General features: G+C 36.3%; 1 protein-coding gene across 11 annotated transcripts; it reads right to left on the bottom strand.

Moving 5' to 3' along the window:
- Positions 1-934: 934 nt before the first annotated feature.
- On the bottom strand, positions 935-29,504 carry ZNF711 (zinc finger protein 711). 11 transcript variants are annotated; one of them, XM_025275996.2, is made up of 10 exons: positions 29,331-29,504; positions 27,480-27,607; positions 25,926-26,662; positions 19,311-19,853; positions 13,288-13,443; positions 12,294-12,431; positions 9,702-9,836; positions 5,864-5,911; positions 4,151-4,294; positions 935-3,582 (listed from the first exon to the last, which is right to left on the bottom strand). In XM_025275996.2, the coding sequence occupies exons 3-10, from the start codon at positions 26,002-26,004 to the stop codon at positions 2,405-2,407; spliced, it is 2,421 nt and encodes an 806-aa protein (XP_025131781.1). In that variant the 5' UTR covers positions 26,005-26,662; positions 27,480-27,607; positions 29,331-29,504; the 3' UTR covers positions 935-2,404. The 11 variants fall into 11 exon arrangements, with proteins under 11 accessions (XP_025131781.1, XP_044792512.1, XP_006065082.1 ...); XM_044936577.1 differs by lacking the exon at positions 9,702-9,836 and having other exon boundaries at positions 19,311-19,730; positions 25,926-26,030; positions 26,406-26,662; positions 29,331-29,494; XM_006065020.3 differs by lacking the exon at positions 9,702-9,836 and having other exon boundaries at positions 25,926-26,030; positions 26,401-26,662; positions 29,331-29,492.
- Between the last annotated feature and the right edge of the window lie 31,444 nt (positions 29,505-60,948).

Raw genomic sequence — 60,948 nt, 5'->3', positions numbered from 1 at the left:
CTCCAATGACTTCTTATTTCAAATTCTCACAGGTCTCATCAATTATCAGTTCCTTTCACCATGATGCAGCCAAAGCTTGTACCATCTCAGGTTGTCTGTATTTGCATGTATGTTTCTCTGCCTTGAATGCTCTTGCACAAGATCTTCACATCACTGGTTTTTTCTTGGCACTCAAGTCTCAGCTCAAATGCCAAGTCCTCAGTATGGATTTCCTTATTATACTCACTCGTAGTTGTTTAAGCAAAGCTGCCAAATTGTACCAAAATTACACTGGGGGCTTTGTCTAACACCTCACTATTTCTATGGTGGTTAACACATTGGCAGCTTGATAGAAATGCACAATAGTAGACCCCAGCCCACACCTATAGAATTAGAATATGTATTTTAACACTATCCCTAGACAAACTCTATAAACATTAAAGTTTAAAGCATTGGTCTAACATGTAATGGCTTTTTCTCTTAGTGATCATTAAAGAATAATTAACCCAACTGACAAAGAGTCTTAAGCAACAGTGCTATATATCTAGGTACGTGAATTCTACTGAACATTGACTACTGTGTTCATTTGCAGAATTTTTCCCAAAGCCTTGATTTAATGAAGTATATTGGCCTATGGTAAACATAATTAGATTCATTTTTCAGGATCATGTTACTTAAGCAGGCCAAGAATTTTTAGTTTTCCCTATAATACTAAGTCTCAAGTCTTAAGATGAGCAACTTTAAAGCATTCCATCATGGTTTTAACAAAAAAATTTGAGGAATAATCATGCTATAGCCATCATAACTTTAAATTCCTAGCTCATGTTGTTAATGCACAAAATTGTATAAAACATTAAATTGCAGACAAAAAATGCCTAAGAACAATTTCAAGTAAAAAGTCTTTTAAGAATGGACATTATAACACAACTTTAAATAAACTCATAAAGCCTTTAAGTGCAATAAATGCTTTTTATTGTATGCTCATTTCAATGAGTAACATTTAGAAATAATAATCCCACATTAACAGTGACAATCTTATCTTACAGCGTGTACATCATTTACAACCACATGACACACAACTTTAGATTTTCCAAATTTAATATTCTGAATTAAGAAAGATAAAAAATTTATTCTCAAGGAACTGATTCTTACCTGGTGCAAAAACAGAAAGGTGAACATTATTTAAAACACAAAGCCACAATATAGCATGAAGTAAAATTACATTTTAATTATGCTGAACAGCTGAGTGTAAACATGAAGCAACTAAAACTTAAAAGTACACATCATATGCATTACATTTATGAACAGGATTTTCATTAAATTTCCCTAAACCAGCTTTTTATATTAAGCGCCATGTTGATTTGCAGCATGCTAACATAAAGTGTTGTTGAAAGGATGCATATTTTATACACTGTAAACTGAATATCCACCTCTAAGCTCTATTGGCAGCATAGTTTTTTGTTAAATACTGCATAAATACTGCCTCACATTGAAAATGTATGTTAATAATATGGTATATAGATTTTAAAAATCAAAATTTTCAATAATGGCATAAAATTGCACCTTTAAACATTAGAGCAAGTAAGACTGGAATAATCATACTTGCTATGACTGTCCTAAAAAAACTAAATATTTAAGAAAACTGTGTTCTCTCAATTTAATCTTAGTATCATTAAGAAATATAGTGCTAGCTTTGTTTGCAACATTACTGTTGCATGCATTTTAGAAAGCCACATTTGACTCAAATATACTTTTGTCATATATACCATACTGAATATCAATCAACTTGAACATCAGAAAAAAGGGGAACTTTAATATTTAGACTTCAGTACAGATGCTGTATTTTAAACATCCTATCCTGTAATAAAACCTTAGTAGCTCTGAAATCCTTCTAAATAGTATTGAATTAATCTAACCTGTTTTCCAGTGAAATTTCTTTCAATGAATACACAAAACTTTTGCCATTTCTGGAATTCAATTTCCAGGTACCATATAAAGATTCAGTGACTAAGTGACTGATGGATGATTGCATTTTATTTTTCCACCCCATTTATAAAACTGCATAAAAGTGAGGCTTGTTTGCCTTAATTAGATATGATCTTTGCAGAAAGATTTGTCTCTTGTATGATCAGCCAAATAAAGTGGTTGTCTTTGCTCTTCCCCTCGGTAGTTGAATTATGTTTATACCATTAAATAGACAATAAGGTTTTCTGCAACCATTCTATGGTGCTCCTTAAATTCTTTTAAGTAATTTCAAAGGGCTGAGATCCCCTCTCAATTCAAATACTTTAAGATCTTTAATAAAAAGAATGTAAATTTATAATTTAATATCAAGCTATGTAACCAGGTGAAACAGTTTGTGAAATTATCTTCCCATGTAGCATGTCATAGTTTCTAAATAGCTTCTTTCTTTATATTGATCTTATTATATAAGAGCCTCCTTGTGGTGCCTCATAATATGCTGATTTTTTTCTGATGGTCGTCGGAATCCCTTCTTGCAGAATTCACACCTGTGTGGATAGTCTTTTGTATGTATTGATATCACATGTCGTTTAAAGCCAGATGCATCTGTGGTGCTGTATTCACAATACTCACATTGGTAAATCTTCCTTCCACTGTGAGTCTTCATATGCTTTTTGAGCTCATTTTGTTGTCTGAACCCTCTTTTGCACCTTTTACACTTCAATGACTGATCCTTAGTATGAACTGAAAGGATATGACCACTAAGAATAAATGGATCTGATGTTTTAAAGTCACAGTGCCTACACTGATGAATCTTCCTACCCTTATGGATATCACTATGCTTTTTGAGCTCAGAAGGGCGATGGAAACCTTTATCACAGACCTCACATTTGTGAGGAAAATCCTTAGTGTGGACAGATATAATGTGCCGCTTAAGGTCACTTGAGTTGGTGCTCTTATGGTCACAATGAGGACACTGGTGTGTCTTATGTCCTTGAAACAAATCCAGATGGCGTTGAAGTTCTCTCTCATCACCAAATGCTTGGGGGCAATGCTCACATTTATATGGTAAATTGTTACCATGCTTAGACTTAATGTGAGTTTTCAAATTTGATTGATCTGCACACCTGAAGATACAATACTGACACTGATATGGCTTCTCACCAGTATGGGTTCTCATATGTTTCTTGAGTTCAGAAGGATGTCGAAAGCCCTTCCCACACTCAACACAAACATGAGGAAAATTCTTGCTGTGAACAGCCAGTAAATGTCGGTTTAACAGTCCTTGTTCCGCAGTTTCATAGTCACAGTATTTGCACTTGTGCATCTTCGGCTCCTTGTCTCTTAATATAAGTTTATTTGAACTCAGTGGACTTGCTTCTCTGTATCTTCGTGTGTATTCTGTAAATTCATGGGTTTTGTCAACTTTGTTTATAAGCTTATGGCTTTCTAAATGGTTATGGAAACTCACTTTCTTGTTAGTTGTAAAGTCACAATCTGTACACTGATATTTTTTTCTCATCAAATGATCAGGATGATTCTTCATGTGTCTTTTCAAGAATCCTCGGGATTTAAACTTTTTTGTGCAAATATGGCAAGGATACACTGTCAGGGGTTGTCCATCAGGGCCTATTATAACAGCTATATTAAAAAAAAAAAAAATGGAAGTTGTAACATTTGGCCAGACTGTTTTAAAAGGGTTTTACAACAAATGCAGCAAAATTAGCTGACATTCACAATGTGAGAACTATACTAGTGGAATAAAACCCTGTAAGACAAGATGTTGATTAAAAGCAATTTATAATAAAGTAAAGCTCCAGGAGTTAGTGATGGACAGAGAAGCCTGGTGTGCTGCAGTCCATGGTGTCGCAAAGTCAGACGTGACTGAGCGAATGAACTGAGCACACTAAAATATAACAAGCAGCACTCTACTATAGACCATTCATCTGCCAAAATGCTATATCACATGCACTTTGTAACAACCTGAAAATTCTCTTTTAAAAAACATCATCTGGGTAAAAAGCAAACAAGCACAGTTAAGTAACAGTAAAACATTTTTTAAAAAACCCATAGACTTAGATCAAACACAAGTATATGAAAGTAGGACTAACTACACTACAAACAACTGACTTATATTCTCAGGTTACAAAAAATACTACTGCATTTCAAGTAATTATAATATTCGTAAAGCAATGTATTAGTATTTTACCTGTTTGCCACTGCCTCGTTTCTCCCCTTCTCCTCTTCTTGGTTTTTTGTTTAAGTACTTTATTTGTATTAATGCTATCACAAATTTGAAGGTATTGTGCTGCTGTACTACTTCTGTTTTCTAATGTTGAGTCTAAAGTATTTCCTGAAAAAAAATCAATACACCATTAAACTATATATATTTATACTCTTTCCATTTTGATTAGATGAATTACTAGAGAAAACTTGGCATTCAGTTGCCACTGAAGTGCTAAATTTCATAAAGTACACTCATCTCTCAAGTGAATATGCAAAAATATGATACCGTATGAAATTAAAATATCCAGTTTATTCATCCTAAAGGAAAAAACTGATCAGGTAAATGAAACGTAAGAAACTGAATTTTATGACCATGAACAAAATCTTGACATCAGCTCAATTTTCTCACCAATGAAGGCTGATGAAATTAAAGAGATTTAGCAAAGAATTAATTTATACATGTCAGATAACCAATACAATCATGGTAACTGTGTAATACATGACAAACAACAACTTCTTGTATTTATGCTTCAAAATGGTTTACTTAATGCTAAAAGTAGTAAGATTGATTTTTTAAGAGTTAAGATAAATGTGACAGGCAATTTACCAAAATTTCAATGGAATCAATGTATACAAAATACTTAATATCAGTTCTCACAATCTCTTGTGTTATGCAATTTAGTTTAAAAACGTAGCCCAAGAAACTGTTTAGCTTAAATGCTATGATATGTATGTCTCTCATTAATTCACCTGAAATCTATATTTAAATTTAGAGAGTGAAAAACCTCCTAAGGTTAGAAACAAGATAGTCAGATACTTTATTCTCCCTGTGTAAGAAAATAAAAAGAATTATCAAGCATGGAATAAAAAACACTATATGAAGTATATTAAAACTAAAAAATACTTAAGCTGACACATGAGTTTTATGTAACATCTATATAAATCTACTGGCTGCACAGAAATTAAGAAAATAGTTCCATCCCAAGGAGAACATTAACAAGTGGTTGATATCATGGACAATTTTTACTTTCATGTCAGAAAAATTTCTATTTTATAATTTTTTCCATAGTAACCTTTTATGGCCCATGAAGTAAGTGGCCTGACATTTGTACCTTGAAAAAGAAATTTTTTTTTTTACTTTTTGGCCACATCATGTTGCATGTGGGAACTCAGTTCGCCAGTCAGGGATCAAACCTGCACCCCTGCAGTGGACACATGGAGTCTTAACCAGTGCACCTCAAGGGAAATCCTGAGGTAAATCTAAAATGAACTGCATTCACAGAATAACACACATTATGTCTCTAAATAAAATTCCTTAAAGAAATAAACTCTTTTTTTTTAATTTTATTTTATTTTTAAACCTGAAACACTGTATTAGTTTTGCCAAACATCAAAACGAATCCACCACAGGTATACATGTGCTCCCCATCCTGAACCCTCCTCCCTCCTCCCTCCCCACACCATCCCTCTGGGTCGTCCCAGTGCACCAGCCCCAAGCATCCAGTATCGTGCATTGAACCTGGACTGGCAACTCGTTTCATACATGATATTACACATGTTTCAATGCCATTCTCCGATATGACTAGGCAAATAAGAGTCTAATGGGTCTGTACACACAAACTAATAACTCTTTATCTACCAAGTAGTATACAAAACCAGCTACTTAACTTACATCTCACATATAATGCTCTCTCACCTGATGACTGACAATCTTCATACCTTCGAGAAACTCTTCTTTCATCTCCTTAAAAAAAAAAGAAAAATTAAAAACTGAGTATAACAATTATCAATGGATCACATCTACAAAATCTTACATCAATCACCATTCCTTGGATTAAACTTTTTGTTGTTGAGGTCTTCCACTCCCATAGATTAGATAATTTCACACACTGAAAGTAAGGGCTGCTTTGAGCATTCTTGGAACTACTAACTTACAGGAAAACCTTACTTTCTATATAAAACCTGAGTAGACATTCTATGAGGCCATCATCACCCTGATACCAAAACCAGACAAAGATACCACAAAAAAAAAAAGAAAATTACAGGCCAGTCACTGATGATGGGCTTCCCTGGTAGCTCAGCTGGTAAAAAATCCACCTGCAATGCAGGAGACCCCAGTCTGATTCCTGGGCTGGGAACATCCCCTGGAGAAGGGATAGGCTACCCACTCCAGTGTTCTTGGGCTTCCCTGGTGGCTTAGATGGTAAAGAATCTTCCTGCAATGTGGGAGACCTCAGTTCAATCCCTGGGTAGGGAAGATGCCCTGGAAGAGGGCATGGCAACATACTCCAGTATTCTTGCCTGGAGAATCCCCATGGCAGAGGAGCCTGGTGGGTACAATCCAAGGGTTTGCAAAGAGTCAGACACAACTGAGTGACTAAGCATGTCACTGATGAACATAGATGCAAAAATCCTCAACAAAATTCTAACAATCAGAATCCAAAAACATTTTAAAAGGATCATACATCACGATCAAGTGGGCTTGATCCCAGGGATGCAAGGATTCTTCAATATACCCAAATTAATGTGATATATATTATTAATAAATTGAAAGATAAAATCATATAATCATCTCTCAATAGATACAGAGAAAGCTTTTCACAAAAATCATCACCCATTTATGATAAAAACCCTCTAGAAAGTAGGTAAAGAAGGATCACACCTCAACATGATAAAGGCCATACATGACAAACCCACAGCAAATATTAATCTCAGCGGTGAAAAACTGAAAGCATTTCCTCTAAGACCAGGAACAAGACAAGGGTGCCTACTCTTGCCACTATTATTCAACATAGTTTTGGACGACCTAGCCACAGCAACCAGAGAAGAAAAAGAAATAAAAGGAATCTAGATTGGAAAAGAAGTAAAACTCTCACTGCTTGCTGATGACATGATATTATACATAGAAAACCCTAAAGATGTCACCAGAAAATACTAGAATTAACCAATGAATATAATAAAGTTGCAGGATATAAAATACACAAAAATCCCTTGTATTCCTATGTACTAATAATGAAAAATCAGGAGAAATTAATGAAACAAGCCCATTCACCACTACAACAAAAAGAATAAAATACTTAGAAACAGATCTGCCTAAAGAGACAAAAGACCTGTATGCAGAAAACTATTAATCGAAGATGACACAAACAGATGGAGAGATACAATGTGAAAATGATTATATTACCCTAAGTAATCTACAGATTCAATGTAATCCCTATCAAACTACCAATATATTTTTCACAAAACCAGAACAAACAATTTCACAATTTGCATGGAAGCACAAAAGACCCCAAATAGCCAAAGCAATATTGAAAAAGAAAAACAGCTGGAGGAATCAACCTTCCTGACTTCAGACTATACTACAAACCTACAGTCATCAAGATAGTATGGTACTGGCACAAAAACAGAAATATAGACCAATGGAACAAGATAGAAAGTCCAGAGATAAACCCATGCACGTATGGGCACCTTGTCTTTGACAAAGGAGGCAAGAATATTCAATGGAGAAAGGATAGTGTCTTTAATAAGTGGTGCTGGGAAAACCGGACAGCTACTTGGAATGAAACTACAATATTTCCTAACACCACACACAAAAATAAACTCAAAACGGATTAAAGACTTAAAAGGTAAGGCAAGAAACTATAAAACTCTTAGAGGAAAACATAGCAAGTACACTCTCGAATATAAATCACAGCAAGATCCTCTGTGATCTACCTCCAAGAGTAATGGAAATAAAAACAAAAATAAACAAATGGGACCTAATTAAACTTAAAAGCTCTTGCACCACAAATAAAACAATAAACAAGATGAAAAGACAACCCTCAGAATAAGAGAAAATAATTTTAAATGAAACAACTGACAAAGGATTAATCTCCAAAGTGTATAAACAGCACATATAGCTCAATACTAGAAAAATGATCAATCAAAAAATGGGCAGAAGATCTAAACAGACACTTCTCCAAAGAAGACATATAGATGGCCAACAAACACATGAAAAGATGTTCAGCATCACTATTATAGAAATTCAAATCAAAACTACAGTAAGTGTATCACCTCACACCAGTCAGAGTGGGCATCATCAAAAAATCCACAAACAAATGCTGGAGAGGATGTGGGGAAAAGGGAACTCTCTTGCACTGTTGGTGGGAATGTAAGCTGATACAGCCACTATGGAGAACAGTATGGAGATTCCTTTAAAAACTAGGAATAAAACTATCATGTGACCCAGCAATCCCACAGTTCAGAAAGACACAAGTACCCTCAATGTTTGCAACAGCAGTATTTACAATAGCTAGGACATGGAAGCAACCTAGATGCCCATCGACAGATGAATCGATAAAGAAGATGTGGTACATATATACAATGGAATATCACTCAGCCTTAAAAAGAAATGAATTTGAGTCACTTCTAGTGAGGTGGATGAACCTAGAGCCTGTTACACAGAGTGAAGTAAGTCAGAAAGAGAAAAATAAATACAGTATATTCATACATATATATGGAATCTAGAAAAATGGTATTGATAAACCTATTAACAGGGAAGGAATGGAGACACGGACTAGAAAATGAACTTGTGGACACAGTGGGAGAAGGAAAGAGTGGGATGAACAGAGAAAGTAGCCTCGACATATATATACTGCCATGTGTAAAAGAGATAGCTGGTGAGAAGTTGCTATATAACACAGGGAACCAACCCTGGTACTCTGTGATTACCTAGAGGAGTGGGGTCGGGGGATGGGAGGGAGAAGAGGAAGGTGATATATGTATAATTATGACTGATTTGCTTTGTTGTATGGCAGAAACCAACACAATATTGTATAACAATTTTCCTCCAAATAAAAAGTAAATTAAAAGAAATGGGAGCTGTTCTTACTATGCAAATGAAAACACGACTCCTTGATTTATAATTAAATTATATTTAATTTAAATAAAAGAGTAGATATTTCTGCAGAATACCCTCAAACTTGAAGATGCTCAACAAATGACTGCTGAATGAATGAAACTGTGAAAAAATCAAGATAAATTAATGCATTTGAACAATAAAATTTTTCAAAATAAAGAATATATCTGGGCCATCCTGAAAATTAAGTAGGAATGAGATCAAATAGAAAGGGAAAAAATAACTTGATTAATTTACCTTTCATCATATACTTCCTAGAAGAGCACACCTGGATTTCTGTTCCTTTTCAAACCCCAATATCTTATTATTTGTGGTGTTAGTACAAAAGAGGAGGGACCAATTTTCAAAGGACATTCCTATTTAAGAAAAATTAAACTTTCAAGCTTCTCACTTATACAGGTAGGATATAAAATAAACCCTACTGAAAAAATTACATTAAGCAAAGTTCATTTTAAATAACACAAGATATGTGGTATAAAAATCATGGAAGTAACTTGAGATGAATCAGCCCACAGCAAAACATTTTATAGTATTAGCCAACTCATGGGGGGCATTAGCATAGCATATATAATGACCTAAAGGCTAATCAAATATATGTTATGTACTTATCAGGTTAAAAAAAATGACAGTGCCCAACCACATACCACAGCCCAGACAATAGGGACAATTGTTTTATTAACATCGAAATCCTCAAGTTGAGTCTCAGGGAAAATTCCTTCCTCTTCCCCTACAATGACTTCCATGTATACTTCATCTGCTATTTTGGCACAACCTAAATTTTAGAAATAATTGCTTGCTTATAACCCCAAATATTTACTAAGTGGGTAAAAATTTCCAAATGATTATCTTTTAAGATTTCAATCTGGTAAATTTAAAAATTATATTAGGCATTTGGGAGGCTATTGCCAACAGGAGACAATAAATCATCAAAATTCTTATCCTCCTCTTAGAACCTAATCCTATGAAAATGACTTTCAATTTATATAAAACATGTGTGCTTAAAATATACTGGCTGATTTTACAGTCCATTGGGCATTACAAATTTATAAGAACTGTATTCCATAATTCTGGTTGATAATTCTTTGGAACTCAGAAGCATTTCCCATAGAATCAATTATGAGAAAGCGGTCCATGCTATCCTACATATTGTAACTTAAATGCAGTACTGTACAGGCAATGAAAAAATTGTCAAAAATACTAGTAACTGAAGAATTAAAAATTAAAGAAATTAAAACTATATATATACATAGTTCACCCCACTTCAGTACTCTTGCCTGGAAAATCCCATGGATGGAGGAGCCTAGTAGGCTGCAGTCCATGGGGTCGCTAAGAGTCAGACACGACTGAGCGACTTCACTTTCACTTTTCACTTTCATGCATTGGAGAAGGAAATGGCAACCCACTCCAGTGTTCTTGCCTGGAGAATCCCAGGGACGGGGGAGCCTGGTGGGCTGCCGTCTCTGGGGTCGCACAGAGTCGGACACGACTGAAGTGACTTAGCAGCAGCATATACATAGTTATAATATAAAATGCTGATGCTCAAGGCTATGTGGACACCCGTTAAGAGGCAGGATTTTCAGAGACCTTACTGAAGACAAAAACATTAAGTTAGACATTTTAAAATATATAGTTAGTATAAAAGAATTTAAACCTAGAGGGTCAATATGTTTATTTTATGTGAAATAATCCACTTAGATTTAATCTGTTAAACAGAAAACTGGCTTGAATTCATGCTTTTCCTTAATTCACACAGTGGTATTTTCTACTCATTTGAAAAATGTGGAAAAAATATGGGAGAAAAGTATCCCTCTCCTAGGTTTCCTTTCTTTCAATTAACCAGAAAGAGACATTAGTCTAAATTTTGCACATCCCCGTGGAATTCTGGCATCAGCTAACCTAAGCTTCGGTCTCCCATCTTCCAGTGTGCCCCTTCTTACTGACCAATGAGTAAAAAAGAAGTAAAGAATTTAGAGATCAAGTAGAAATTCTTTTTCTAATAAAGTCCTCTAGACTCATTTGTTTTTGACATTTTCAGCTGTGGTATATTATTCATGTTTGGGATTGGAATTCAGTTCCCTATGAATTCTAGAGAAGGAAATTTGAGGAGTGGGAATCATAGTACAGGATAGGTAAAGCTAAGTATTGTCAAGGTAATGCACTCAAGGGGAGGCTTTTGCTCTACTACTACTACTACTGAGTTGCTTCAGTTGTGTCCAACTCTGTGCGACCCCATGGACTGCAGCCTACCAGGCTTCTCCATCCATGGGATTCTCCAGGCAAGAACACTGGAGTGGGTTGCTATTTCCTTCTCCAATGCATCAAAGTGGAAAGTGAAAGTGAAGTCGCTCAGTTGTGTCCGACTCTTAGCGACCCCATGGACTGCAGCCTACCAAGTAGTTTTTGTTTCAGCATGGCAAGAAGACAGAAAAAGCCTTAGGAAAGGGCTGCATTCCTATACTGAGGTGAGGAGAAAGTAGGAAGAAAGTAAAATGTCTTTATAAGGAAATGTGGACTATGGTAGGAAAGGGAATGTCAGGAGCTTTTTTCACCCTGTGTGGTACTCAGCTCCAAGAAACCTTAAGCAGCAACTACTCGGAGATAATCAACAGCACAATAAGTAAAAATCCTGGTGGCTTGACTTGGAAGACTACTTACTCAGCCAATGCCTCAGTAGCAGAAGGAAACAACCAGTTAGCCCTTCCACTGCTAAACTCAGAAAGAGGTCAACAGTGCTCACTGCCATGTGCAAAGAACACTGGCAGCAGAGTTAGGCAGACATGAATTCAAATCCTACGTTCCTCATTTAATATTAGATGACCGTGGGCAATTGCTTAACTTCCTTGAGCATCTTCTGCTTCCATTAAACAGGGATAATACCACCTATCTCAGAAATAAGTTATAAGAATTAAATGAGATAATATATGCAACATATGCAATACACACAAAGTAGATTCTCAGTAATTACCTATGTATTTGTGAGCTCTAGTAAAGTCAGGAACCATATGTTGCTGATCTCTGTATCCCAAGTATCTGAGACACAATATGTTTGCTCACTTGAACAATACACATATGCGTGAATAGTCAAAAGGACCCTTCCCTCTTAATTATAGCAAAGGGTCAAACTTATTGATATTTGCTACTATGTAGTGCTTAAATCTGAGATTGGTTTTTTTAGAAACGAATGCATGATGTCTATGGATGAGTCACTACAGTGCCATTTTTTTCTTACTGATATCATCTTCTTCTTGAGAAGAATCTTTAACTGCCATGTAAACCATCTTCTCCCGCTGCATTCGGCTCTGGTCAAGCACTCCAGCTACAGAATGTCCATTGGTGTACTCACTCTCTGTGACAATTTCTGTTCCACCTTAAAAGTTAAAACATGTATCAAAATCAGTAAGCATCATGGAATAATTTCCTCCCAGGTGGCTCTAGTGGTAAAGAATCTGCCTGCCAATGTAGGAGACCCAGGTTCGATCCCTGGATTTGGAAGATCCCCTAGAGAAGGCAATGGCAACCTACTCAAGTATTCTTGCCTAGAAAATCCCATGGACAGAGGAGCCTGGTGGGCTATAGTCCCTGGGGTCACAAAGAGTCAGACATGACTGAGCACACTTTATATTATAAGGAAGATATATTATTTTCCTTTAGAAAAATACTCCCCCTATATATTCTAAGTGTCAAGAAAATTATTATATAAATTTCACTTTAAATTATCAGTCATTACTAAGAAATAACAACATATGTGCAAAGCACTTTGTCTTTTACATGTATTTATCCATTTAATCCTCGCAATAGTATTATTATAAGGTAGTTACTACCATTATGACCATTTTATGGATGGGGAAACTGACATAGAAGGAGGTGAAGTAATTCACCGAAGGCCACTTAAATGGTAGAACTAGGATTAAAATCCAAGCAGTCTGCCTCTAGACTACCCTTAAATACTCACAATTTCCTATTCTAAACCAAACTCCCTCCACTCATGTTTTGAAATCTCAACTGGAATCTTCTACATGTTTGAAAGAATCTAAGAATGATTTGTTCTGTACCATATTTATATACAATTATATATATATATTACATATATATATAATTTTAAAATATTCCACCCCCAAAGAAACCTATTAAAAAGTTGCACGTTGAAGGCAGTATTAGAATAGTTTCCAGAAAAGAAAAGTTCTAATTCCTAACCATTATAGCAATAAATTTAGTATTTATACCTATTTCAACATCATCTTCAGCCTCGGCCTTAAATATATACACTTTTATTACTTCTGAACCAAATCCATCTTCTTTAACATCTTCTTGTGAACCATCACTGCTGATTTTTAATGGTGTGTTCCCCATATGCTCTAATTTTTCCCCAACATCATCTACTGTAAAATATAAAGAGGAAACTATTTCAGCCAAAAAGTACCAGTGACATTTAGTGGGTGTTAAGCATTAATATTAGTGCAATGTGAAATAATGTGTTAACAACTTACCCACTGTATTCAATTAATAACCTATTATGCAACCATTAAAAGTGGTATAGTTCATGAAAAAATAATTCAAGACAGATACACTACATGATCATAATCATATAAAAATCTAGTCACAGATTTCAATTTATATATATGTAATATTCTTGTATTTCAGCTTTAATTAAAATGATTTGTGAAAAAATTAAATAATCTTCCATCATGTTCAACATTTTAAGCTAAATCCTAACAGCAAAATTAATACCAAAAATTAGAACATAAAATATATAGTACTCATAAAATAAGCTGACATAAACAAGTTTCCAAATTAAGTAGCAGCCTGTCTAAACCAATTAGCATATGAAATCTAGTATCTAAAAAAGAGAAAACACCTGAATTATCTTATAAAAAGGGCTTTTTAGAAATCATAAAAATAAAACCTTAGTAAAAACTTTTAACTCCTGTTGAGTCAATGGAAGACAACTTCAAATCAGAAACTGTGTATTCTTCTAGACTTAACCGTTGTATGCTTTGCTTCAAAATCATCATAAAAGCAACAATAATTACTTACACTTAAAGTATACTTAAAATTTTTGATTTTTTAAGAATAGTGTTTAGTTTGAAGTAAATATTGTGCACAAACAATGCAATGAATATATTATATTTACAGAGTTTGTTCTTTGGACATAAATATTAAACAATACATTCCCCAAAATATTAACGTCATATGCCTACCATTTTTTTATTTCAATGTTTGTTCTGTCCCTATAAAAACTGAAATGTAATCTAAGTTGATAATCTGCTCCTCCCTATTATATGTATCATAGTATCACATATGAAATAAAAAATCATGAAGTCTTGACTACATCTAAACAATTCCAGAACTACTGAAAACAGTGACATTTAAAAGTTTTTAACTCAGTACTCTTAAAAATATGTATTTCAGTTAAGATCTATATGGGTCAAAGTCTAGCCTTTACCTCAGTTTCAAACTCGATATGCGCAAATTCAAAACTATTCTTTTGGTCTTTCACAATGGCGAAAAACAACACATTTCAGAAATTCTTCCTAATGTAAAGCTACTCTAACTTTGTGACTAAATATAAATGATTCCACAATATTTAAGAGTTCAGATAGTTTACTGTCTATGAAAGAGAGCACCTAAATAATCAAAATAAATAGAAAAAATTTTTTCATTTCATCATAGACCCTAATTCTATTACCACTTTTTTGGTAAACATTTTTTTTTTGACAATGGGGCAGCTTAAAATGAAAGAAAAAAGATGAAGAATCTGATATTATTGGTTTAACAATCTCTCTTTTAAAATATGTTGAATAAAACAATGAGATCTTTAAAAAAAATTACAAGAGTCAAGTAATAAGTCTTCAGAAAAAAAAAGTACTTTCTCATTCTTAGAAATAAAAACATAGAATACTAAAAATTTTAAAAGTGTCCAAAATATGAATTTCTTAGGTTGGAATAATTTACAGTAAATTAATGAAAAAAAAAAGTCTCATGTGATAAATACTATTTTATACACTTTAGTGGTTTAAAGTGACCATAGTTCTTCCTACAATCAACTGAATTAAAACTGTAATTCACAAAATTAAAGCTCATGAATGAAATAAGACATTTGTCTGGTCACTTCTCAATAGATCTGTACCATAATTTCACTTTAAATATTGAAATTACTGTTGCTATTCTGATTCCATTCATACCTTTCCTTAATGTTCACAGTTTAATGTGTACCTTATTTTCTACTTAGATTCCTCAGAATGAACAATTTTGAAATGTACTGAGTAAACTTGTTCTGTATTTTATGTTCATAGAAGATGATAAAGTTATTAGATATGTTAGTGTACAGTTTTAGTTTTAGAGATAAACTACCAACTTCAAGATTTATTCTATATTCTTCATTACAGAAAGTACAAAGTTAACAAAGACTTAACAGGCAATCAACAGGCTTTAGAGATAGATTCTAAGTCTTTTCTTAATACAGATAATACTCAAAATACCTAAAATTCAAGCTTAAACTTTTTGTTATAAGGTTTACAACATTCAAGTCCCACAGTGTTGTTTCTCAATCTACATGTCATCCCAGCTAGTAATAAGTGGGTAATATTTTACACAACACAGAATTCTACTGGTGCTAAATATAACATTAAAATAGTAAGGTGCATTATTTACCAGCCCCCACAAACTGTGGTATCATTCAACATTCTTCTATAGACCATTGGTACAATTTGATTAAAATTTCATTTTAGTAAAATGTATGATATAATATTCCTTTAAAAAACTAAGTAGGCTTTTTAGTGTACCCCTTTCTTGTTACATCTACCAAAAAATTAATATGGTGAAAATGATATTATCAGTATAGAGTATAGCTGACTCTTGAACAATGCAGGGTTTAGGGGCACTGAGGCTATACACAGTTGAAAATTATATATACCTTTGGAGTTGGCCCTCCATATCTGTAGTTCTGCATTTGCAGACTCAATCAACCTCAAATTATGTAATACTATAGTATATATTTATTGAAAAGAATCCTTGTATTAGCGGACCCACACAGTTCAAACCTGTGTTGTTAAAGGGTCAACTATATACTGATGTACCACAGGGATGGGATAAGGCAATATATAACGGATCAGAAGGCAATGGCAACCCACTCCAGTACTCTTGCCTGGAAAATCCCACGGACTGAGAAGCCTGGTAGGCTACAGTCCACGGGGTCACAAAGAGTAGGACACGACTGAGTGACTTCACTTCATTACACAATGATGAAACAAACAAAAATGAATAATAATTAAATTAAAAAGGTATTCTACTCCTATGTGTATATATCCAAGAGATCTAAAATCTATGTGCACAAAATCTTATACATGAATGTTCAGGGCAGCATTATTCACAACAGCACAAAAGTGGAAACAACCCAAATGTCTATTAACCAATGAACTGATAAAATATATATCCATATAATGAAATATATGGATATAGTCATCAATATATAGGAATGAAGGACTGACCCATGGTACAACATGGATGATCTTTGAAAGCATTATACTAAGTAAAAGGAGTCACACACAAAAGGCCATATATTATACCATTACATTTACATAAAATGTTGAAAACAGCAAATCTATAGAGACAGAAACTGGATTAGTGGTTGCCTGAAGGGTGAGTGGACTAGGGGAGTGACTGCTCAACGGCATGAGGATTTCTTTTTGGGGTAAGAAAAAGTTCTAAAATTGATTATGGTGATACAATTAATTCTGTGAATATATGAAAAATAACTGATGAACATCTCAAATGAGTGAATTGTATGGCATGTGAATATCTCAATAAAATTGTTATATTAAAAAATACAAAGGTATTAACTTTTCCCTTTTATCCCTGAAATTGGTGAGGTTTCATGATATCTCTCATAATGACCATACCAATATATTTTTCTTTACACAAAACTATTTTCCTGAAAGAAATAAAAACTGATTTTATAGATAAAAAACAACTTTGAATGCATTATATTGGTTGATTATTTAAAGGACTCTCCTTTCTCCAATTAAGTTTTTCATAAAGGAAATCATCACCCACAAGTGTCTTATGGGTGTTAGGTATTTTTTAAAGAAAAGAACACCTGGGACAACTTTAGACAGATACAGTTATCCTATATTAATTTCCAAGTTACTTAGCACAAGTGGAATAGCCTAACTATCTGTTAAGATAAAGAAATTGTGACATTTGGTCTGAAAGTGGAAAAAACTTAAGATGTACCTCAGAGACTGAGAGAAGACAAACTCCCTACCACTAAAACCCAGCTGCTGAGATGAGATTTCCTTATAGGGATTCAGGAACAAGATAAAAGTCTGTTTTAAGTTCTCAATTTTATCTCTTAGAGCAGTTGAAGATATCTTGGAAAAAAGCCAGAGAACTTTTAAAATTAACATTGAGGCCTCTCAAGGCAATTTATTCTTGAACTTCTGAAGATTTAATGGTCAACAAAGCCCAAGAGTTGTAAAAACATGAATTAAAGATTAAGGGATGAAGAAAAAAAAGGACAGACTAAATCAAACTAGAGTAAAATAAAATAAATGAAAATGGTAAGATAGAGTAATTAGTCCCAATTTGAATATTCTAACCATTACAAAAAAAGGATCTGGGTGGTGAGAAAATAAACGATATAAAACATTTCATTTTGGTATATCCTATTTTCTACAATAAAAATTATTTAAGTTTAAAAGGTATTTATTTAAAAATTGTTAGTTTCTTTACTAATGATTAAGGAGGTAATTAATCTCCAGTCTGAATTCCCCTAAAATGACCCCACAGCAGTTCCAGTATTATTTGAGTAACACAATGTTCCTTACAGTTATCAGTCTATTAGACTAGAAGGACAGAAGTCTTTTGCACTTGACACATATGGTAACATCAAGATAAATATTTTAAATTAAAATAATCTAGAAAGTTAAACTTTTGCAGAATCAAATCACAGAAGATATGTTGAGATATGACTATTCACAATACATATAACATCTAAATTTTAGACCACTTTAATACCAAAGAGTTTAATTTGACAAGTATCCTTTTAAAGGCATACTGAATTTGTTTTGGTACAGAAAGACTTTCGACTTCTGCCACACCGTTTTAGAAAACCATAATCACAGTTTTGCTTTAAAAAAAAAAATGTCAGGTTAAGATGTAAATATGGAGCTGCTTTAGTTGAAAAAGAATAATAACATTTGCACAGTCTTTTAGTGGCTTAAATTATTCGCTTCAAAACAATATAAATATTCACTTTGAAGTGCTTATAGAGGAAAAAAGTTAACACATCAGACTTCAGAATCATATTTACAAATTAAATATAATTTGCTTTTAGTTTTAAATTCACTGATACACATACATAACATACAATCATTTTATATACACATACACATATTCTACCTGTTAATTCACTTCTCAATCAACCATTTTTTATTTTAAAAAAGAAAAGAACAAAAATCCTCCCTTGAAAAGTGAAATCGTCATCTAATCTTTACTCCTTCTAGCATGATGCCTTCAAATTTTATAAGGAATAGATCCACTTCTTCCTCAAGCTCCACCAATAACTTATCATAAGATTTCTATTACTGCTGCTATTCAGGCAAACCTACCACTTGAAATGAGAACAAGATACTTCTATCTTCTTCATTCAGGTAGAATGTCTTAAGAACATCATAAAGTCAGTCTGATATAAATTTGTTTTAAGTATTTTGCATAGACTATACACACACATAAACAGATAACAGAAAATAAACACAGGCAGAACTGTAGAATACAATCTGAGTTGATTATTTACTTTTCAAGTATTTAATTAGAAAAACTAATTACACATTTCTTAACATGTTATGCTTAAATTCCTAAGCAAAACTGAAATGCCAACTCCACTATCTGTCAAGTTAAAGAGAAAGCGGTGGTTGCATACAATTACCCATTTTGAAATACATATATTTACCATTAAAATTTTGTGTCATTTAATGTTCTTTTTGAACCTTCCAAATTCATATTTTTATTCTAAGATATTAATAAATTGCATTAGTTTACTCCATTGTAGGTATGAATTTTCAGAGTAAATTAAAAACATGAGCAAATTCAAAAAACCATCTGAACAACACAGCTTAGAAAAAAATTATTTTTCAAAAAGATTACCCCCATGACTTTTATTGAACAGATCTCCCATCCCAGAAAACCTGTTCATGTTATACATAAATAAATTTCTACCAAGTAATTATAGAACTTAAATGTCACTTACAAGATATCATTAAGTAGTCTTCAGAAGTGCTCTTGACATCATCATCATCATCATCTTCAGTTTTAATAGTAACTGTAGAACCAGGAACACCACCAGCTGCTTGAATCACAGTTTCTGTATCTGAATTAGTTACAAGAACCTCCTCTGAAACCATTGTGGGAGAGTCAACTCCTGAAACACAATCTTGGACCACATGTTCCAAGTGTCCATCAGGACCAGTAACAAGATCAGCCACAAAAACCTGCTCAGGTACTCTAACAGTTTCTGTAATTAGCTCAGACGTCAAGATGTGATCACCATCATCTTCCTCTAAATCTTCTTCAATAGCAACATCAGCCTCAAGTACAGCTTCAGGAACAATTACACCTTCTGTTACTACATCAGTCTCGGTGATGATATCAGGCCCATGGACAACTTCAGCTGCAAGGCCATGATCAAGAGTTATCCCACCATCTGTGACAACATCAGAAACTAATACAGCTTCAGGAACTGAAACAACAATATGGTCTCCATCGATATGCGCAGTACCAGTCATTCCAGCAACTACAATACAAATTATCCAAAGAAAGTAATCTTATTAATTAAAAGTATTTATATATCAGATGACATAAAATAGTTTTTAAATTAGAAATAGTCCTGGGAAAATTAGTATTTTAAAGAACCACTGATAATTAACTGCCGTAAAAACCCCCACCAACCAGGAACTGAGGGGGAAGTGAAAGAAAATAATGTTAGTAAAATCTAAGTTAAAACCTTAAAAATAATATACTTTATTTTGAAGTAAAACAAAAAAGCCACAGTGAGATACTGAACAGCTAAAAAAAAAGAAATAAATAACACCACAGGTTGGTGAGGATGCAGAGAAACTGAATCTCTCATATGTAATGGTAGCAGCCACTCGAAAATCATTTGGCACTTTCTTACAAAAAACATGTACTTACCAATACAACCTAACAATTGCACTCTGCAGCATTTCTCCCATAGTTACTAAAATATGTTTACACAAAAAAAAAATACATGAATATCCATAACAATGCATAGTAGATATTATTTCTAGTAGCAAAAGAAAAATACAACTCAAATGTTTACAGCATGCAAATGATTGGTTAAGCCATCTTTGGCACATCCTCACTATGGAGTACTACTCAGCAATAAAAAAGGAACAAACTATTGATACATAAACAACCTGAATCAACTGCCAGAAAATTGTGCTGAGTGAAAAAATTCAATTACAACATACAATATACTGCATAATGTATAAATGGAGCCATTTATATAACATTCTCAAAATTCTAAAAGCATAGAGGTGGAGTATAGATAGCAGTTGCCAAGGATGGGGGTGTATGTGAATATTTTGGTATAGCACATACACGGTGATGGACATCATAAATACATGCTCACTGTGTATCTTCACTGTGGTGGTGTCTATACAAATCTATGCTATGCTATGCTAAGTCATTTCAGTCATGTCCGACTCTGTGTGACCCCATAGACGGTAGCCCACCAGGCTGCCTCGTCCCGGGATTCTCCAGGCAAGAACACTGGAGTGGGTTGCCATTTCCTTCTCCAATGCATGAAAGGGAAAAGTGTAAGTAAAGTCGCTCAGTCGTGTCCGACTCTTAGTGACCCCATGGACTGTAGCCTACCAGGCTCCTCCGTCCATGGGATTTTCCAGGCAAGAGTACTGGAGTGGGGTGCCATTGCCTTCTCCGATACAAATTTATATATGGAACAAAACTGCACAGACCAATATACACTCACACACACACAAGTGGTGAAAACTGAATGAGGTCTGTAGTCTAGATAACAGTAATGCACCAATGTTAATTTCCTGTTTTTAATATTGTACTAAGATGTTACCATTGCAGAAACATGAGTAAACCGTTTATAGGACCCTATAGGCTATTTTTTCTATTTCCTGTGAGTCTAGCATTTCAAAAAGTTAAAGTTAAACTAAAAAGGACACAAAACCATGAAAGGTTGCTAATATGTTAAATTGAGTTAATAAAATATGACAGCTTAATACATTTGACAATACGTATTATAAACATGAAAAGAAGTTCAGAGACTTCTTTATTTTAAAAATGGAAAGCATCTTTTAACATCTGATTTGGGGAGAAGAAAACAACTCATTTTAGATAAAGATTTGGTTTATTTAAAAAAAAACACACAAATAGACTCTGAATTGTTTTAAATTCTAAACTAGTAAATTGTAGGAATAAAGCTTTAAATAACATTTATCTTGAGCAGCATGGTAAACGCCAACTCCTACCCTCTTGTAAATATTATAAGAGTGTAAAATTCCTTCACGAGTAATTCTGTTACATTCTGCCTCTCTGAAGTGATGCAGTAAACAAATAGTTTATGGACCAAGTTATAAGAAAATTACCTACAAGAATCCAGTACAAAGCCTTTTCTACATAATGATCACTTTCTATACAGTAATAATCTGAAAGAGTGCAATTTGTTACATGGTTCACTACTATTAACCAATTCATTATGGAAGTTTGCTGGTAAATTAGGATGGAGACCAGTGAACACATTAAAAAATAAGGTGAGAAGGGAAAGTTACCTTTCAACCCTTCTGAAGTTTTCTCACTATTCTCAAATTTTCACCGAAACCACATTACCCAAAAGGACACAGCCTCAACCTTGAAAATTAGTAGACAAAGGGAGTGTGTATAGAATAAGAACTTTCTACTCACTTTTTACTCCACTGGTCATTTTTGTAGACAGGGAGACGGTGAGGGTTCAAATTTAGTATTCAACCAGACTGAAAATGTGGTTTTTAGCAAGGAAAAATTAAATGCTAAGCCTATAAAATTCACAGTATTGAAATTCTATGTATATGAATAACAACATTAATACTGTATAAATTTTTTTCATAAATTAGACTTAAAGTGTGGGAAATTCCATTTATTTAAGAACACAGCTAGAAAATAGTTTGTTTCCTAAAGGTAGACAGTAAAGAAGGATGGAGGGACAGAATAATGCTAGTGCTGGCTTGGGTTCAGATTAACTTGTTTGGGAGGATTCTAATAAGATGGAATAAGTGCTTTTCAGTTTACCTAGTTTTTACTCTAGCAGGAACTTACATGTTAAAATAAATCAGATCTAAATCAAAAAAATCTAAACATGCTTGTTTACCCTGAACTAAATAATTTAAGAATCTTAGACCAAGAATTGATGAGTTCCCACAGGGTACTGGCAGAAACTCAGACCATGATCCAAAATGCTTTTCATTAAATTTTGCTCTTTCCTCTTATCAACTCATTTGAAATTCCACTGAATTTCCAGACAAAGTTATTTATTTTAGCTACACATTAGCTATATTTATTATTGAATACTATGCACCAAGCAACTTAGTATTTTACATATAATATCTCATTTAAGCCTCAGAACTATGAAATAAGGGGAGTGTTATTATCTCCACTTTAAACACAAACAAACTACAGTCTAGAGAGATTAAATAAGCTTGCCCAAGGTTCAAGCTGGGAACTGAATGCATTTTTTTTACTCTAGACTGGCTTTTTTGACTTGCCTAAATGAGGAAAACAGAATCTTTTACTTACTCTAGAGACTGATTTTTAAGAAATTTATAGGGCTAATCAAGTGAGTCACTACTAAAGGAATAGATTGAAAGAGAAAGAACAAAAAGACCTACCATATAGTGACTTATTTAAAATTCAAGGCATTTAGTAAGTAGCATTAAAAGGCATTAAAATTTTATCTCGCTAGGTAGCAAACTATAAACAATATGAAAAAAAAATCTTTTTTTTTTAAATTTTATTTTATTTTTAAACTTTACATAATTGTATTAGTTTTGCCAAATATCAATTTTTTTAAAGTGTGAAATCAATTAGATGACCTGATAACAGTAAGAAACAAGTCATTATTCCAAGCATTTCCCTTCTTACTAAAGTTGCTTAAATTAAATGTGAATAGCTGAATTTCACCAGAAAACATAATATTTGGTATTTTGGGGGTTTGTCTTGGGCCACCACATACCACTATTTTGCTACTAAGTCTCAAAGCAATATGGGCTTCCTAGGTGGCTAGGTAGTAATGAATCCACATTTGATCCCTGTGTCGGGAAGATTCCCTCAAGAAGGAAAGGGCAACCTACTCCAGTATTCTTGCTTGGTAAGTCCCATGGACAGAGGAGCCTGGTGGTCTACAGTCCATGAGGTCACAGAGTTGGACACAACTAAGCAACTGAATACACATGCACACGCACGCTCAAAGCAGTATGGACTTTTTTTAGCAATAAAATCTTAAACAATTAGATTCAACAGCACAGATTCCAAGGACAACTATTATACTGAGACATGCACAAGTTATCACATAAAGCATACTATTGTAAAATTTAAAGTATCCTTGAAAAGAAACTGGTCCAATAAATTTCTGAATTAAATCAATAGTTCAGACTCAATATAGTAGCCATTTCATACCAACCAAAAACAGAGAATTTAGAGATCCTATACCACAGTGTGTTTACTTAGCTAGCTCTATCTATGTATGCTACACTCATGTTTCACAAGTATCATTAATTTCTGGGTTTGTAGATATCTAAGTTTTTAAGCTAGCAGAAATTTAAAGAGAATGTATCTAATTTCTAATCAAATTTTAGAATTTGGAAACCCTAGTATTAGATATAAGGGATTAATTAAGCCTCAAGACAGACAGGAGGAACAATGCAAAGAGAGCTAAGAGGAACACCAAGTAAAAATTCACCAGCACCAGACATTTTTCCAATCTTTGAAAGGAATCAAGCTTTGCTTGCTAATGGGCAACTTCTTCAGGAGTGCAGATGGGAGGGATTTCTGGCACTGTATCAGATGCCATAGGGTAAGTAATATTTTGTATAAAATGGACAAAATACTGTATTTCTTCCATAAAAAATCTTATTTTGCATCATTTATTTTCAGATTCCAGATATAAAAGATGTCATATAATATTTCTCCTTCTCTGTCTGACTTCAGTCACAGAGACTCACACACTTAAGAGAATGAACTTATGGCTGCTGAGGGGGGAAGGATGTGGGCAAGGCGTAGTTGAGGAGTTTGGAATGGACATATACGCACTGCTGGATTTAAAATGGATAACCAACAAGGACCTACTGTAAAGCACATGGAACTCTGCCCATTTGGCAGCATGGATGGGAGGGGAGTTTGGGGGAGAATGGAAACATGTATATGTATGGCTGATTCTCTTTGCTGTTCCCCTGAAACTATCACAACATTGTTAATTGGCTACACCCCAAAACAAAAAGTTTAAAAAATACCTTATTTTTAAAAGGTAAAAAGTTAAGCTTATTATACTTAATATATACTTAAAATATATATATATATATACACACACACTGAAATATATATATTTCAGTATATAAAATAATATATACTGAAAATTATTATAAACTTATTATACTGAATTTCAAGTGTTCCATAATTTGAAAAGCTTATCTCTTGCAAGGTATTCACAAAATTCTTTTTAAAATCTCTTACACCTCAGTCTTTTGCCTTCTTCTAGAGTTTATTCCCATACTTTTTCCACCTAAAATCACTTCTAGGTCATCTATAATCAAACAACTCACTTCTGACTCTTCAAGCAGAGTAAATCCATGATTCCTTTTTGTGTCATCAATTAACTACAACTCCCACCATATTAAATCTGGAAAGGACATGTAATGTTATCTAGCCCAACCCACTCATAAAAGTGAATTAAGTAATTTGCCTAAGTTTACATAGATAATTAATAAGACTGCCAAGACTAGAATCTAGTTCTGAGTCTCATTACAGTGGGCTTTACAACATGAGACAAAATAACATATTCAACCATATTATCTAAAAATAGTATAGCCTTTTCTTAAATGAGCAAAGTATCCTCTTTGTAGTCTCCCATTTCTAATTGTATCTTTAACATTCCACAATATCTCATGTTTCTGTTTACATTTTATCCCAATTTACCATTTGTCTCTTCTACTCTCACTTTGATCTTTTGTGTAATTCTTACCACTCTATCACTGCCACTTATACTTCAGATACCTCTCTCTTCTATCATTCAGACTGACCTTGCCCAAATTCAGATTATTTGCTGTTAAGGGTGTCTTATCATTTTCATCAAAATGACTACTGTTAAGAGGCCGCTGAAAAATCTGGTCACAAAAATAGGGATTTTTTTTTTTTTTTTCAAGAAAAGAAAAAGGTAATGCTATCAGTGAGAACTTTCTAAGTATATGGCATCAGAATATAATTAATCATCTAGTGCAAGATATTCCTCTATCACTATATAAGCATCTAACTTCTTTGAAATGATGAAAGTACTTCCATTTCCAGCTTTATTAACAATGCAACTTAAAATGTATTTTATATTTTAACATTTTCTAACATTTCCAAAGATGTATTACCACTATATTCCAAGTTTCCTTACTTCAATCTACCCACAAAATTATAAGAATGATTTTAACTAGACTACTGACACATAGATTTACTTAAATAAGCCCTACAAATGTATTTTCCTGGCAAAGGAACAAGTTTTCATTGTAATTCTCCCCTTCCCCAATAGAGTTTTGATATTTAGTTACAAATAAAAAATACAACAAAGAAAATGCTTTACCAAAATCCTGCATAATCATGGTATGGGCCATTCTAGAGTCTGATGTGTGCAATCCAAGACTTCCACCACCTGGATCCATACTTAGTTAAGTTCATTCACAAATCTCTGTAAAAGAAGTGTTTTTTTTTAAAATAGTTTAAATGCATTTAGGTCAAAGTCAATTGTTTTGAGAAAAATGCAATTGAAAATGTGCCTCTCAACCAGGTGTGCAAATCTCATTACAAAGGAAAACAAAGCAAACAAACAAAAGAAACCTTGTTTTATGCTTTATGTGACAACCATAAATAAAAGAAGGGTCAGTGGAAGTAAACCAAAGATAATGGAGAAGAAGCACAAAGGGTGATGAGCAACAGGGAAGTGATAGACACAAGCAAAAGAACAAAATTGTAGTATTGAGGTTCCAGTTAAAATATAGGTTATTAAATAGGAAGAAAAAGAACAAGATGACAACAGACAATAGTTGGGGTATTTATACATTACTAGAGGACTCAGGTGTCTAGTATTAGTGCATTTCATCCAGTGGCTCTCATCCATTTCTTCCAGACCCAGCTCAGCCCTGCAGCGTAGCTCTGCAGATAAACTTGTGTTTCACCTCTGGCTCCCGGGGTTCTACTTATAATGAAAAATGTTCTATCCCAGTTTCCCTGGAGTTCTTTGAGCCAGTAAGGACTTCTTGCCTTACTCTACTACAATCTCTTGGCTCACAGTTTTGAGGACTCATGAAACATGACTGCTTCCTAAATGTAGTAGAGATAAGATCAATCACATACAAACATTTAGCAAATTGGTTCTTTCAGAATAGCTTTTACTTGTAAATTTTTTCATTAATAATTAATAAAGCTATACTAGCCTCATGCTAGTTTTGGAAGCAAGGGCTCAACCTATTTCATTTCAAATGACTTATACTATATTTAAGATCAACAGATAGTATGGAACCTAAAATTAGATTCTGTTACTTAATGTTATTTCTTAAAACTATATGTATGCTTTACTCTCAGATACAAGCTTCTAAGCAAATCAACCAAAAAATCTGTAAATTTTATAGAATATTTTCCTCATTTTTAGTTTGGCCTAATCTATTCTTAAGTACAGGAGATCACTAAGATTTTTTTTTTCCTTGCCTCAAAGTTCTATAGGTGTACAGAAGGCAGGAAAAGTCTCACAGAGTAATCTTTATCAACATTTGAGTCATGTATCTCAAAATCCTACAGCAGTTAGGTGACATCTCTGTATATTACAATGATTCAAACAAAATTACTTTATGTGTGAGCACATTCTGAGCTGTATTTTTGTTATCTTTTTTAAACACCACATTGTTTTCTGCCTTCAAAATGAAGTCAAGAGAGTTCACAAACTACCTGGGTCTTCAGAGAGAGAAATTAAAATGCCATAATTACTTATTTCCAACATTTAAAACAGTGTACTATTTTAAATTTAATTAGAATAAATGCTTTATCACATAACCAACAGAACAATTACAAATGCCTTTAAAATGTTTTAAACAGTTAATTTTGCTTAATTATTAAATAAAACATGAAGTAATTTGTTAATCACCTTAATATGAGTATCCTGAAGAAACTGTAGATTTTCTTACATATTGTAAAATAAAATCTGCAGCATTTTGTTTTTGTTATTTTTCCTTCTGAACTACGTTATTTTCTTTGGAAGAACGTTCTTTTTACCTATTGTAAAAATACATTCACAATTAGATACCTTAAAACATTTTAAACTGAATCTCTGACACAACTTGAGAATTTTTCTTTACACTTTAATGTACAGGGTGAGATTGGGAAGGGTTCATATGCTCAAAACTGTTAACCTAAAAAGCAACCAAAGGGATTCCAACAGAAATAACTACCTACAACGTTACTTCACTTAGAATCCAACCATCTGATTAAGCCAAAATCTTTCCTAAAGCATATTTTAAAAATCACTAGCAACATTTTATTTTGGAAAGTAAAAGAGAACCAACCAAGGGCAAGCTTTATTCTTGCCAAATCCATAGGAAAAAAATCTGCACTAGTGTTCAATGAAGTGTAAAAATTTTAACACAGTGCAACTCTTACAGGAATTATCACACTGTAAGAATATCAAATAAACTGGACCACCTTTTTCCCCATATAGAAAGTTTCAATAAGATCAATAAAGAATGGGGTATGAGAACAGCAGTGTGTTAAGGATTCAGTAGCCAGGCTTCTCAGTATTCTGAAGAGCATATTTCACATCCTTATTGAATGGAGGTAACCACCAAATACTCTTCAAGAAAACATCTTTCCCTTAGTTTATGTGGAGCAGAAATCACAGAACAAAAATCAAAACAAAAACAAACAAACCCCCCCCCCCCCAACACACACACATTTTACTCTCATTCGTCTTCTCTGAACAGATTATTCAGGGCCTAGCTTCTAGATGATGTAAATAGGGTGAGGGACAGGAGAAAAATCCTAAGGCGGCAGAACAAGAGAATGTGAAAGTAGTATAAGCAGAGATAGGAGACAAAGGAGCCCTGGCAAGTAGCAGTATTGCAGCTTTGGACGCAACCCTCTTCCCGCATCAGTCTCCCTTTCCCACGACCACGCCAAGTTTCAATCATTCTGAGCAGAACGCACACACGTGCCCTCCCATACATTACCCATCTCCCTGGATCTTTAACCAAATGAGAACCTTCGCAGTGGAAAGGCAGAAAGCGAAGAGACAAGAATACCCTTTCCCCTCCTCCCTCACTTGGTGCAGCAGTCGCCACGATACTACCCACGCCGTGCTGCCCAACCCCTCACCATCCTGCTCCCTTTGCCCCGCTACACAGGAGACGGCGGCAGGGAACCAAAATGGTGGTGTTTTAGCAAAGGCGACAGTTGCCGCACACGGCCCCCACCCCCACCGCAGGCTCTGACGGCTCCCTAGCCCCTAAAATGCCCGATTCGGTGCCACCCTCTCGCAAACGCCGTTATCCCTCGCGCTTTCCAAGGTTACCAACCGCTGCTGGCGGGGACGGGGGCGGGAGCGAGATGGGGGAAGTGCAGCTGAGAGGAATGGGGGGGGTGGGTAGTGTCGCCGAGAGAAAATGCCAGGGGGCCGCCGCATTCTTCACCGTTTTGTTTTCCGCCATTTTCCCGTCACCCTAAACCACCGACGGCCTCCACGACGGCTCTAGCCCCCGCGGGCTGTGGCCTCGCGGAAAAACAGGGCAGCTGAAGGAGAAGTAATTCTCTCAATTCCCCCAGCCACCCGCTGCTGAGGAGAAACACTGTCTGCCCGAGGGGAGGGAACGCTTAGGGACTAGACGCCACTTCCATTGTTCCCGTCGCCCTACACAACGCGCTGGGTGTGAGCCTCTCCTCAACCGAGCGACACTGAGAGCAGCCGACCCAAGTCCCTGTACTCTCTCCTCAGGAGTCTCCTTACCTGCCGCCGCCGCCGCCAGTTGGATTCTGACCGCGCTCCGGATTTCTGCGGGGGGCGGCAGCTGTGGATCAGCGAGCTCCTCACATTCGGGTTTCCGAGGTTCCGCAGCTCGAGCCAATCACAAGCTACTCTGCGTCTGGGAGGCGCGCCGCCTAGTCCTCTTTTATACCGCGCCTGACTTGCTGAGGTTGCATTACGTCACGCTCCCCTTGCTGCAGGGTAGGGGGCCGCGGGGGGGAGCGCGCACGCGCGCGCGATCGATCGAGAAGCCCGCGCTGGGTTTCTGCCCGGAGACCCCGCGGAGTTGCGAGTCCAGGCTGCAGCGCGGGGCGAGTCTCAGTGCGCAAGCCTGGATCTTGGCGCGACCCTGAGGTGTTTCCGTGGGGAGATGTTTTGTTTTCCAGGGTTTCTAAAGGAGAGGAAGAGGGAGAGGTGGGGAAATCAATATGCGAATGGCCATCCACTGAACCTCTCGTAGATGTTGAATAAGGTTTAAAAAAAACCAGTCCTACCCTCGAGGATTTGACCAGTTAGGTTGACCTGAGTGATAAGAAGTATGCTTCCCCGAAATGAAACCCTTATGTATTTTGCAGTTTCCCTCCTTTATTCTTTTTATATTTCCTCGTGAAGTCGCTCAGTCGTGTCAGACTCTTTGTGACCCCATGGACTGTAGCCCACCAGGCTCTTCCATCCATGGAATTTTCTAGGCAAGAGTACTGGAGTGGGTTGCCATTTCCTTCTCTTATATTTCCTAGTGGTAGACAATTCGATCTAGAAAGTAAAGGGAAAAAAAGCATAGAAAGGAAGGGTAGACAAGGGACCAAAATGAAGTGAATACTAAATATCTCTTGATTGTGTCACTTTCAGCTTGTGTCTGAACAAAATGGGAGAACGGTGAGAAATTCAGTGGTAACGGGTGGATAAAAAAGTGATGCGATGTGACTAAAAAGATTGCATTTGCAAAGGGCCTTATGTTCTGAAAATTTAGCTTTGGTATCTTGAGCATTTGGAGTGAGTATGGACTGCAAGGAGATCCAACCAGTCCATTCTGAAGGAGATCAGCCCTGGGATTTCTTTGGAAGGAATGATGCTAAAGCTGAAACTCCAGCACTTTGGCCACCTCATGCGAAGAGTTGACTCATTGGAAAAGACTCTGATGCTGGGAGGGATTGGGGGCAAGAGGAGAAGGGGACGACAGAGGATGAGATGGCTGGATGGCATCACTGACTCGATGGACGTGAGTCTCAGTGAACTCCGGGAGTTGCTGATGGACAGGGAGGCCTGGCGTGCTGCGATTCATGGGGTCGCAAAGAGTCGGACACGACTGAGCAACTGATCTGATCTGATCTGATCTGAACAGTGTTTAAGGTGGGAAAGGATACGCTCCTTTAAAAAGAGAAAGAGAAGGTAACACTACATTTGCCTAAATAGTTTGAATATTTTTACAAACAAAACATGTTATTTTTCTCGGTCAGCTAGATAATTTCTCCAGGTCTCTATAACCTGATATACAATTAAAGGTTTTGAGAAACGTAAAGGAGACACAGCATGAAAGCCCTGGCACAGAATCTGGGCTATAGCAGACGGGGAGTACACAAACTGTCTACTTGCAGAGCCAAGTAATAAGTATTTTAGGCTTTGAGGATTATAAGGTCTCTGTCAAGTATTCAAGTCTGCAACTGTAGCCCCAAAGCAGCCATACACAGTATGTACACAAATGAGCATGGCTGTGTTCCCATTGAACTTTATTTATGGCACTGACATTTGAATTTGGTCATTTTAAAGTGTCTTGAAAAATTATTATTCTTTGAATTTTTAAAAACTATTTAAAAATGTAAAAAACAGTCTTAATATCAATCCACTAAAAATACAGGCAGCCATCCAGATTTGCTCTGTGCACGGTAGTTTGTTGACCCTGTAGGTGTTGTTTACTTTTATTTTCCCTCATAGATAAAGTTATTTTTTATGAGTATGTTCCCATAGGTGATGTGTTTCTATATTGGGTTCCCTGGTAAATACTATTTGAAAGATCTTCTCCCAGTGACAATTCTAATAGGACATGGAAGAATCTGAGAAAGATGTGGGGGGTTTTTACATCAATAACCTTTGCAAACAGTAACTTGTAGTAGATAATTTTTAAAACCTGAAGATCATTCTTGCTCCTCCTTCTTCCTCCAAGTATCTCTTCCATCAAAATGTCCTGAGACTTCTACTTCCTTAATATCTGTGTAGTTCATCCTGGTTATTATTTTTTTTTTTTCCATTCCTGATCTCATTACCTTGTTCGGGTTCACATCCCTTCTTACCTGGATTACTGTAACACCTTCTTAACTTGTTCATCTTTTTCATTTGCTCATCAAATCCTGAAATCAGAAATAACCAAATCAGAAAAAAATATCTCAGATTAAGCCTCCCAACTCCATTTTTCACTTCAGTTGATACCCTCAACAAATAGGACTCTGCAATAGCCTCCTAACTCATTTCAGAAATCGGCTACAAGTCTTGGCTAAAAGTCATATATTTTACTGTGTAGAATCTACATCACCACGGAGATCACTTGCATAACAAAACAAAAAACCTGATATCTCACTCCCCTGCTTAAAATTGCTATAAAATTCCCACTAGAAGTCAAGGATGACTTTCAAGCAAGCAGAGAAGGAGACTTGTAAGACTCCCAGCTGGGCAACAATGTTGAAGACCATGTAAGTTATGTCTTTTAGCTTTTTGGTCAATATTTATTTGAAGGGTAAATTAAATGCTATGTTACAGATGGCTGTTTGTGCTATTATTTTAAATAAGTGCTACTTTTATATTCATGCTTCAGCTTTTTACTGTTTCACATTAACCAATAATATTCATTAGGTACTATAACGGAGAAGGCAATGGCAACCCACTCCAGCACTCTTGCCTGGAAAATCCCATGGGTGGAGGAGCCTGGTAGGCTGCAGTCCATGCGGTCGCTGGGAGTCGGACACAACTGAGCGACTTCACTTTCACTTTTCACTTTCACGCATTGGAGAAGGAAATGGCAACCCACTCCAGTACTCTTGCCTGGAGAATCCCAGGGAAGGGGGAGTCTGATGGGCTGCCATCTCTGGGGTCGCACAGAGTCAGACACGACTGAAGTGACTTAGCAGCAGCAGGTACTATAAATACTTTGTAGCTTACTTTGTTTTATAATTTGCTCACTTCACTCCCTCTACTTTCTTTGGTAGCCATGGCCAACTAATAGTGTTTTGCTATGGTACATTTAGAAACTACGTGTTCTGTTTCTTCTTTCTCATGTGCTTCTGGAATCACAGTTTGTCATCAGATATATTTCCTTTAACCTCAACTTGTTCTATGAAAACTATTAGTCTTCTTGCTTTATCTGGCACCTGACCATCTCCCAAGGAAATAATCTAAAATAAATTAACATGAGCATATTCAGGATCATCTAGAAGACCACTTTGTAAATGAACACTGTCATACATCATCAACACTCACATTTGTATTTGTATTTACAGGCACATCAACGCCAGACAGTACCACTTTAGTTGTTTCGGGTTTGATATGCAATGAACAAATCAGACCTTGTAAACTATGTGGTCAGGTCCTATACCAGGTATGTGGTACATAATACAATTTCTTGGTAGTCAGAATAAAGTGCTAGGGGAGGTGAGTCATCCCACAGCATACAATAAGATAAGCTATGCTCAATATGCCATTGCAGAGTCATATTCCTGTTATGGAATGTAATTTAGTTTCAGCACAACAATCTAATGCATAACATTAAATTAATGCTGTTAATTTATTAGTTTTGTTGTTTATCATTTTGGTTTTATAATTGTATCAGGACTGTTAGCTTAAGAAATTTATTTATACAGAGCTCTACTATTATTTATGTTTAAGTAACCTTATAATGGGGCTTCCCTGGTGGCTCAGTGGTAAAAGATCCACCTGCAATGCAGGAAACACAGATTCAATCCCTGGGTCAGGAAGATCCCCTGGAGAAGGGAATGGTAACCCACTCCAGTATTCTTGCCTGGGAAATCCCATGGACAGAGGAGCCTGACAGGCCACAGTCCATTGGGTCAATCAGTCCAAAAGAGTCAAACATGGCTTAGCAACTAAACAAAAACATTATAATAAAACCAGCTTAAATCAACATTAGCTACAAATATTTTCCTTTAGTCTATGATAAAAATTGCAAAGACTCAGACACGACTGAGCACACATGATAAAAATATACAAAATGATGCACAAAATCTCTAAATACTATGCTACAGAAAAAGTATCAAGACTTCTTGAGGGTAATAGCTAATTCCAGATTTGAAAGGAAATAAATAAGATGAAACTGTGTTATATTGTTGTGTCAGTGAGCAAGAAAGCCATCAAAGACTAATGGGATCATGTCAAAAATACATGAGCATCAAATAATGATAACTGCATGATTACTAAGTGACTGAAACATGTAAAATATGTAAAAACTGATGAGTTTATTAAAGATACTGAAAGAGAAATAGAGAGATCACCCTCCCAACCCTCATCAAAGAAAAAAACATCTCATTTGATACCATTTGAAGTAAATAAAACATCAAGCCCTTATTCTGACAATTAACAAAAGAAAGGAACTCAGTATTTTATTCTGTTTTGCCTATACAGACTATTTCAGTACAACCAAATAACTCTAGGTTGATGAGGGAAAGTTCTTTTTCATAAGAAATATAATAAATATAGAATAAACATAGAAATAAATGTAGAAAATCACCATTTTACAACCCTTAGAGAAGTCACAGATCCAGGTAGTAATCATCAGTGGGTGAAATATTAGATGAAAGACTGGATGGAAAACTATAAATTAGTTCAGGTTGTCATCACCTGAACCCTCTAATCAGTTTCTCCCCATCCTGTTTGGCATTTGACATTATCACTGTTTTTTTTTTTATAATTTTTATTTATTTATTTTTGGTTGTGCTGGGTCTTCGTTGCTGCATGGGCTTTTCTCTAGTTGCCATGTGCAGGCTTCTCATTGCGGTGGCTTCTCTTGTCGTGGAGCACGTGCTCTGGAGTATACAGGGTTCAGTAGTTGCAGCTCCTGGGCTCTATCTAGAGCACAGGCTCAATAGTTGTGGCACACGGGCTTAACTGTGCCACACGGACTTAGGCTCTACAGCATGTGGGATCTTCCATAATCAGGGATAGAACCCATGTCTCCTGTATTGGCAGGTGGATTCTTTACCACTGAACCACCAGGAAAGTCCATCACTGTTTTTTATTTCAGCTTGTCTAATAGATGTGTAGTGATATCTCATTGCAGTGTTAATTTGAATTTGTCTGATAGCTAATATTGCTAAATATCTTTCATATGCTCATTTGCCATAATCTCTATGGTGAAGTGTCTTTTCAAGTTCTTTACCCATCTTTTCATGTGGTTGAGTTTCATATTTTTCAAAATATATATATTTGTGGATACAAGTCCTTTATCAGATATGTGATTTGCAGATATTTTCTATCCATTGTCACCTGGTCTTTTCTTTTTCTTTCCACGTCTTTGGCAGAGCAAAAAATTTTTAATTTTTTATCAATTTATCAATATTTTCTTATATCAGTTCAGTTCAGTTTAGTCACTCAGTCGTGACCGACTCTTTGCGACCCCATGAATCGCAGCACGCCAGGCCTCCCTGTCCATCACCAACTCCCGGAGTTCACTGAGACTCACGTCCATCGAGTCAGTGATGCCATCCAGCCATCTCATCCTCTGTCGTCCCCTTCTCCTCTTGCCCCCAATCCCTCCCAGCATCAGAGTCTTTTCCAATGAGTCAACTCTTCGCGTGAGGTGGCCAAAGTACTGGAGTTTCAGCTTCAGCATCATTCCTTCCAAAGAACACCCAGGACTGATCTCCTTTAGAATGGACTGGTTGGATCTCCTTGCAGTCCAAGGGACTCTCAAGAGTCTTCTCCAACACCACAGTTCAAAAGCATCAACTCTTTGGTGCTCAGAGATTGTGTTTTAGTTTGGATTCTAAGAATTCTTTGCCTTGTTTCAGCTCACAGACATTTTCTCCTATTTTTTTTTCCCAGAAGTTTCATTGTTTTGGGCTTTAAATTTACATCTATGATCTATTCTGGGTTAGTCTTTGGATAAAGTGTGAGATGTAACTCATTCATTTTTATGCATATTGACAACCAAAGATTCCAACAACATTTGTTAAAAAGTCTATCCTTTCTCCAAAGAGATTTTGCACATTTGTAAAAATCAAATGGCCATATTTATGTAGGTTCATATCTGTTCTATTTATTAGGTTCCATAGATCTGTATCTTTTTCTTTACCAATACCACACTGATCTGATTACTTTGGCTTTTTTAATATTTCCTAAAATTGGGTAGTGTAATTTTCCCAACTTTGTTTTTCTTTTTCAAAATGGCATTAGATATTCTCCTTTCTTATATTTTTTTCTCCTTTATTTTAACATTAACTTTTATATATCTATAAAAAATTCTGCTGGGATTTTGATTGGTATTTTGTGAATCTATAGACATCTGAGGAAAACTGACATCTTTATTGCGTTGATTCTGCTAATTCATATAACTCAGTATGTTCATTTATTTACATCTTCTTGGGTTATTTCATCAGCATTTTGTATTTTTCAGAATTCAGCTTCTGTACATGTCTTATTAGATATATACCTTGTTAGATGTATACCTAAGTCCTTTGGAGGAACTGTTGTGTCTTCTAAAATTTGATTTCCAATTGTTCTTTGTATTTAGCTTTAAACTCTTTGATTATAATGTGACCAGAATTGGATTTTTTGGGTTTGTTCTGTTTGGGGTCCACTCAGCTTCTTTTTATTTGTATATTTATGTCAGATAATTGGGCACATTTGGAACATTTTCAGTCATTATTTCTTTGAATACTCTTTCAGCACCATCATTTTTTTCTTGTCCTTTTGAGACTTTCATTATATAAAGTTTAGACACTTTGTGCTGTCCTACAGGTCCCTAAGGCTTCATTCATTTTTTTTTTCCAATCTTTTTTCTTTTTGTTAAAATTGGATAATTTCTATTAGTCTAACTTCAAGTTCACTAACTCCTTACTCTGTCATCTCTATTCTGCTATTAAATCCAGAAACTGAAATTTTGTGGGTTTGTAATTGTTTTGGTTATCATCTTTTTCAGTTCAGTTCAGTTTTTCAGTTCAAAAATTCCCATTTGGTTTTTCTTTGTATATTATATTTCTTTGAGAGTGAAAGTATTGGTTGTTCAATCATGTCAGACTCTTTGCAATCCCATGGACTATAGCCCACCAGGCTCCTCTGTCTATGGAATTCTCCAGACAAGGATACTGGATTGGGTAGCCATTCCCTTCTCCAGGAGATCTTCCTGACCCAGGAATCAAGCTCAGGTCTCCTGCATTGCAGGCAGATTCCTTACTGTCTGAGCCATCAGGCTCAATATGTACCATATGAACTATAAATATTTATGATTTATGAACCATAACAATTTTACTCAAGGTCTCTAAAAGATAGATCTTTTAAAAATATGTCTACATTTCCCCAATTAAAAGATTAATAATAATTCCTTATTAGCATTAAGTATGGATTTCCCTGGTGGCTCAGTGGTAAAAAAAAAATTTTGCCTACAAAAAGAGACATGAGTTCAGCCCCTGGGTTGGGAAGATCCCCAGGAGGAGGGCCTAGTAACCCGCTCCAGTATTCTTGCTGGGAACATCCCATGGACAGAGAAGCCTGGCAAACTATGGTCTACGGAGTCATAAAGAGCACACAACTGAGCAATTGAACAAATGCACACATGTGCATTAAGTATCCAGTCAGTATCCAATATTTCCCATTTGCCCTTTAGCAATGTTTGCTTGAAACAAGATATAAAGAAGCACCATGAAATGCAACTGACCAATGTGTGTCTTAAGTCCCTTTAATCTATAGAATCTCTTTCCATCTGTTTTCCTTAATTTGTTGATCAACTGAATTATTTGTCTTACAGAGTCCCCCACAGTCTAGGTTTTCTGTTTGTATCCTCTTGGTGACTTTTAACATGTTCTTCTATTCTCTGTAACTTGCATTCTAGAGGCTTAATGAGGCGTGGGTTCAAGTTATTGCAAGAATATTTCATAGATGGCATTGTGTACTACCATCTGGAGACACATACGTCTAGATGTCTCTCTTGTTAAGATGTTAGCAGCAATTGATGAATTTTTCTTAGATCTATGAATTCATTAAAGCTTGCTAGAATTAGCTGGGATACATCTAAAATAAGAAGCTTCCCCTCACTCCTGATAAAATTACACTAATATACAGTTGGAAGTTTTATTTTTATTGCTTTGGTTTTCTCAGGGAAATAGGAAGGAATGTCATCAGCTATTGTGAGGAAAGAGGAGATATTTGGAGATTTGAGGAGGAGAAGGTATTAAGTAGACATCTAGGAAAATGAGAACATGATTGGACTAATGAAATCATACTAAGAGCACAGATGAGGTTCCTGATCAGGAATGTGGTATAAGACTAATAGATGTGGTTGTGTGCTTTTACTCAAGCAACCTGAAGCTTCATGGGTTTAGGTAGAAGTAGATAGTTCAGTTCAGTTAAGTTCAGTTGCTCAGTCATGTCTGACTCTTTGTGACCCCATGAATCGCAGCACGCCAGGCCTCCCTGTCCATCACCAACTCCTGGAGTTCACTCAAACTCATGTCCATCGAGTCAGTGATGCCATCCAGCCATCTCATCCTCTGTCATCCCCTTCTCCTCCTGCCCCCCATCAGGGTCTTTTCCAATGAGTCAACTCTTCTCATGAGGTGGCCAAAGTACTGGAGTTTCAGCTTCAGCATCAGTCCTTCCAGTGAATACCCAGGACTGATCTCCTTTAGGATGGACTGGTTGGATTTCCTTGCAGTCTCTCAAGAGTCTTCTCCAACACCACAGTTTAAAAGCATCAATTCTTTGGCTCTCAGCTTTCTTCCCAGTCCAACTCTCACATCCATTCATGACCACTGGAAAAACCATAGCCTTGATTAGATGGACCTTTGTTGGCAAAGTAATATCTCTGCCTTTCAATATGCTATCTAGGTTGGTCATAAGTTTCCTTCCAAGGAGTAAGCATCTTTTAATTTCATAAAGAACTAGATTTAACCAGGATTGAGTTTTGGAGTATGAGTTCTAGCAAGAAAAGGACAAGAATATTGAGGGTATGTACATGGGAATGATTATAATAAACTGTGGAATTTGAACTAGGTAAAGGGGAAAGTGAGGGCATGAGAATGATGAGGAATAATGAAAAGCTGATAGGATCAAAGGAGTGTACATTCTATAACAGTTGAATTTAAAGAAGTCAAGGAGCTATAAAGAAGAGTGTGCAAGAGGGATAGGAAGTTTTGATCAGATAATGGAAAGCTAAAAAATGAGATTATGAAGAGAGTAATGAATGACTCTGGCTAAGGAAAGACTATGGGAGTAAGTTGCTGAGGTGGAGCAAGGGACATGATCCCTGGAAGAGAGGAGGTCAAGGGGAAAGAGGCCAAAGGATTGGAAAATTCATTAATATAGATATTGACATCATTAAGCATAATGACAGTTAGTGGGCCAGAAGCTAAACTCCTCATGGAAGGAGTGGTATAACTCAATAAGTAGAGGTAGTAAAATATAAACTCCATATGGGCAAGGATTTTTGTCTATATTTTTTATCACTGTATCCTCAGGTCTTAGGATACTACCTGGAACATAGTAGGGTGCTCAATAAGTTAATATTATATGAATTAATAAGCAAATGAATGAATGAATTGGAATTCAAAGTCGAGGAGCTTTTAGGGAAGAGAGAGTAAATGTGTTGTAAATAGAACATCTCACCCACTTCTAGGAACATTGATATGGGGAATATGGAAAAGGAAATAGCACCACTTGATAGGATTTTAGGCAAAGCAGTGTCTTCGTGGGAGAACTAGAGTCCCTAGATCAAGAAAGTGAAAGGAGTAAGGCAAATGCTAACAAGTATGAATGGGGAAATTAACAGTAACACAATAATTGTGGGAGATTTTAATATCACACTCATACCTATGGATAGGTCAAACAAACAGAAAATTAGCAAGGAAATACAAACTTTAAATGATAAAATGGACTTGTTAGACCTAATTGATATCTAAATTACATTTCACCCCAAAACAATGAATTTCACCTTTTTCTCAAGTGCACATGGAACATTCTCCAGAACAGATCACATCCTGGGCCATAAATGTAGCCTTGATAAATTTTTAAAAATTGAAATCATTTCAAGCATCTTTTCTGATCACAATGCAGTAAGATTAGATGTCAACTACAGGAGAAAACTATTAAAAAAACAAACATATGGAGGCTAAACAACACACTTCTGAATAACCAACAAATCACAGAAGAAATCAAAATATGCATAGAAACAAGTGAAAATGAAAACACAACAATCCAAAACCTATGAGATTCAGTAAAAGCAGTTCTTTTACTGGAGGTTCATAGCAATACAAGATTACCTCAAGAAACAAGAGAAATCAAATAAATAACCTAACTTTACACCTAAAGCAACTAGAAAAAGAGAAATTAAGAACCCCAGAGTTAGTAGAAGGAAAGAAATCATAAAAATTAGGGCAGAAATAAATGAAAAAGAAACAAAGGAGACTATAGCAAAAATCATTAAAATTAAAAGCTTGTTCTTTGGGAAAATAAATAAAACAGACAAACCATTAGCCAGACTCATCAAGAAAAAACGGGAGAAAAATCAAATCGACAAAATTAGAAATGAAAATGGAGAAATCACAACAGACAACACAAATACAAAGGATCACAAGAGACTACTCTCAGCAACTATATGCCAATAAACTGGACAACTTGAAAAAAATGGACAAATTCTTAGAAAAGTGTAACTTTCCAAAACTGAACCACAAAGAAATAGAAAATCTTAACAGACCCATCACAAGCACAGATATTGAAACTGTAATAAAAATATTCTAACAAACAAAAGCCCAGGACCAGATGGCTTCACAGGTGAATTCTACCAAAAATTTAGAGAAGAGCTAACACCTATCCTACTCAAATGCTTCCAGAAAATTGCAGAGGATGGTAAACTGTCCAACTCATTCTATGAGGCCACCATCACCCTAATACTGAAACCAGACAAAGATGCCCCCCCCCAAAAAAAAAGAGAAAACTACAGGCCAATACCACTGATGAACATAGATGCAAAAATCCTCAACAAAATTATAGCAAACAGAATCCAACAACATATTAAAAAGATTATACATCATGACCAAGTGGGCTTTATCCCAGGGATGCAAGAATTCTTCAATATTTGCAAATCAATGTGATACACTACATTAACAAATTGAAAGGTAAAACCCATATGATTATCTCAGTAGATGCAGAGAAAGCCTTTGACAAAATTCAACATTCATTTATGATAAAAAGCCCTACATAAAGCAGGCATAGAGGGAACGTACTTCAACATGATAAAAACCATATATAATAAACCCACAGCAAACATTATCCTCAATGGTGAAACATTGAAAGCATTTCCCCTTAAGTCAGGAACAAGACAAGGGTGCCCACTTTCACCACTACTATTCAACATTGTTTTGGAAGTTTCAGCCACAGCAATCAGAAAAGAAAAATAAATAAAAGGAATCCAGTTTGGAAAAGACGTAAAACTCTCACTGTTTGCAGATGGCATGATCCTCTACATAGAAAATCCTGAATACACCACCAGAAAATTACTAGAGCTAATCAATGAATATAATAAATTTTCAGGTTATAAAATTAACATACAGAAATCTCGTGCATTCTTATACACTAACAATGAGAAAACAGAAAGAGAAATTAAGGAAACAATTCCATTCACCATTGCAATGAAAAGAATAAAATACTTAGGAATAAATCTACCTAAAGAAACAAAATACCTATATATAGAATACTATAGAACACTGATGAAAGAAATCAAAGATGATGCAAATAGATGGAGAAGTATACCATGTTTATGGATTGGAAGAAACAATATATTGAAAATGAGTATACTACCCCAAACAATCTAGATTCAATGCAATCCTTATCAAGCTACCAACGGTATTTTTCACAGAACTAGAACAAATAATTTCACAGCTTGTATGGAAATAAAAAACAAAACAAACAAACAAAAAAACCTCGAATAGCCAAAGCTATCTTGAGAAAGAAGAATGGAACTGGAGGAATCAACCTGCCTGACTTCAGTCTATGCTATAAAGTTACTGTCATCAAGACAGTATGGTACTGGCACAAAGACAGAAATATAGATCAATGGAACAAAATAGAAAGCCCAGAGACAAATCCATGCACCTATGGACACCTTAGCTTTGACAAAGGAAGCAAGAATATACTATGGAGAAAAGACAATCTCTTTCACAAGTGGTGCTGGGAAAACTGGTCAACCACTTGTAAAAGGATGAAACTAGAACACTTTCTAACACCATACACAAAAATAAACTCAAAATGGATTAAATATCTGAATGTAAGGCCAGAAACTATGAAACTCCTAGAGAAAAATATAAGCAAAACACTGTCTGACATAAATCACTACAGGATCCTCTATGACCCACCTCCCAGAGTAATGGAAATAAAAGCAAAAATAAACAAATGGGACCTAATTAAACTTGAAAGCTTTTGCACAACGAAGGAAACTATAAGCAAAGTGAAAAGACAACCTTCAAAATGGGAGAAAATAATAGCAACTGACAAAGAATGAATCTTAAAAATATACAAGCAGCTCAGGTAGCTCAATTCCAGAAAAATTAATGACCCAATCAAAAAACAGCCCAAAGAACTAAACAGACATTTCTCCAAAGAAGACATACAGATGGCTAACAAACACATGAAAAGATGCTCAACATCACTCATTATCAGAGAAATGCAAATAAAAACCACAGTGTGGTACCCTCTCACACTGGTCAGAATGGCTGCTATCCAAAAGTCTACAAACAATAAATGCTGGAGAGGGTGTGGCAAAAAGGGAACCTTCTTACACTGTTGGTGGGAATGCAAACTAATACAGCCATTCTGGAGAACAGTGTGGAGGTTCCTTAAAAAACTGGAAATAGAACTGCCATACGACCTAGCAATCCTACTGCTGGTCATACACACCGAGGAAACCAGAATGGAAAGAGACACATGTACCCCAATGTTCATTGCAGCACTGTTTACAATAGCTAGGACATGAAAGCAACCTAGATGTCCATTGGCAGACGAATGGATAAGAAAGCTATGGTACCCATACAGAATGGGCTATTACTCAGCTATTAAAAGGAATGTATTTGAATCTATTCTAAAGAGGTGGATGAAACTGGAGCCTAATATACAGAGTGAAGTAAGTCAGAAAGAAAAATACCAATACAATATATTAGCACATATATATGGAATTTAGAAAGATGGTAATTAACTATGACCCTATATGCGAGACAGCAGAAGAGACACAGAGATAAAAAACAGTCTTTTGGACTCTGTGGGAGAAGGTGAGAGTGGGATGATTTGAGAGAATAGCACTGAAACATGTGTATTACAAGGAGAAGGCAATGGCACCCCACTCCAGTACTCTTGCCTGGAAAATCCCATGGGCGGAGGAGCCTGGTAGGCTGCAGTCCTTGGGGTGGCTAAGAGTCGAACACGACTGAGCGACTTCACTTTCACTTTTCACTTTCATGCATTGGAGAAGGAAATGGCAACCCACTCCAGTGTTCTTGCCTGGAGAATCCCAGGAATGGGGGAGCCTGGTGGGCTGCCGTCTATGGGGTTGCACAGAGTCGGACATGACTGAAGCGACTTAGCAGCAGCAGCATGTGTATTACAATTTGTTAAATAGATTGCCAGTCCAGGTTTGATGCATGAGACAAGGTGCTCAAGGCTAGTGCACTGGGAGGACGCTGAGGGATGGGATGGTGAGGGAAGTGGGAGGGGAGTTCAGGATGGGGCACGCATGTACACCCATGGCTGATTCATGTCAATGTATGGCAAAAGCCAGTACAATATTGTAAAGTAATTAGCCTCCAATTAAAATATATAATTTTTTAAGAAACATATATATTGTGAAAATACCTATAACCATATGAATGTGAAAAAAATTAAGCTACCTATGTGGAAAGGACAAAAAAACTTGCAGAAAATTTAATAGAATATACAGATAATTTATTAGAATTTATAAGTTCATGTATAAAGATTGGTGTTTAAAAGTAAGTTTAAAATTCAAGTGCATCCTCTAAAAATAAATGTAGCTAATGTAATTTAAATGAATAACTTTTAGAATTTTTAAAAAAGTAATAGACCCATAGGAAGAATCTGATAAAAACTGTGTGGCTGATACTGATGATTATTTAATGAAATGTTGAACACCAGTCTCAACATTTTAAGATCTTAAATTATGTGCCTAAGGACCTGGACACATATTCTAGCTTAGAATAGAAATATTTAATATCAAGAGTGAAAAATATTTCCAAATTTTTAGTGGCATTGAAATCAAATTTCCAACTTGGTTGTATCACCTGGCACACTGATTCTAAAATTCATTTAGAGCAGGGGGTCTCAACTTTGGTACTATTGACATTTGAAGCCAGTTTAGCCTTTATTGTGGGATGCCATTCTGTGCATTGTTAGATATTTAGCAGCATCTCTGGTGTGTGTCCTCAAGTTATCTTTCATGTCAATCAAACTTGTCTGGAGACATCAACAAACATCCCACTGTGAGCAAAATCACCCCTAACTGAGAATCATTGACCTAGGGGAATGAAAATATCCAAGATTGTTTTGAAAAAAATATAGAGGGCTTTCTCTACCAGATTTTAGGTTATAATGTTAAACTTTAGAGGTTAGGAATGTATATTTGAAAAAAAAAAAAAAAAAGAAGTAAAATGAATACTCAGAAAAGAAGTTGAGAATATAGGTAGTTTTTCTGGTAATGGATTGTAAGCTTCAGTAGACAACGTAGAAAAAGTTCAGGAGGTTGTGAGGAGTGGAGAAAAGGGGTCAAAATATAATCTGCAAAGTTATATGCAGATTAGAGACTTGGGATTTCTGGATTTCTTTAGGTGACTGAAGTAAACAGAGATAAAGGGTATAAAGAGACGGTCCTAATGACATAAAAGCAGATAATGATTGTGATGTTGTGAGTGTTGGGGGTGAGGAAGAGATGGGAATCCTGCAAGGAACACAGAGAGATATGGGGGCAAATTCTTTATTTATGTAATGGAAAGATGGAGACCAGAGTAAGGGGTATGGCTCCCTCCTAACTCCTGGAGAACAAGGAGTGCTAGGATTCACTTTCAGTTCTTATGTATCATAGTGTTGAATTCCAGGGATCCCTTTTGACTACTTGCAAAAGGAAAAGTGATATTTCTTGCATATGCTGTTTATGCTTCAGCCATACTTCTTTTACTTGCTGCTCCTCAGTCTGGTATGCTTTTTCAGATTTCGTTGCTTTCTATAAAAGTCTCTATTCCTGGTGTATTCTCTAAAATTTCCCCACCTAACTGGAGTGCTCCTACTCATTTTTCAAGACTCAGTTTAGGCATCTATTTTAATACAAAGTCTTCCTTTATCCCTCGCATTTGAGGCAGTTTTAAGTACTTCCTCCCATTGTGTTCCTTAGCATTCTATAAATATACCATCATAACATTAAACTTTTATTGATATTTTATTAGGATGGTGTAGATTCACTTGTAGTTTTAACACATAACACAGAAGTTTTCCCCAATGGTAACATCTTGCAAAATTATAATACAGTATAGCAACCAGGATGTTGTCATTAGTATAGGTCATCTATCTTTTTCAGATTTCCCCAGTTTTATCTGTATTTGTGTGTGTGTATTTAGTTCTGTGCAGTATTATCATATGTGTAGGTTCTTGTATCCACCACCACAGTCAAGACACAGAATAATTCCTTTACCACAAGGATCCCTCTTGTTGCTCTTTTATAGCCACAGCCCTCTATTCTACCTCCTGCAACCCAACTCCTGACAACCATGGATATGCTCTCTATTTCTAAAATGTTGTCATTTCAAAAATGTAATTAAAATGGAATCATACAGTTTGGGACCTTTTGGGATTCACGTTTTCACACACAATTCTTTGGAGATCCATCCAGGTTGTTGCATGTTTCAGTAACTCATTCCTTTTTATTGTGGCACATGGACTTCTCTCTAGTCATGGTATGGGCTCCAGAGCACATGCACTCTTTAGTTAATGGTGCCCAGCCATAGTTGCCCTGCAGCAGTTGGGATCCCTGACCAGGGATTGAACCCACTTCCCCTGCATTGGAAGGTGGATTCTTAAGCCAAGAACTGGACCTCCATGGAAGCCCCAAGAATATATTCTTTTACTCTCAGCCTGAATACATAGTTTTCCAGTGTTAACAGGGATAATATCACAAGGTTAATGTGACAGATCTGATTATCTGTTCAGTTAAGTCTCTAGGCATTGAAATACTAGTCTACAAATACTGCAGCTACCAAGGGAGCTCCTCAATATCAGTAATGAGTTCACCAATGAGAGTTAGTATTGTTTCAAGGAGCCTTATGCAAGAAGGTAATTTAATATATAGTATCATTGTTGTTTGGTCAGTAAATTGTGTCTGACTCTTTGCGACCCCATGGACTACAGCCTCCTAGGCTCCTCCGTCTATGACATTTCCCAGGCAAGAATACAGGAATGGGTTGTCATTTCCTTCTCCAGGGGATCTTCCCGACCCTGGGATTGAACCTGCATCTCCTGAATTGGCAGGCGAATTCTTTACCACTGAGCCACCAGGGAAGCCCCATATAGTATCATACTTCATTTTAATTATATGATTCAAAAACAGATAATATACACGTATTATAGCTGGTGTCAAATGGATGTACCTAATCAGATACTAAACTATTAAAATTTGGAGTCCCCATCAGAAATCTTAACATATTCTCCAGTCCTGTGTTTGGAAAGTAAACAAGCTATTGCCAGATGTCAGCTTTCTTAAAAGGAAAACAATTCTGTGAATTGCAGGCTTCTGACTAACACAGATTTTGATTCTCATCTGTGGACTGTAATTGGACCTTTGTCTTACTTAACACAGAAGGGAAATCCTAATAAGTTTATTGGGACTTCAGGGCTTCAAAGAACTTTTTGAAAAGACAAAATATGCTCTTATTTCTTTACTAATGTTGAAAGTTCCAGTCTTTTCAAATCCATTCATAATGGCCTACCACAAGATTGGATGCAGCTTTAAGAACATGAAAATACAGAGCATCTTGTAATATATTTAAATAGAATGTTATTGCTAAAAGAAAGGAAATTGTTTTCTTACTAGAAATAAGATAATATTGCAGGATTTAATTTTTAAGTAGGAATTTTCCTTTTGAACTCATCCCCAGTCCCTGGCAAAGATATTTGCTACGATGCCCTTTACCTGGAATTATCCTTTCCCCTGCTCCTGTATGCCATTACTTCAGACAATCACTCCTACTTTCATGTCTATAGATTCAAGTCTGCATATATGTTGCAAACTGTTTCGAGTGACCCTGGGCAAGAGGTATGTAGGAAATTCCTCCTGAAAATGTGTTTGGCTCAGTATCAAGTGTCTCTTTTGTTGCTGACGCCCTGTGTATATCACTCAGATCCCTTAAATAGATAGCAGCTTTTTGCGGCCCTGATATTTTTGGTCTAGGATTTTTGTTCCCCAGTCAGCAAGCCTGGGTTTCTGATCTCTGCTAATTGTTCTCTTAGATATAATCCACTTTCTGGACTTTATTTTGGTTTGTCCTGCAGGATTTGGATGATGCAACTTAATGTCTGGAAGTGAACTGAGAGGCCATCTAATCTAACTTCATTTTATAGAGGGGTAAACTACTCGGCCTCTTTTTTTTTTCCTCTCTGGCCCTGTTATATCTGTCTTTTTCTCTTGGTCTTAGATGACCTCCTTGAAATCTCTTCTGGCTTACTCAAAGTATTATCGCTCTTACAGTCTAATAAAATCCCCAGCCAGATACTCTCCCAATCTTTTCAAGTCTCTGAATTACAAGTGTCATAACACAAACTTTGTGGGCAAGGACATGAGATAATTCTTAAGATAAAATATTTTTATTGTGATAATATCTCAACCACATGATATGAAGGCATGAACCTTGAATATGTAGTACCCAGACCAATCATAACTAAATATACAATGCATTCAAACATCTACTAAGATAGGAGCTTAACAGTGGAATAAAAATTTTAAAATTCCTATGAAACTGTTAAAAATACCAAAGGGATGAATATTCCTTTAGAAAATAGAATGAATAACTTTGTATACAAGGTCATAAAGTTGTAGACATTTCAAGGATAGCTAAGCTATTGAGTATAACTTAAAAATAATATTTTCTAGAGACTTTTAGTTAGAAAAGTAATGTAAAATGGACTCTTTTATTCCATAAGAATTCAGTAAAAAAATATTCTGTCCTAACTGAGGAGAACATATTCATAGGGGTACTTAACTTTCTTACATTGCTATTTGTGTTATTTTTTGTCTCTTTTAGTCATGAAGAACAAAAGATATAAGGACTTTTAATTGTTGCTTCAGTGTCAGAAAGGCAAACCAAAATCATCCTTGTGCCTAGCAGGAAGCAATTAAAGAGCAAATTGCTTCTGTCACTGTGAGGTAGATGTAGGAGTCAAAAAAACAGACCTGAATATAATTTCATAATTCAGGCAATCCCGGTGGTATATACTAAGGGAATAAACAGAATTGGAAAGAGTAAAGTTTATATATGTGTGTGTATGTTTGTATAAAAAGTTTGGCAAAATCAGCTAAGGAAGGTATAATCTAGGATATATCAAAATTTGAAATGTGATATTTGTTCCTTAAAGTGCCAAGAGCATAAAACATAAGCCATTAGTTCAATGTCCCATAACTAATAAGTGGAGAGGCTAAGATTTTAATGAAGAGGCTGACTACAAAGTTGTCTAGGCTGTTAATCATTGTGCTATATTATCTGTAATATATAAACCATGCCTTTAATTATCCTGGGTCTTTTCCTGCTCTAACTCTAGCACTTGCAGTAGAAGCTTCTGACAATTTGGGAATGTGTCAATGCATACAGACAAATCTCTAACTGCACAGATGATGTTTTTATGCCAGACTTTTCATGAAGAGATCAGATATTTTTTTGCTGAGAACTATAGGAGTCAGCTAGAATTTATTCTTATGTGGTATTAAACACCTACAGGGTATACTTCTACAAGACTTTCAGGTTGACTAAAGAAGGCTTTCAACAACCTGAAGACTATTGATATTCAGGACTATGTGGCATATGATACAAAACATTCAGCCTCTCAGAAACTCTTTCAGGACCAGCCTCTAAATTAGGCTGTGGCCATATCTTCCACAGAAGAAGTGTCTGTGTGCCAGGGACTTACTTCTGATTAGGTTATCAAGGTAGAGGAAACTAAATGTTTTGTTCTGTTTCTGTTCTTAGTCACTCAGTCGTGTCTGACTTTTTGAGACCCCATGGACTGTAGCCCACCAACTATATGTTTGAAGGCCCTCAAAGAGAACCCAAAAGTCAGTGAGATCAAAGCAGAGAGTCTTCTGGAATGTGGTGTGTGAAGAAACTGGGAAGAATATAAGTCAGTTGGTACAGACTTTGGAGTCAGCTTGCTTGTGTTTGAATCCCAGCTCTGATACTAATGATGTGGTCTGGGCAAATTACTAAACTACTTGAAGAGAGTTGGTGATGGACAGGAAAGCCTGGAGTGCTACAGTCCATGGGGTTGCAAAGAGTCAGACATGACTGAGCGACTGAACTGACTCACTCAATTTCCTTATTTGTAAAATTGGATTTTTTTTAACTTAAATTTATTTATTTTAATTAGAGGCTAATTACTTTACAATATTGTATTGGTTTTGCCATACATCAACATGAATCCGCCACAGGTGTACACATGTTCCCAATCTTGAACCCCCCTCCCACCTCCCTGCCCATACCATCCCTCTGGGTCATCCCAGTGCACCAGCCCCAAGCATCCTGTATCCTGCATCGAACCTGGACTGGCGATTCGTTTCTTATATGATATTATACATGTTTCAATGCCATTCTCCCAAATCATCCCACCCTCTCCCTCTCCAACAGAGTCCAAAATACTGTTCTATACATCGGTGTCTCTTTTGCTGTCTCACATACAGGGTTATCATTACCATCTTTCTAAATTCCATATATGTGTGTTAGTATACTGTATTGGTGTTTTTATTTCTGGCTTACTTCACTCTGTATAATAGGCTCCAAAGATCACCTACCTCATAGGGACTTTATGAGGACTCTATAAAAATGCATATAAAGCAGTTTTCACTTACATAATAAGTATTCTATAAATATTAAACACTAACACATACTTGATAGATACAGATGTAGATAGATAAATAGGTAGATAGAAAGACAGACAGAGAGACCCTAGATCTTAGAGTCTTGGAGAGCCTTGAAAACTACGATAAGAATTTGAATACTCTTTGTTCTAGGGTAATTGAAAGATATTGAATGTTTTTAAGAAGAAAAGTAACAACATTACTTTGTATTTTTATTGAAATATAGATGAAGTAAAATATGTTGATTTCAGGTGTATTACGTAATGGTTTCATGTTTGCATATATTATCACCATGATAAGTCTAATAATCATTTGTCTCCATACAAAGTTTTTACAATACTTTTGACAGTATTCCTTATGCTGCATATTATATCCTGGCGTCTTATGTATTATATAACTGGAGGTTTGTACCTCTTAATCTTCTTCAACTATTTCACCTACCTCCATCCCCCACCCTTCTGGCAACCACCCATTTCTGTGTATCTATTAGTCTATTTTCACTTTGTTTATTTGTTTTGGTTTTTAAATTCTACATATCCATTGGATCATGGAGTATTTGTCTTTTTCTGTCTGACTTATCTCACTTAGCATAATACCCTCTAGATCCATCCATATTGTTGCAATTGACAAGATTTCATTTTATATTTGGCTGAGTAACATTCCATTGTGTATTGCAATATGTATACACACACACAGTATCACATTTCTCTATTCATTTCTCTATCAATGAATACTTAGGTTTATCCCAATCTTTTCTATTATGAATAGTGGATAATGTGGCAGTGAATATTGGAGTGAATATATCTTTGCAAGATGTTTTTGTTTTTTTTTTGTCATGAATATCCAGAGGTGAAATTGCTTGATCACATAGCAGTTCTATTTTTATTTTTTTGAGGAATATCCATACTGTTTTCCATAATGGCTTCACTGATTTTCAATTTCACCAACAGTGTATGAGTGTTCCCTTTCTTCACAGCCTTGCCAACACTTGTTATTTGTTGTCTTTTGGATGACAGGCATTATGACAGATGTAAGTTTTAATTAGAAGAAACGAATCGCCAGTCCAGGTTCGATGCAGGATACAGATCTAATTAAAACTTCTCATTATAGTTTCCGTTTGCATTTCTCTAATATTAATTTTTCTTTCTGATAGTTTCTTGTTAGTGTGCAGAATTGCAACGAATTTCTGTACATTAATTTTGTGTCCTGTAACTACTGAATTCATTTATTAATTCTAGTATATTTTATGGTATTTTTAGGACTTTCTATATATGATACCATGTCATTTATGAAAAGTGACAGTTTTTCTTCTTCCTTTCTGATTTGGATTCTTTTTATTTATTTATTTATTTATTTATTGTTTGGTTACTATGGCTAGGACTACCAATGCAATGTTGAGTAAAAATGGCAAGAGTGGGCATCCTTGCTTCGTTTCTGATGTTAGAGGAAATGCTTTCACCTTTTTACCCTTGAGTATGTTAACTGCGGGTTTTTCATATATGACATTTATTATATTGAGGTATGTGCCCTCTATACTCACTTCGTTGAGGGTTTCTTTTTATCATCAATGGATGTTAGGTTTTGTTAAATGCTTTGTTCTGCATCTAAAAATCGTATGATTTTTTAGTCTTCAATTGTTAAAGTGGTGTATCACATTGATTTATTTGCATATATTGAACCATCCTTGTATTCCTGGGATAAATACCACTTGATCATAATATGTGATCCTTTTAAAGTATTGGTTTTTTTTTATTTTATTTTATTTAACTTTACAATATTGTATTAGTCTTGCCATATATCAAAATGAATCTGACACAGGTATACATGTGTTCCCCACCATGAACCCTCCTCCCTCCTCCCTCCCCATACCATCCCTCTGGGTCATCCCAGTGCACCAGCCCCAAGTATCCAGTATCGTGCAACGAACCTGGACTGGCGACTCATTTCATATATGATATTATACATATTTCAATGCCATTCTCCCAAATCATCCCACCCTCTCCCTCTCCCACAGCGTCCAAAAGACTGTTCTGTACATCAGTGTCTCTTTTGCTGTCTCGTATACAGGGTTATTGTTAACATGAAGATTTTTACATCTATATTCATAAGTGATATTGGACTATAATTTTCCTTTTTTTTTAGTATCTTTACAATATATCTTAAATTCATGGTGTGGGGGGGGGCAATTGCACCCTTATATAATATTAGTTTTGGTGGAGAAATTGGTTTTAGGTACTCTAAAGAAGAATTTGCCTCACTGCAACTTCAACTGGAAGACCTTTGTATTTTCTTCCTCCCCACTGCATCTACAGAATTTGAGCTGATTCTACATTCAACACTAGATATCATGGAATTTGCTAAATTCTCCCAAATTTGGAATAATCATATGAATCCTTTCTCTCCAGTTTTTGAATAACAATTTAGCTGGAGAAACAGTTAAATGAGAGATGCAATCTCTCATCTACCCATCCCCATCTGCTTTTCTGTAAAAGAAAAAGAGTGCTGCATGTGTTAGAATTACATTTGAGGAATCTGACAGACACTTTTAGGTGCCATTCCAATACCCATTTTCTCCTTTCCTTTTGCCAACAAAACCTTCATTTTTATCAAAGTAATGTGATCAAAGTATTGAATAATGGAATAATGCCCTTCCTCCAAAGACAATGGCAACCCACTCCAGTGTTCTTGCCTGGAGAATCCCATGGACAGAGGAGCCTGTTGAGCTGTCATCTATGGGGTCACACAGAGTCGGACATGACTGAAGCGACTTAGCAGCAGCAGCAGCCCTTCCTCCAAAGATATCCATGTCATAATCCATGGAACTTGTGAATGTTACCTTAAATAGTAAATGGGAATGAAGGTTACAGATAGAATAAAGGTTGCTAATCACCTAATTTCAAGATAGGGAGGCTGCTCTGGATTTATCTGGGTAGGTCCAATTTATTTTATTTTATTTTTTTTAAGTGGAAAAGGAGGGCAGAAAAGGTATTTTGAGTAATGCAGTGTAAGAAGGACTCAACCCACCAATGCTGGCTTTGACAGAGACCATAAGCAGAGGGATGTGAGTATCTTAGAAGCTGGAAAAGTAGAGGAAACATATTTTCCCATAGAGCAGGAGAAATGCAGCCATGTCCATACTTTGATTTTAGCTCAGGGAGAATAATGTTCAGACTCTGACCTACAGAATTTTAAGAGAATAAATTAGTGTTATAAACCAACTAAGTTCCTGGTGATTTGTTACAGTGGCCATAGGAAACTAAGATGGAACCTGATAGATGAGCTCACTTTTACAAATATTGAGTTTTCCATGCTTTTGCAGTAGGCAGATGACCACATGGTAAAGTCAGGAAGATGTCTTAAATACAGATGCAGAATGAAGAGTTACTACAGATGATAACTAGAAAAATGGGAGCAAATTAAATTACTTATGGGGAATGAATAAGTTTAGAAGACGAAAGGACTTAACTCCAATAGTTAGTGAATTGAATAGGGGAAGAAGCCAGTAAGGAGGCTGAGAAGGAGCAGAGTTAGGCATGATAAAATGAAAGCAAGCCTCACAAAACCAAAGGAAGAGAATGTTTCAAGGAGGGTCATTGGTAATCAAGGCTGATGATTAGACTAGTGAAATAAAGACTAGAAATCATATATTAGATTTTGTGACAGAGGTAATTAGTTATACTAGTAAGAGCATTTTGGGTGAAATAGTAGGTGTTCAGTTCAGTTCAGTCCAGTTGCTCAGTCGTGTCCGACTCTTTGCGACCCCATGAATCGCAGCACGCCAGGCCTCCCTGTCCATCACCAACTCCCGGAGTTCACTCAGACTCACCTCCATCGAGTCAGTGATGCCATCCAGCCATCTCATTCTCTGTCGTCCCCTTCTCCTCCTGCTCCCAATCCCTCCCAGCATCAAAGTCTTTTCCAATGAGTCAACTCTTCGCATGAGGTGGCCAAAGTACTGGAGTTTCAGCTTCATTCCCTCCAAAGAAATCCCAAGGTTGATCTCCTTCAGAATGGACGGGTTGGATCTCCTTGCAGTCCAAGGGACTCTCAAGAGTCTTCTCCAACACCACAGTTCAAAAGCATCAATTCTTCAGCGCTCAGGCTTCTTCACAGTCCAACTCTCACATCTATACATGACCACAGGAAAAACCATAGCCTTGACTAGACGGACCTTTGTTGGCAAAGTAATGTCTCTGCATTTGAATATGCTATATAGGTTGGTCATAACTTTCCTTCCAATGAGTAAGCGTCTTTTAATTTCATGGCTGCAGTCACCATCTGCAGTGATTTTGGAGCCTCCCAAAAATCTGACACTGTTTCCACTGTTTTCCCATCTATTTCCCATGAAGTGATGGGACCAGATGCCATGATCTTCATTTTCTGAATGTTGAGCTTTAAGCCAACTTTTTCACTCTCCTCTTGCACTTTCATCAAGAGGCTTTTTAGTTCCTCTTCACTTTCTACCATAAGGGTGGTGTCATCTGCACATCTGAGGTTATTGATATTTTTCCTGGCAATCTTGATTCCAGCTTGTGCTTCTTCCAGCCCAGCGTTTCTCATGATGTACTCTGAATATAAGTTAAACAAGCAGGGTGACAATATACAGCCTTGACATACTCCTTTTCCTATTTGGAACCAGTCTGTTGTTCCATGTCCAGTTCTAACTGTTGCTTCCTGACCTGCATACAGATTTCTCAAGAGGCAGGTCAGGTGGTCTGGTATTCCCATCTCTTCAGAATTTTCCACAGTTTATTGTGATCCACACAGTCAAAGGCTTTGGCATAGTCAATAATGCAAAAATAAATGTTTTTCTGGAACTCTCTTGCTTTTTTGATGATCCAGCAGATGTTGGCAATTTGATCTCTGGTTCCTCTGCTTTTTCTAAAACCAGCTTGAGCATCAGGAAGTTCACGGTTCACATATTGCTGAAGTCTGGCTTGGAGAATTTTGAGCATTACTTTACTAGCATTTATAGTAGGTATTGATGCTAAATTGATGTGAACTGAGGGATGAGCAAGGAGAGAGAAATGAAGGCAGGGAGTAATGACAACTCATTCCATAAACTTGACAGTGAAGGAAATAACAGAGAAGTTGCAGGGGAAAATGCTGCTAAGGGAGTGTGTTTAAGTAGGCCCTCCTAGAAGCAAGCATCAAGACGGGATTAGACTGTGCAAGGTTTTTTGTTTGTTTGTTTGTTTGTTATTTATTTTTTTTTAATTAGAGGAAACACTTGTTGAGAGAAAACGAGGAGAAATATGGAAAAGGCTGAAAAAGTATGACCTGAGTGAAGGAGGATCATGGAAAAAGCAAGAGAGTTCCAAAAAAGCATCTATTTCTGCTTTATTGACTATGCCAAAGCCTTTGACTGTGTGGATCACAATAAACTGTAGAAAATTCTGAAAAAGATGGAAATACCAGACCACCTGACCTGCATCTTGAGAAATCTGTATGCAGGTCAGGAAGCAACAGTTAGAAATGGACATGGAACAACAGACTGTTTCCAAATAGGAAAAGGAGTATGGCAAGGTTGTATATTGTCACCCTGCTTATTTAACTTCTATGCAGAGTACATCATGAGAAACACTGGGCTGGAAGAAGCACAAGCTGGAATCAAGATTGCCGGGAGAAATATCAATAACCTCAGATATGCAGATGACACCACCCTTATGGCAGAAAGTGAAGAGGAACTAAAAAGCCTCTTGATGAAAGTGCAAGAGGAGAGTGAAAAAGTTGGCTTAAAGCTCAACATTCAGAAAACGAAGATCATGGCATCTGGTCCCATCACTTCATGGGAAATAGATGGGGAAACAGTGGAAACAGTGTCAGATTTTTGGGAGGCTCCAAAATCACTGCAGATGGTGACTGCAGCCATGAAATTAAAAGACGCTTACTCATTGGAAGGAAAGTTATGACCAACCTATATAGCATATTCAAAAGCAGAGACATTACTTTGCCAACAAAGGTCCGTCTAGTCAAGGCTATGGTTTTTCCTGTGGTCATGTATAGATGTGAGAGTTGGACTGTGAAGAAGGCTGAGCGCCGAATAATTGATGCTTTTGAACTGTGGTGTTGGAGAAGACTCTTGAGAGTCCCTTGGACTGCAAGGAGATCCAACCAGTCCATTCTGAAGGAAATCAGCCCTGGGATTTCTTTGGAAGGAATGATGCTGAAGCTGAAACTCCAGTACTTTGGCCACCTCATGTGAAGAGTTGACTCATTGGAAAAGACTCTGATGCTGGGAGCGATTGGGAGCAGGAGGAGAAGGGGACGACAGAGAATGAGATGGCTGGATGGCATCACTGACTCGATGGAGGTGAGTCTGAGTGAACTCCGGGAGTTTATGATGGACAGGGAGGCCTGGCGTGCTGCGATTCATGGGGTCGCAAAGAGTCAGACACGACTGAGCGACTGAACTGAACTGAACTGAAGGAAAGAGGGAAGGAAAGTTGGGAGAAAATGTCTTGGACTGCTGTGTAGTCTAAGGAAGTTTCAACAAAGCCATTAGGGAGTGCTTAAGCCAAAGTCAGTCATCAGAGTAGTCCCATGACTTTCAGAAATGAATTCACATTAGCAGTCTTCTTTGTCTCTGGCATAAGCTAGGGTAGCGTGGGGGAAGCATAGTCTCCAGGCAAAATGTAAGAATGGATTTCAGAACATAGTAATATGGACCCTTGGTTAGAGGTCTATGAGACACATTTTTCATGGCTTTCACAGATGTGTTTTCATGGCTTTTTAAAAAGTTTAGTGTATATTTAAGCTCATTAAATGGAGCCACTAGAGAGAGAGAGATTGAAGATACCCATGATAAAAGGAAGATAATTGATGCAGCAAGGTCCAAGTAAAGGCTGGGGAGGATAGGATCTGTCAGAGTAAAAGTTATTTCCCTTAGATGAGATGTGAGATGCTTTGAAAGAAGAGGGTGTATGTAGGAGCATTTGTTGGTTTGGGAGTTCCAATCTCATGGTTTCTATTTATTCTTTAAATTACAACATTGTTAATCAGCTATATCCCAATACAAAAAAAAGAGAGAGAGAGAGAGAGAGAAAGAGAAAGTTTAAAGTTTGGAAAAAACATTACAAGTTGAGGTCATTTCCTGAGAATGGGATTATGAGTGTGGGGGTGGGTCAGAATTCAAGGAAAGGCATAAAATAATCACTGTGGGGAGTTGGAGAGTGACCTGTCTTGTGTTCAAATGGCTGGACAGTGTTAATGTGCCCAGTTGAGTCTGGTCATGTAAACCAGTGGCATTAATCTGCCCCTTTCCTCCCAGCTCTTTCATTCTCTTTCCCCTCACCCAGTCTGCTCATTGGCCTGTTAATCTGTTAACAACCTACCTCCGTGAATACTGCCAATATCTTTTCAACCATAAAAATTTCTTCCTCCCATCTGTAACATCTCATGAGCCTCCAGGTCCTGTTAGTTTACTTGTTAGAATTTGCTTCAAACTTCCTTTTCCTCTCAATCTTTTTCTCTCACTGCTCGAGTGATAGGATTTCTCATCTCTACCTTCTAACTGGTTGTTTTGCCTCTCATCTTGTCTTATTTAAATCCATCTTGCACATAACCATCAGAGTGATCAATCTAAACACTAAAGCTGATTTTAATTATTTAAGGGCTTCCCTTGCTGCTCAGCTGGTAAAGAATTTGCCTGCAATATGGGAGACCTGGGTTCAATCCCTGGGTTGGGAAGATCCCCTGGAGAAAAGGAAGGCTACCCACTCCAGTATTCTGGCCTAGAGAATTTAATGAACTGTATAGTCCATGGGATCGCAAAGAGTCGGATATGACTGAGCAACTTTCACTCATGATTATTTTAAATCCTTCAAAGTATCCCCATAACCAGTAAAATTTAGTCTAAACTCGTTAACAAGGCATATGAAAGCCTCCGTGATGTAATTTTTGGCTACCTCCCCAGCCTCATCTCTTATGCCCTTGGTCACTTTTACACACCAGCAGTATGTGGAAGTTTCCTGCCTACTCCATGTTGGTTTTCACTTCTCCACTTTTTGCTTTCCCTCTGTCTTAAAAACTCTCTCCCAAGCTCACTTTATAGAGCTAACTCTCACCAATATTATCACACTTCTCCCTAATGGTTTATTGGATAATTGTTCTTTGGGTTCCTACTTTCTTGTACACATTTTTTATCATTGTACTAATCACATTGGATAAAAATAAGTGGCTTTTGTCTCTGTCTTTTCTATTAGTCTGAGCTCCAGGGACTATCTCAGATTCATCCTTGTATCTTTGCAACTAACCAGTGCTTGGCATGCAACTGGTGTGAAATAAGTGCCTTTAAAGAAAGGAGGGGAGACATTGAAATGGCCAATAAACACATGGAAAGATGCTCAACGTCACTAATTACTAGAGAAATGCAAATCAAAACTACAATGAGGTATCACTTCACACCAGTCAGAATGGCTATCATCAAAAAATCTACAAACAGTAAATGCTGGAGAAGGTGTGGAGAAAAGGGAACCCTCTTGCACTGTTGATGGGAATGTAAATTGATAAAGCAATGGTAGAGAACATTATAGGAGTTCCTCATAAAACTAAAAATGGAATACCGTATGACACAGCAATCCCCCTACTGGGCACATACCCAGAGAAAAACATAATTCACAAAAATACATACAGGACTTCCCTGTTGGTCCAGTGGTTAAGAATTTGCCTGCCAGTGCAGGCAGCACAGGTTCTATCCCTGGTCCAGGAAGATTCCACATATTGTTGGGATAACTAAGCCTATCAACTGCAACTACTGAAGGTCATGTGCCTAGATCCCATGCCCCACAACAAGAGAAGCCTCTGCAATGAGAAACCCCACACACTGCAACTAAATTGTAGCCCTGACTTGCCGAAACTAGAGAAAGCCCACATGCAGCAACAAAGATCCAATACAGTCAAAAATGAAAATAAATAATTTTTAAAAATAAAAAAATATATACATGCACCCCTGTGTTCATTGCAACACTATTTACAATAACCTTGACATGGAAGCAACCTAAATATCCATCAACAGAAGAATGGACAAAGAAGATGTGGTACATATATACAATGGAATATTACTCAGCCATAAAAAAGAATGAAATTGGGTCATTTGTAAAGATGTAGATGGACTTACAGACTGTCATACAGAGAAGTAAGTCTGAAAGAGAAAAACAAATATCATACATTAACACATATATGTGGAATATAGAGAAAAGATATTGATGATCTTATTTGCAAAACAGAAATAGAAACACAGACAGAGAACAAATGTATGGATACCAAGCAGGGACGGGGAGGGGTATGCTGGATTGGGAGATTGGGATCGACAGGTATACGCTACTATGTATAACATAGATAACCAATGAAAACCTACTGTATAGCACAGGAAACTACTCAATGCTCTGTGGTGACTTAAATGGGAAGGAAATCCAAAAAAGAGGGACTGTATTGTATGAGTACAGCTGATTCACTTTGCTGTACAGCAGAAACTAACACAAGATGGGAATGCAACTATAATAAGGGCTTCCCTGGTGGCTCAGTAGTAAAGAATACATCTGCCAATGAAGGAAACATGGGTTGATCCCTGGGTCAGGAAGTTGCCTTGGAGAAGGAAATGGCAACCACTCCAGTTTTCTTGCCTGAAAAATTCCATGGACAGAGGATTTCAGAGGGCTATAGTCCATGGGGTCATAAAGAGTTGGATACGACTGAACAACTAAGCAAGATACTCCAATAAAAATTCATAAAAAATAAATAAAAGAGGGATAAAGGAAGAGAAGTAGGAATAATGGAAGAAAGGAAAAGGGTAAGGAAGAACCCAGATCTTGGAATCATTCCACAACACCACTCAGTTACAGAAATTATTTAGTAATTCTCAATGGCACCCCACTCCAGTACTCTTGCCTGGAAAATCCCATGGACGGAGGAGCCTGGTGGGCTGCAGTCCATGGGGTCCCGAAGAGTCGGACATGACTGAGCCACTTCACTTTCACTTTTCACTTTCATGCATTGGAGAAGGAAATGGCAACCCACTCCAGTGTTCTTGCCTGGAGAATCCCAGGGACAGAGGAGCCTAACGGGCTGCTGTCTATGGGGTTGCACAGAGTCGTACATGACTGAAGTGACTTAGCAGCAGCAGCAGTTTATTTTAAGAGACTAATTTATAATCAAGCCACACATTTCAAATAAAATTCATTTTTACGTGCTGATGCTTTGATGAAATTCTATATGCTTATCTAGTAACTAAAATGTATTCAGTGTTCTCTGTAGGCAATTTGCAGCCAACCTTCTGTGCATTTCACTGAGCATGTTATAAAGATACATGTCATAAATCAGTAAGCAAATGTTATGCTAAATTTTGGAGATAACAAGTATTTGCCATCCCTGGTGAATTAATGAAGTTGGTAATCGAAAATGAAAGCTTTGCTCTGTGGTCATAGAGAGGGGTGGGGGGAAGGAAAAGTTAAAAATTTTAGAGATAAGAATTAATGGCATTAAAAGAGAAAGAAAGGTAAAGGATAATTCATAGCATAGGAAACTCACACCCATAGCTTTATAAAAATATTCCAAGTACGCTTTGAGGTTGATCAGATGATTTTATATAATTTTTTTCTGCAGGAAACTTAATAGTTGGGTTTCATCTGCATGCATCCTATCCTATAAGGGACTTCTGGATCCTCAGAGCTTGGATGTCCAATTTATTGTCTCTCTCTTTGAATGTAGCTTGATTTTGGACCTCCTGGGATGGACAAACTCTGCAAGGAAGTTAAAAATATCAAACATAATTAAATGATACTTAATAAAATCTCTATTCTTGTTTAGATATATTCATATATTAGAAAATTGGACATACAATATCTGAATCATTTTAGGAATTTGTTTAATCACCATTAAAAAAGTTAATTATTTAAAACAACTCACAAAATTTTTTGGCAAATGAATTGTTGGCTGACTTTAAATAACCATTAAATACTGTACTTTTAGTACAGTTTCCCTAGACAAGTTTAGATACAGTGCAATCCAGAATCTCCATAGTAAAGTAAGAATCTAATATTACAAGAGCAAATTTACCTAAGAAAAACAGACACCTCTTTTTTTTTCCTGAAATTACAGTATCAAAGTCCACACTCTAATCTTGCAGGGATGAATTTTAGTATTATATAACTGTTAATTAAATTTGTTGCTTTTATGAAGTATCTCACTTTTGTTGTATAATCATATTGACAAATATTAAGCTACATCACTAGTGTTTCCAAATCATATGCTATTATTAATGTAACAACATTGTTTATG

Source organism: Bubalus bubalis, chromosome X (assembly GCF_019923935.1).
Source record: "Bubalus bubalis isolate 160015118507 breed Murrah chromosome X, NDDB_SH_1, whole genome shotgun sequence".
In the NCBI taxonomy this organism is placed as follows: domain Eukaryota; kingdom Metazoa; phylum Chordata; class Mammalia; order Artiodactyla; family Bovidae; genus Bubalus; species Bubalus bubalis.
The sequence above is the reverse complement of the archived record's forward strand: the minus strand, read 5'-3'. Positions and strand labels throughout refer to the sequence as shown.

Bases quoted from the DNA above. Each gene is read 5' to 3' on its own strand.
- ZNF711 (XM_025275996.2), bottom strand. From the start codon at position 26,004: ATGGATCCAGGTGGTGGAAGTCTTGGATTGCACACATCAGACTCTAGA. The intron at 12,432-13,287 runs GTATAAATACTA...TTAACTTTTAAG, and splicing joins TGAAGATGATGTTGAAATAG to GTGGAACAGAAATTGTCACA. The intron at 5,912-9,701 runs GTTGGGCACTGT...TTTTTTTTTAAG, and splicing joins TGTCTGGGCTGTGGTATGTG to GAGATGAAAGAAGAGTTTCT.